Source organism: Myxine glutinosa, chromosome 5, assembly GCF_964187855.1.
Source record: "Myxine glutinosa chromosome 5, kmMyxGlut1.1, whole genome shotgun sequence".
In the NCBI taxonomy this organism is placed as follows: Eukaryota; Metazoa; Chordata; class Myxini; order Myxiniformes; family Myxinidae; genus Myxine; species Myxine glutinosa.
The window spans coordinates 86164648-86236736 of NC_136265.1; the positions used below are offsets into that span (position 1 = coordinate 86164648).

The 72089-nt window shown below is 46.1% G+C and overlaps 2 protein-coding genes across 9 annotated transcripts in view; both read left to right on the forward strand.

Annotated features, from left to right (window-relative positions):
* The first annotated feature begins 6026 nt into the window (after positions 1-6026).
* LOC137410973 (uncharacterized) lies at positions 6027-42345 on the forward strand. Of its 8 annotated transcripts, none has more exons than XM_078778250.1 (5): positions 6108-6229; positions 10604-10804; positions 17146-17256; positions 33364-33493; positions 39404-42345. In XM_078778250.1, the coding sequence occupies exon 5, from the start codon at positions 39445-39447 to the stop codon at positions 41647-41649; it is 2205 nt and encodes a 734-aa protein (XP_078634376.1). In that variant the 5' UTR covers positions 6108-6229; positions 10604-10804; positions 17146-17256; positions 33364-33493; positions 39404-39444; the 3' UTR covers positions 41650-42345. The 8 variants fall into 8 exon arrangements, with proteins under 8 accessions (XP_078634371.1, XP_078634376.1, XP_078634375.1 ...); XM_078778247.1 differs by lacking the exon at positions 33364-33493 and having other exon boundaries at positions 6114-6229; positions 39404-41317; positions 41488-41652; XM_078778245.1 differs by lacking the exon at positions 33364-33493 and having other exon boundaries at positions 6027-6229.
* A 21270-nt stretch (positions 42346-63615) lies between these two features.
* LOC137418896 (uncharacterized) overlaps positions 63616-72089 on the forward strand; it is a 224307-nt gene continuing 215833 nt past the window's right edge. Inside the window, exon 1 of the mRNA XM_078778298.1 lies at positions 63616-63691. The gene's annotated coding sequence lies outside the window, so the exon portion shown is untranslated. The remainder of the gene's footprint in view (positions 63692-72089) is intronic.

A 72089-nucleotide genomic window follows, 5' to 3' on the forward strand; every position in this document is an offset into this window, starting at 1 on the left:
AAAGCACACAAGCACAACAATAGAGAACAGGGACATTGGGAGATCTGTGGAAGGGAAAGGGCTGGGGTTGGAGGGAAGGGGTACATGGTATAAAATGAAGAGAGAGAGAGATAGAGATAGAGATGGAGATTGGGGGGGGGGAGAGATAGAGATAGAGAGAGAGAGAGGGAGAGAGAGAGAGAGAGAGAGAGAGAGAGAGAGAGAGAGAGAGAGAGAGAGAGAGAGAGAGAGACATTGAAATTGACATTACCAGGAATTTCAGGAATGAAGTCCGAGATTGAAAGAGGTGGATTTGGGGTGTATTAACGGGGGTAGAAAAGATCAAGGTTTTGGATGGGGGAAGATAAGAGATGGTGGTGAACAGCTGTTTTAAAGACCTGGAGGGAGGAGTAGGATTGAAGAGAGTGTGGGAGTTTGTTCCAGAGGCAGTAAAAAAGGAATAAAGGAGTGAAAGTGAGCAGAGAGTCTTGATTTTGGCATTTTCATCAGAAGAGGGTTGTGGCAGTTCTTGTGCATCCTGCAGGAGTATTTGGGGGACACAGCACAGACAGAGCTGGGGGAGCTCGGCCAGAGAGGAGTCGGTAGAAGACAGAAAGACCACCAACCTGCCTGCGGTGAGTGAGTGAAAGGCCCTCAGAATCAGCTTCATCACGGGAGATTCCAATGATTCTGAAAGCTTTGGTTTCAACAGCGTGAAGCCGAGCTAGGTCTGAGGCAGGAGCACCAGCCCAGAGGGGAGAGAAGTATTCCATTGAGCTGCGGATGAAAGCCTTGTATGTGGTTAGGAGCTCAGGTGTGCCAAGGAAGGACTTCACACGATGGAGAATGCCCAGTCCGCGACTGGCTTTGGAGGCCTGATTGGAAATGTGGTTTTCTCATGAAAGATCATGGCAGATAGTGAGGCCCAAAACCTTGAGTGACAGAACTTCTTCAAGAGGATTGTTCAGAAAGTGGATGGGAGGGTTGTCCAGAAGGTCTTTTTGGAGAGACATAGTGAGAGTGTGAGATTCAACACAATAGTTACAATAGGTAAGCACAATGGTTATACAATATGGGAAGGGAGGAGGAGGGGGAGGGATGTGCGCACGCCGAATCCACCTATTGGGTGATTCATCAATGTGTGTGTTACTGTTGTTGGAGCACAGATGTTACAGGTGTTAGTTTGTGTTGATAACACCGCCTAGTGCATGACTGTGGCATGACAATACTGTGCACATGCACTTCCGGAGTGACCTCCGGGCCGGGAGTGCTGGATGCGGAATATGGATTGCTCGAACTACTAACGGCTCCATGTCCTTTTATACGAGTGAGCGTCTGAAACATGGTGACAGAAGTGGCTTGATGCAAGTTACCCCCTGACCGACTCTTTCAAGCACCACCGCGTGTACAAAAGTGAGTGAAGAACTGTGATCTCCCGCCACAACGTGCTGGGCTGAAACGCCTTGGGCATAGGCCTTGATCAACATGGCTGCCAACATTCCACCCCCGGACACGATGAAAATGAGTGGTGACTGGAGCAGTCATTGAGACAATTTTAGAGCTGAATTTGAGGATTATCTACTAGCAACCGGTCTGAATGAGAAGCCAAGGGAAGTGCAAGCGGCAACTTTGAGAAGGGTGATGGGCAGCGAATGTCGTCATGTTTATAAGCACAACTTGAATCTCACAGCCGAGCAGGAGAAAGACGTATGACACACTTTGTTTTGTAAAGTCCCAGTGACTTCAACAACTCGCCAGAATACAACTTCAGTCTCGTGTTACTTGGTTAGAGTCGGGCTTTCGGTGCGAGATTCATCTTGTCTTTACGGCTCATTACGTTGCACGTTGCCCCAGAGTCAAGGCATTGCTGTAACCTGTTATACAGTTGTAGTGTGATGAACCATTTTTTTCCCTCTCGATCTCAAAGCACCGATGCACTCGTTTGTGTAAATGAAATTGCCATTGTTATCATCTTCCTCTTCAGATTCAGTATTTTCCACCTTGTGCAGCTGCCCTGCTGCGGCACTTCTCGTGCTCTTCAAGCATACTTTGGCAGAGTGATTAGCTGTAAAGACAAGAAGAATCTCGCACCGAAAACCTGACTCTTACCAAGTAACACGAGACTGAAGTTGTATTCTGGCGAGTTGTTGAAGTCACTGGGACTTTTCAAGACAAAGTGTGTAATACGTGGACGAACACACAAGCTTGAGTTTGAAATTGTGGAGGTCAGTCAGAAACCCTTGTTGTCAGGCTCCACATGTGAGCGCTTGGGACTGATGCACTTCACTGTCCCTGCTGAACTGCACAAAATGGAGCACCATCTGACTGGGCCTTTGACCAAACAACAGCTCATAAGCATGTACAACGATGTTTTCAATGGGCCAATAGAGTCAGTTCCAGGAGAAATACATTTTGAACTGGACGCCCAAATCCGTCCAGTCCAGTGCTCCCCGCGCAATGTACCCGTGGCTATGAAGTCCGCCGTGAAGGCACAGCTGGACAGACATGAGGCAGACGGGCACATTACCACTGTGACCGATCCGACAGACTGTATAAGTAACATGGTCATAGTAAAAAAGCCTGAGAAGCTGAGAATTTGCATAGATCCAAAGTTTTTGAACCAAGCACTGCGAAGATCTCACTACCTCATGCCAACACTTGAAAATGTCTTATACAAATTACCAAAGGCACGGGTATTCACACTCGTAGATGCACGTGATGCCTTTTTACAATGCAAGCTGGACGAGAAGAGCAGTTACATGACAACATTTTGGACTCCTTGGGGCAGAAAACGGTGGCTCAAACTGCCTTTTGGAGTCTCTGTAGCACCAGAGGTGTACCAACGCAAGCAGCATGAGCTATTGGCTGGGCTAGATGGAGTAGAGCCCATTGCAGATGACATCCTCATTGTTGGCTGCGGGGATACAGATGACGAGGCAGATAGTGACCACGATTCAAAGTTTCTGGCGCTGATGAACCCCTGCAGGCACGTGAAACTAAGACTTGGCCTGAAGAAGCTGCAGTTCAAGGTAACAAAGGTCCGTTTTCCATCAACATATACTGTCTTCAAATGGCCTGACGGCTGATCCCGAAAAGGTGAGAGCCATTCTGGAAATGTCACACCCAACAGATGTGAAGGCGGTCCAGCGTTTCATTGGCTTTGTGACCTACCTTGTCAAATCATGCCACACCTTTCTGAGGTTTGTGAGCCGTTGAGGAGACTGCTGGACAAGGATGCGATATGGCATTGGCTACCGAAACACGATGCTGCAGTGCAGGAAATAAAGCGCCTAGTCACCACAATGCCTGTATTAAGGTACTATGACATCTCAAAGCCAGTCACTATACAAAGTGACTCAAGCCAAAATGGACTGGGGTGCTGTCTCATGCAAGAGGGACAACCGGTTGCATTTGCATCAAGGGCGCTAACGCTGACAGAACAAAACGATGCACAAATCGAAAAAAAATGCCTGAGCATAGTGTTTGCCTGTCAATGCTTCCATCACTATCTGTATGGCCGGGAAGTGATCACAGCAGAGACCGATCACAAGCCGCTCATTGCCATTTTCAGCAAGCCTCTCCTAAGCGCACCTAAGCGGCTCCAGAGCATGCTGCTCACACTCCAGAACTACAGCTTCAGGGTTGTGTACAAGCCTGGGCCTAAAATGTATATCAGTGACATGCTCAGCAGGACAACAGCAGCGGTCAGTACTTCCAATGTGGAACATGAGCGACACACAGTTTGTAGCATGCAGCAGGAGCAGTATGATGTGGAGCAGATCAATCAGGCAGATTACCTGTACGTCACTGATCGACGCCTGCTTCAGATCAGACAGCACACAGACAGAGACGAATACCTGCAAGCATTAAAAGCTGTTGTCTTTGTCAGGTGGCCTGACCAGAGAGAGGAGACATCTCTTGCTGTCAGAGATTATTGGCTATGCAGAGATGAAATCAGTGTGCAGAATGGCGTGCTGTTCAAAGGTTAGAGAGTTATCATACCGAAGTCTTTGCGCCCAGAGATGCTGGCACGAATCCACTCCAGCCACATTGGAGGGGAAGCATGCGACAGGCAAGCATGCGATACTCTCTTCTGGCCAAACATGCAAGCAGAGATCAAATACTTTGTCAGTAAATGTTCAGTGTGCAATGAATATGCACATGAGCAGCAAAAGGAGACGATGATGTCGCACGAGTTTCCCACACGGCCCTGGCAGATCATCAGCATGGACTTATTCAAGTACATTGGGAAAGACTTCCTCCTGATGGTCGATCACTATTCTGACTTCTGGGAAATTGAGCTGGTCCCAGACCTGACTGCTGAGACAACAATCCGGCGATGCAAGGCACAATTCGCACGTCACGGTCAACCGGACCATGTAATCTCTGACAATGGGCCTCAATTTGCAGGCGAGCAATTCAGACGCTTTACCATCGAATGGGAATTCGAGCATCTCACATCCTCTCCATGATAAGCCAATGGCAAAGCTCAGTCTGCCATCAAAATCGTAAAGAACCTGTGCAAGAAAGCCACGTGTGATGGCAATGACCCCTGGAAGGCCATACTCCAGTGGAGGAACACCACCGATGGAGGGCATGGATAGTAGCCCAGCGCAGCGCTTGATGTCAAGAAGGCTGAAAACAACTTTACCTGTGACCAACAAGTTGCTCGAGCCTTGTGTTGTGCCAGGTGTTTTGGAGAAACTGCGTCAAAAAAAGCAGATATCCAAGCTCAGCAATGACAGGTCAGCCAGAGACTTACCTGAACTAAATGTTGGTGAGTACATCCATATGAAACTACTGCCTGGAGACCAAACTGGTCGCGGGAAAATAGGAACCTGCGTGCAACAGGTTGCCCCACGCTCCTATCTCGTAGATGTGGAGGGTGCCCTGTATCACCGCAATCGCGTGGACCTGAGAGTAGCTGAGTCAGCACCACCTCCCTGTTATGGACAGCCCTCGATGGGCTGGCGGAGGAAAGGCACAACCGGAGCATCACAAGACAGGATGTGCAAAGTGAAGACAAACCTGCCATTGAGCCTGAGGGCTGCAATGCTAAGAAGAATTTGGAGAGTGAGCACACCAGCAGGGAGGACCTGCAGCACACCCTGAACACCGGCCATGGTCAGAGCCTCTCTCACACAGGAGGCCTGTTTTCTCCCGCAGTGGAAGACTGTCAAAACCCCCAAACAGACTCGATCTGTGAACTCTTACAAGTAACAGCAACGTCAGCAAGGGCATTTAGTTATTGATTTGATGTCATTGATTGGTTGAAATGTTCAGCTCCTGGCATAATCCTATGTTATAATTTAGCCAGAATATTGTTATGTTGTGTTCCCAGTTTACATCTCTTTTCGAAATTTCGGAAGAATAAATTGCATCACATGATATTAGCAATGTTGAAAAAGGGAGACAGGTGGCTTGTGCTGATAACACCGCCTAGTGTATGACTGTGGCATGACCACAACACTGTGGCATGTGGAACTGTGCACATGCACTTCCGGAGTGACCTCCGGGCCGGAAGTGACGGACGTGGAAACGTGTCCGGAAACAAACGGCTCCGTGTCCTTTTATACGAGCGTCTGAAACAACAGACACAGAAAAACAGTCTCGCTCTCAACAACGACACAAACCAGCAGGGGGCACTGCATCATCGGCACATCCACATTCTCAGCAATGATACAAACCAGCAGGGGGCACTGCATCATCGGCACATCCACATTCTCAGCAATGATACAAACCAGCAGGGGGCACTGCATCATCGGCACATCAACATTCTCAGCAATGATACAAACCAGCAGTCACAGGTTGCACTCATGACCCAACAACAACCACATGTCCACAACCTTCGGTGGTTCTCAACCCTCAAGTGACGTTCCATCACCATTGGTGTTCAACCGAATTTCAAGCTTCGGAATCAATCTTCTCTCCAAGTCTTCAAGACACCTCGAGGAAGGTGTATCCTCTAGCTGGGCATGTCAAACCTCCTTTGTTCCTCCTCGTTTTTATTCAGGATTTAATATTTTTGTGAATAAAACTTTTAAACTAGAAGTAACGAGGTTAATAAGCGATAGGATGAGATAACGATCGAGAGGATTCGATAGACGTAGAAGTAACATGGAATAGAAAAGAGAAGAAGGAAAAAGTCAGAAATGGAGAAGAAGAAGAGTCGGCGCGAATCAAGCGTGGATCTGGTTCATGGGAAATGCTGCACGGCGACAGAAACTTTTTATTTATTTTTTAAAACAAAGTGAGTCGTGACCGTCAGTAGGGGAAGAGTTGTTGCGATTTGGGGTTTTAAACATCTTCGTGAGTAGAGCCAGAGGAAGAGTTGTGGAGATTTGAGGTTTTTAACATATTTGTGAGTAGAGGAAGAGTTGTGGAGATTTGGGGTTTTAAACATCTTCGTGAGTCGAGGAAGAGTTGTGGAGATTTGGGGATTTAAACATCTTCGTGTGTCGAGGAAGAGTTGTGGAGATTTGGGGATTTTAACATCTTTGTGAGTAGAGGAAGAGTTGTGGAGATTTGGGGTTTTAAACATCTTCGTGAGTCGAGGAAGAGTTGTGGAGATTTGGGGATTTAAACATCTTCGTGAGTCGAGGAAGAGTTGTGGAGATTTGGGGATTTAAACATCTTCGTGTGTCGAGGAAGAGTTGTGGAGATTTCGGGTTTTAGACATCTTTGTGAGTAGAGGAAGAGTTTTGGAGATTTGGGGTTTTAGACATCTTCGTGAGTAGAGGAAGAGTTGTGGAGATTTGGGGTTTTAAACATCTTCGTGAGTCGAGGAAGAGTTGTGGAGATTTGGGGTTTTAAACATCTTCGTGAGTAGAGGAAGAGTTGTGGAGATTTGGGGTTTTAAACATCTTTGTGAGTAGAGGAAGAGTTGTGGAGATTTGGGGTTTTAAACATCTTCGTGAGTCGAGGAAGAGTTGTGGAGATTTGGGGGTTTAAACATCTTCGTGAGTAGAGGAAGAGTTGTGGAGATTTCGGGTTTTAAACATCTTTGTGAGTGGAGCAAGAGTTGTGGAGATTTCGGGTTTTAAACATCTTCGTGAGTCAAGGAAGAGTTGTGGAGATTTGGGGTTTTAAACATCTTCGTGAGTAGAGGAAGAGTTGTGGAGATTTCGGGTTTTAAACATCTTTGTGAGTAGAGGAAGAGTTGTGGAGATTTCGGGTTTTAAACATCTTCGTGAGTTGAGGAAGAGTTTTGGAGATTTCGGGTTTTAAACATCTTCGTGAGTAGAGGAAGAGTTGTGCAGATTTCGGGTTTTAAACATCTTTGTGAGCAGAGGAAGAGTTGTGGAGATTTGGGGTTTTAAACATCTTCGTGAGTAGAGGAAGAGTTGTGGAGATTTCGGGTTTTAAACATCTTCGTGAGTAGAGGAAGAGTTGTGGAGATTTCGGGTTTTAAACATCTTCGTGAGTTGAGGAAGAGTTTTGGAGATTTCGGGTTTTAAACATCTTCGTGAGTAGAGGAAGAGTTGTGCAGATTTCGGGTTTTAAACATCTTTGTGAGCAGAGGAAGAGTTGTGGAGATTTGGGGTTTTAAACATCTTCGTGAGAAGAGGAAGAGTTGTGGAGATTTGGGGTTTTAAACATCTTCGTGAGTGGAGGAAGAGTTGTGGAGATTTCGGATTTTAAATATCTTTGTGAGTGGAGGAAGAGTTGTGGAGATTTCGGATTTTAAACATCTTTGTGAGTGGAGGAAGAGTTGTGGAGATTTCGGGTTTTAAACATCTTTGTGAGTGGAGCAAGAGTTGTGGAGATTTCGGGTTTTAAACATCTTTGTGAGTGGAGGAAGAGTTGTGGAGATTTCGGGTTTTAAACATCTTTGTGAGTGGAGCAAGAGTTGTGGAGATTTCGGGTTTAAACATCTTTGTGAGTGGAGCAAGAGTTGTGGAGATTTCGGGTTTAAACATCTTTGTGAGTGGAGCAAGAGTTGTGGAGATTTCGGATTTTAAACATCTTCGTGAGTAGAGGAAGAGTTGTGGAGATTTCGGGTTTTAAACATCTTCGTGAGTTGAGGAAGAGTTTTGGAGATTTCGGATTTTAAACATCTTCGTGAGTAGAGGAAGAGTTGTGGAGATTTCGGGTTTTAAACATCTTTGTGAGTGGAGCAAGAGTTGTGGAGATTTCGGGTTTTAAACATCTTTGTGAGTGGAGGAAGAGTTGTGGAGATTTGGGGGTTTAAACATCTTCGTGAGTGGAGCAAGAGTTTTGGAGATTTCGGATTTTAAACATCTTCGTGAGTAGAGGAAGAGTTGTGGAGATTTCGGGTTTTAAACATCTTTGTGAGTGGAGCAAGAGTTGTGGAGATTTCGGGTTTTAAACATCTTTGTGAGTGGAGCAAGAGTTGTGGAGATTTCGGGTTTTAAACATCTTTGTGAGTGGAGCAAGAGTTGTGGAGATTTCGGGTTTTAAACATCTTTGTGAGTGGAGCAAGAGTTGTGGAGATTTCGGGTTTTAAACATCTTTGTGAGTGGAGCAAGAGTTGTGGAGATTTCGGGTTTAAACATCTTTGTGAGTGGAGCAAGAGTTGTGGAGATTTCGGGTTTTAAACATCTTTGTGAGTGGAGCAAGAGTTGTGGAGATTTCGGGTTTTAAACATCTTCGTGAGTCGAGGAAGAGTTGTGGAGATTTCTGATTTTAAACATCTTTGTGAGTGGAGGAAGAGTTTTGGAGATTTCGGATTTTAAACATCTTCGTGAGTAGAGGAAGAGTTGTGGAGATTTCGGGTTTTAAACATCTTTGTGAGTGGAGCAAGAGTTGTGGAGATTTCGGGTTTTAAACATCTTTGTGAGTGGAGGAAGAGTTTTGGAGATTTCGGATTTTAAACATCTTCGTGAGTAGAGGAAGAGTTGTGGAGATTTCGGGTTTTAAACATCTTTGTGAGTGGAGCAAGAGTTGTGGAGATTTCGGGTTTTAAACATCTTTGTGAGTGGAGCAAGAGTTGTGGAGATTTCGGGTTTAAACATCTTTGTGAGTAGAGGAAGAGTTGTGGAGATTTCGGGTTTAAACATCTTTGTGAGTGGAGCAAGAGTTGTGGACATTTCGGGTTTTAAACATCTTTGTGAGTGGAGCAAGAGTTGTGGAGATTTCTGATTTTAAACATCTTTGTGAGTGGAGGAAGAGTTTTGGAGATTTCGGATTTTAAACATCTTCGTGAGTAGAGGAAGAGTTGTGGAGATTTCGGGTTTTAAACATCTTTGTGAGTGGAGCAAGAGTTGTGGAGATTTCGGGTTTTAAACATCTTTGTGAGTGGAGCAAGAGTTGTGGAGATTTCGGGTTTTAAACATCTTCATTACCCAAGACGTAGTCTTCCTGGCCTCAAAAGGAAAGAAGTCAATGCCAAAGGAAGTATCATTGGCCATGGCAGTCTGGCACCTCAGTGGTTCTGCTCAACTGATAGGTTGATTTTTTAAATATCTTTTTTTTAATTTTTTAATTTAAAATAATAAAATAGTTGATAGGATTTTCTCGAGGAATAAAGAAGGCCACAGCCCAGAGCCTAATATATCGTACTAAAATAGGCAATTTAGTGTATCTGTCTGTTTGTCTGTCTGATTGTCTGTCTGACCATTTTTGACCTTGATACATTTGGTTGTTCCTCATCCAATCTCAACCAAAATGTCACATGATGGAGTTTGCAGCTACTTAATTTGTCCCCCTCCCCCCTCCCCCCCCCCCCCAAGGGTTTTTTCTCTGCCAATGGGATTGGGTGTTGAGGTCCATATCGTGTTCGGATAGATTTATTGTGGTGTTTTTTCCAGGTCTAAACAAATCACAAACTGGTCAAACACTTGAAATATTTCCTTCAATCCTGACAAATCTTTCTCTCTCTGTGTGAAAGTACCGTCTGGCAACCTCTTCCCCCTCACGTTTTGAATTTTGGGAATTGCCGATTCTTCTTCCTCTTTCCTGTGTAAATACGCTCATTTAATTTCCAAAGTAACTTCACTTTCCTCGTGTTCAAACTATCTAATGATACAAATGCTCTTCTTCGAAACCTGTAATACAGGTGATTCAGTCCTACTTCCCAGTGTGATGAACATGAACTGAATTCCCACGGACATGTTCCAGAGGAATGTTGTTGTTCCATCCGATTTTATGTAAAGTGGTTTCTTATTTATTACCTGAAAGTTATTAATGTGGGGAAACTGTCTGCATATCAGCACACCTGTGGCATGGATTACATGTGAGCATAAATCCTCCTTCATACACATCCCCTGTGCTCGTGTTTGAGGCCTTCTCACCATTGAATGTCTTCATCATAAAATTGCAGAACAGGCCCAGATTTTACATAAATATCGAGGCTTTTTAATTTTTCAGATGCGGCCAAATCAACATTCACATGAATATGCAATTTACAGTGTTGTCTTCGGACATGCAATTTTGTTTTTCGGGGGGGGGGGCGGGGGGGGGGGGTTACTGGGTGTGCGTTGGTGTGTGGTGCGTTGGTGTGTGGTGCGTTGGTGTGTGGTGAAAGTTTAAAGTTCTGCAACTGATTTAAGCAAAAGATAAGGTCTCAAGTATGGAGGTATTTCACATATTGGCACTTTGTCAGATCAAGGTACGCAGAGTGGACTAAACATGAGGAAGAGTGGTATGTTTCCCTCCTCTGAAGGGTCACCCACCATGGACGCTCAAGTTGGCTGTGAGAAGGATTCCTGTCATGTGCAGCCGGAATCGGAACAGCGGACAGTGCTGGTGTGTGGAATGAAGGTTGAGGAGCTGGAAGGATTTCCTGAGATTCTGCAGATAAAAATAGAGGATGTGAACTCCTTTGGTCTGGAGGAGGAGGAGGAGCAATGTGACAAGCCGAATGGTGAGTTGTGTGATTGACATCACTTCTAATGAGGTCTGTGTTTGTTTCATGTGCTTTTTTTTTGTTATTGAAAAAGGCTCCTGAAACACCTCGAGCAGAAAGGAACGAATAAAATGGAAAGTTCCCCCAAATATTCCTGCAGGTCGCACAAGAACTGCCAGCAGCCCTCTTCTGGTGAAACTGCCAAAATCAAGACTCTCTGCTCACCTTCACTCTTTCATTCCTCTTTTCTCCTGCCTCTGGAATAACTCCATCACTCTCTTCAATCCCTCTCCTCCCTCCAGGTCTTAAAAACAGCTTTTCGCCACAATCTCTTCGTCTTCCCCCGTCCAAAACCTTGATCTTTTCTACCCCCGTTAAAACACCCCAAATTCGCAATGATGGGGTCGCTTGGGGTGGAAAAGATCATGGTTGGATAGAGAGCATGATCTGAGATTGTGATGAACAGCTGTCTTGAAGACTTGGAGGGAAGAATGAGATTGAAGAGAATGTGGAAGTTGTTTCCACAAGTGGTTGAACAAGGGGAATGAAACGGTGAAGGTGAACAGGTTTCCTGTATTTTGGGAATTTCACCATGGGGTGTTGCTGTGGGACGTGTTCCCTGCAGAACTGCAGAAACCTGGGGGTAGGAGGGGTGAGAGGGTGATGGCGAGGAGTGGTGGGGGGGGAGGGGGGGGCACAACGCATGGAAAGAGAAGACCAGAAAGGAGACAGGATAAGAAAGTCACACCACTCACCTGTCTGTGTCGTGAATGTGATAGGCCCATACAGGGGCGTTGATCGCTTTTGAAAAGTGGGGGAGACATTTTCTGGGAAAATTATTTTGAAGTGGCTGTGAAGAAGATGACGGTGTTTTTTTTTCATTTTCATGAATTTGATATAATCTAATACATAGTGGCCAATTTGAAATGTGATATAAAATTTGAAATTGAATTGACGATTTTTCACGAAGTCGGAAGACTTCCTATGTGGGAATGACACACAATTCCTCAAAAAAGAAAATCGACCAAGATACAACCCTTTTTTTTTTTTTTTTTTTTTTTTTTTTTTTTTTTTTTTTTGTATACTGAATCGAGGCTCGTGAAAGAGCTAACATTTACTTCACAAACAAATCAACCAGACAAACCAAATACCCAAAAAGAGGGAGCGGAAGACGAGATGGGGAGAGAAGGGGAAGCACACAAACACAACATCCGAGAGCAGGGAGATGTGTGGAAGGGAGAGGGCTTGGGGGGAGGAGGCATGGGAAGGGGGGGGGGGGGGGAGGGAGAAGTATAAAACACAAGGCCACCAAGGACTTCCTGGACAGAAGTTGGTATTTCAAAAAAGTGGAATTGGGGTGAAATTAGCGGGGGTAGAAAACATCAAGGTTTTGGATGGGGGAAGATAAGAGATGGTGGTGAACAGCTGTTTTAAAGACTTGGAGGGTGGAGTGGGATTGAAGAGAGTGAGGGAGTTTGTTCCAGAGGTGGGAGAAAAGAGGAATGAAGGAGTGAAGGTGAGCAGAGAGTCTTGATTTTGGCAGTTTAACCAAAAGAGGTTTGCAGGCAGATCTTGTGCGACCTGTAGGAATATTTGCGGGACAGAGCCCAGAGAGAGCTGGGGGGGCAAGGCCAGAGAGGAGTCGGTAGAAGACGGAAAGACCACCAACCTGCCTGCGGTGAGTGAGTGAGAGGCCCTTGGAGTTAGCTTCATCGTGGGAGATTCCAATGATTCTGAATGCTTTGGTTTCAACAGCGTGAAGACGAGGTAGGTGTGAGGCAGGAGCACCAGCCCAGAGGGGAGAGCAGTATTCCATTGACCTGCGGATGAAAGCCTTGTATGTGGTGAGGAGCTCAGGTGTGCCAAGGAAGGACTTCGCACGACGGAGGATGCCCAGTCGGTGACTGGCTTTGGAGGCCAGATTTGAAATGTTGTTTTCCCAGGAAAGATCATGGCAGATAGTGAGACCCAAAAGCTTGAGTGACAGAACTTCTTGGAGAGGATTATTCAGAAAGTGGATGGGAGGGTTGTCCAGTCGGTCTTTTCGGAGAGACATCGTAAGAGTGTGAGATTTGTCAGGATTGAAAGACATGTTCCACGTGTTTGCCCAGTCTGTGATTTTGTCCAGGTCTGCAGAGAGTGAGGAGGCTGCAGACTGCCGATCTGAGGGATGAAGAATGGAGCGACAGTGAGTAGAGTCGTCAGCAAAGAGATAGAGAGGATGTTCAAGAGAGTCAGAGAGATCATTGATGAAGACCAGAAAAAGCACAGGGCCCAGAACACTGCCTTGGGGAACTCCAGCCTGAACAGGAAGAGGAGATGAGAGAAACCCATTCAGGGCCACACGTTGACCGACTAGAGAGGAAGTCCGCCAGCCATGCGTGGAGATTTCCATGGATACCAAAAGAGGAGAGTTTGGTGAGCAGAGCGGGGTGCCAGACCGTATCGAAGGCACGTGATATGTCAAGGGAGACTGCTCTAATTTCCTGTTTGGCATTGAGGACCTCCATCCATTGTTGAGAAAGCAGAAGCAGCATGTCCAGAGTAGAGTGGCCAGGTCTGAAACCAAATTGATGATCAGAGATCAAGCCATTGGAGAAGAGGAAAGATTTCATATCTGAAGCAATGATGGATTCCATGACTTTGCTGATAATTGGGAGAAGGCTGATTGGTCTGTGAGCAGAGAGTGAAGGTGAGCGTGGGTCTGTAGTTGCTGGGATCTGTTTTTGCACCTTTTTTGTGCAAAGCGGTGATGTTGGCAGATTTCCAAGCAGATGGAAGATGACCTTGAGCAAAAGAGAGGGTGAAGAGAACAGAGAGAGGGAGTGAAAGAGCGGAAGAATATGATTTTAGGACCCGTGGGCTGATGCCGTCAGGTCCAGTTGCAGAATCAGAATCAGAGTCGAGGGTTGACAGAAACTTTTCCACCTTGTCAGGAGGAAAGGACACGGAGTCCAGGAGCAGCTGGGTACGACTGGGTACGGTGGGTACAGAGAGGGATGGGTTTGGGACACAAGATTTAGAGGCAAACACAGAGTTGAGGCATTCAGCTTTTTCACGTGCGGAGTCAGCCGTGTGGCCGTTTGAGGTGAGGGAGGGGATGGAGGGGGAACAAACACCAGAAACAGATTTGACCAGCCGCCAGTAGGATTTGGAAGAGGGAGACAGATAAGAGAGTTCGGTCCTGAGAACGGAGAGATATTGTTTCCTGGCTCTCCTGAGGGTGGACACACACTTGTTTCGGGCTTTGTGAAAGGAAATGAGATTTCCTTCCGTTGGATTTGCTTTCCAGGAGACGAAAGCAAGTTGTTTCTGGGCAATAGCCTCACCACAAGATTCCGTGTGCAATGGACGGGAGGAAGTGTATGACAACTGAAGACAAGATGGGATAAATCTGTGCATGAGAGAGAGCAATTTACTTTGGAAGAATTCCCAGGATGAGTTGATGTCAGAGGCAGTAGAGATGGGAGACCAGTCCAGATGATTGATGGCTGCTTGAAGACCGTGCCAGTTGGCCTGAGTGAAATGCCAGACTCGTCGACGCTGAGGAGGCTCTCTGAGAATGGTCAGAGAGATGTCCACTTTAACAAGCACATTATCAAAAGAGCCGATTGGAGCAGAAGAAGAGCAGCAGACATTTTCAGGGAAGTTAGTCATAACCAAGTCCAGAAGAGAAGATGCTCCGTTGACTGAGATCCGGGTTGGGAAATTGAGATTGTGTCAGTCCCAGTGAGTCACAGAAGTCCATGAAGGTACCTGCCAATCCATCACCTGTGGAGGATTTCACATCACTCAATCCTTTGTGTGCGGCATCTTGTTTGTTCGTTTTCAAAATTTTTATTTAAAAACTACTTTTTTTTTTGGCGTTTTCCAAAAAAAAAGAATTTTCATCTCGTGACAAATCTGCGAAAGCAGCACACAAGGGTTAAACATTTGGGCAGCATCGCTGAACTACAAAATTGACCGAAGAAAAATAGCCCGTTTGTAATTATTCTTTTCAGACAATAACTGAAAACTGAGTGAAGCTCCTTACTTTGTTCAAACATGAATGGTGCTGCATTTCACAGTGGGAAGGTCCATGACACCTCAAATTTTTCACATCCAGAAAGGGTTCCATGAAAAGTAGGCGTAACTGCATGTTACGTTTGTGGGGAGGGGGGTGCAGGTCATGAAATGCCTTCGTCCAGATATAATTGTGCAGATTAGCTTGCCTCGAATATCGCGAAGAAGAAGAAGAAAAGGAAGAAGAAGAGCGGTCAAGGAACTAAGTCGGGAATCCATCAGGCCGCAACTCCGGGAAGATCGTATGTGTATATGCTAATTATGTATATCGTATATGTATATGCTAATTATGTATATCGTATATGTATATGCTAATTATGTTTTTCGTATATGTATGCTAATTATGTATATCGTATATGTATATGCTAATTATGTATATCGTATATGTATATGCTAATTATGTATATCGTATATGTTTATGCTAATTATGTTTTTCGTATATGTATATGCTAATTATGTATATCGTATATGTATGTGATCGTATATGCTAATTCGGAAGAGCTTAAGAATAATCCCCAGTGTGTGATTGGCCTTGTTATTTTCCCTTCGTTCTTGTGAAGCACACTTGGCCAGCCTTGACCTCGGCATGTTACAACACCGACAAGCCCGACAGAAACGACAGAGTGTTTGACGTCAGCGAGAAGAGGGGACGGTGCGTCCCCCCCCCCTCTCCCTCTCTCTCTCCCCCTCTCTCTCTCTCTCCCCCCCCCCCTCTCCCTCTCTCTCTCCCCCTCTCTCTCTCTCTCCCCTCTCTCCCCCTCTCCCCCTCTCCCCCTCTCCCCCTCTCTCCCCCTCTCTCCCTCTCTCCCTCTCTCCCCTCTCCCCCTCTCCCCCTCTCCCCCTCTCCCCCTCTCTCCCCTCTCTCCCCCTCTCCCCCTCTCCCCCTCTCCCCCTCTCCCCCTCTCCCCTTCTCTCCCTCTCTCCCTCTCTCCCTCTCTCCCTCTCTCCCCCTCCCTCCCCTCTCTCCCCCTCTCTCCCTCTCTCCCTCTCTCCCCCTCTCCCCCCCTCTCTCTCCCCCTCTCCCTCCCTCTCTCCCCCTCTCTCTCCCCCTCTCCCTCCCTCCCCCTCTCCCTCCCTCTCTCCCCCCCTCGCTCCCTCTCTCCCTCCTCTCCCTCCTCTCCCTCCTCGGGAAACCTTTGCAACGTCGGAGGAGGGGGTGTTGGTTGACGGTGGTGGTCATCGGAGACTGAGGAGATAGCGAGCAAACAAAAGGAGGCTATCTTGTCTGTTTGCCTCATGCCGGCGGCTGGCTACGGGAGCGAATCTGCACCATCTTGTGTGCTTCCCGCGCGGGGTGGCTACACTGCGGATATGACCATCAAACTCCAAAAAGCCTTGGAGACCAGAGCTGCGTGCCGGCCGTAACAAATACAAAGAACATTATTTTATTTATTTATCATTCCCTTGTCTAATTGTGTCTGAGTGGAGGATCCCCATTTCGGAATTTTACTTTTACCTCACCTTTCATTTTTCATCGTCTTGCAGTTATTTTTTATTAAATCCTTTATTGGTTGCGTTTTAATTCCGTGTCGGTCTTGCTCGATTATCCTGGTTCGTGGACGCTCCAGTGGATACCTGTCCAGGTAAGCAACTCCCCCCGCTCCCGTGGCACGTGTAAAGAAGAGCCGCCATTGTTTGATTGAACGCCTCGGATTTTAAGCTGATCGGCCACCCATCACCTTGGAGGATCTTTAACCCCCGGTGAACGTGACAGTATCTTGAAAGTCCAATCCTTCAATACAATTAGCCATCAACACATGATTTTTCCAAATCACTCCTGAGCCTTTCTCCACTTCCTGACTCTTTTGATCCTTTCCACTCCCCTTATCATGTGGTCACATGTCATGGCTTTGGCCTGTTCATTTCACTCTCTGTATTTGTCAATCTGTTAACCTGCCACACTCTGCCATTTAGTTTTCCATCAGGGTTCTTTCAAGTCAAAAAAAATCGACCAGTCGCATGTTGGATCACGTGTCCATGTATTTTGACAATAAAAGTAGTTTGGGGAGGAAACCTTCTCCTCACCTTCTTTACATTTTTCTTACCTTCTCTATTTTGTTGGTTGTGAAATTCCCACTGAAGTTGTGGTCGGGAAAGAAGCATCTTGTAACATTTATACAGAAACAGAAGCAGTTTGTGCAGAACGTATTCCTGTGGGGAAATGTTTTATTTTCTCTCTTCAAGGAAGACCTCAAATCAATGATTTTAATGCTTTATTTATTTATCTATTTTAAGAGTATGAAAACAGCTCTGCATGTGACACAAGATGCCTGCATTTAATATGTTACTTTTTCCAGATTTCTTTGTGAAAGTGGAAGTGAAAGCTGAGCACGACATTGATGTTCACCTGGATCGACCTGAACCCAAAGATGCCGAAGCTTCTTTCCTCGAGAACCATCCTCATGAAGGTTTCTGTCAATGTCGATACATTTTGATTCAAACAGTTTGATGATGAACTGTGGTGTTAAGAAAAAATACATGACGTTATGATTTCATTGCTTTGAGAAATAACCACGATGGTAAATCAATTTCTCAAACATCAATTATCACCTTTATCATTAAATATAAAATATTTTAACCAACAATAATATACCTTGTTGTATCATATTATCCTTGATTTGTACGATCGTCAATTCCGATTTAATTTTAATTGGACACCTTTTATTAGCACCTATTATTATTTCACCTGTGGGGTCACACATGGGAATCCCCATGGGCATGGACGTGTGTGACATTTGGACATATTGAGTTAGATGCTGCATCTGCACATTCAGTTTTACAAAATGATTCTTGGCAATTTATCAGATCCACAAATGATGTACTCCACACAATGTATTTACTTCTGATAATATGTGAATGCATGTGTGGCACATCGGAAATACAGTTTGAAATATGTAATTACATCTCAAGTAAAATGTGACTTCAAGAGCTCAAATCCTCTACTTCCCCGCCCCCATCCCTCCCACATCATGCACACTGCACTGGGGAGTGGGTCACACACGGGGGAGAGTGGAGGTCGCTTTACTCATCTCCCCTCATTCTTTTCCAACTCCTCCTCACCCCTCTCCCACTCCCCAGTCTCCTTTCCCCCTCCCCCAGTCTCCTCTCCCCCTCCCCCAGTCTCCTCTCCCCCTCCCCCAGTCTCCTCGCCCCCTCTCCCAGTCTTCTTTCCTCCTCCCCAGTCTCCTCTCCCCCCTCACTGGCAGTTGTTCCAATCGAGCAGGCAGGGGAAATATTCGAGGTAATTGAACTTTTCTCTTTGAGCAACACAGTGTAAATCTGCCCCCTTGTCTTCTTCATTCATCAGTGAATTGTTTTGCAGAACAGTACACGCATGGTGACGTCATCGTAATTGGCACCGCAATGATTATCTTCAACATTATTATCCGATACTTCATCCGTTTTCGTTACAGTTGCTCTTGTTTATGTTTGCTGAGCACACATTACCTTCCAATGTCTTTGTTGCTCAGCATCCCGTGCAAGTCTGCATACCTCCGCCAGGCTGAACAATTTAAGTTTTGTATCCCACTTGAAGGTCAGATCTGGATCCGAACCTGACTCAAAATTGAATCGGCTTGTTCTTGTCACCCAACCAACACATCCACCTTGTTTATGTCGAAAATCGTCCACAACTTTAAATATCTTGCTGCATATATAGTTTTTGGCCCTGTCACTCATTTGTGAAAAATCACTGAAAAGTGATCTAATCTTGATCCAGATTCAAATCAAATTGAATTCATTTATCCTCGTCACACACCCAACCTGTCCACCGTTTCGTCCAAATCTGTACCTCACTTTTTTAGATAGCCTGCTATAAATCGGTTTTAGCCCCATCTTTCAATGGTGAAGAATCATTTAAAAATATTCTCCGATGTGGATCTGCACAAAATCTGATCATTTATTTCTTAGCATATTCCCAACTTCTCCTCCAAATTTTGTCTCGATCTGTCCACACCTTCTTGAGACATCCTGTTCAAAAGCAGACAGACAAAGCCAGACAACAGACAGTCATGGGTGAAAACATGTCCTCCATCCGCCTTCGGTGTCGGAGGTAAAAATGATCTCGTATATGTATATATATATATATATATGTATACTGTATATATGTATGTATATATATATATATGTATGTATATATATATATATATATATATATATATATATATATATATATATATCTATAAAATTGATCTCAAATATACACTTCGTTGTAAAATCACAAGATTTTTGTAATCACAAGTTGTAAAATCACAAGCTTCTGGCCTAAAACGTTTTTTTGTTCACTTGTTATTATATGTGTGTTCGTGTATATATATATATATATTGTTATGTCTGTTGGGTAGTGATACGTAGAGCTGAGTAGGTAACATGCTTCGAGGTGTCGCGGTAAGGAATCTGATACTGCAATAAGTTCATGTGTCGGCGTTTTGTCGGGTAAGGAGTATACTTGTGAATCTACCAGTAGGTTCATGTGTTAAGTAGAGTTCGGGATTAAAGAGTAGCGCCCCTGTGTGTCCTCACCTGGTTAGCCAAACCTTTGTCCCTTTTGGCACTGCACACCACATAGACATTCCGACAAGTCCTCAGCGCAACACCAAGTGACGCCTTTCCCTGACATGACTGTGAAAGAGAATCGGCAAAAGGAAACCAGGCCAGGACACCGCTGATAATGGCCGCCGCCACCTACACCTCCGGAGAGGACTGTCCACCTCGAATAGCACGCAGAATGACACCAGGAGCAGGGAGTGGGAGTGACGCAGTGGGCGTGCACCTGGGCGAGTCGGTGGAGGAGACTGATTGGTTGGCAGTGTGCCAAGGCTGACGTGACTGCCGCGGAATGATATGAGGCGCGGCAGGACTTTGGTTGGTTGGAGTGAGTGAGTTGCGTGGAGTTGGTTGAGAGCAGTTAGTTCGCGGTTGTTGGTTCGAGAGGAGAGATCAGCGAGCGCCGAATGCGAGTCTGAAAGTGAGTTGGTTCAGAGCAGTTGACCAGTTCGGTTCGCAGTTCACGGCTTGAGTTGGCAGTCTCGGTGCGATCCTGAGTTTGGAGAGTCCTGTCCCTGGTCGAGTGGAGAGTAACAGCGCGAGCAGCTTTCGTCCCGGCCGGCAGCCCGAGTGGGGTTCGCTTGCTTCGTGCAGCCCTGTGTTGGACCTTTGGAGCGAGGGACCTCGTGGTGTACCATTGAACCGACGAGGCCTGGTGGTGCTCGGAGGCGGGCGGAGCGGGCCGCGGGGCCGTGTTACACTGAAGACGACAAAGACCAGATAAGCCCGAGCTCCGCGGTTATACTTTACACGACGAGACATTTTCTTTCGTATTCACATTCCTTTGTTCTCGTTTCTGAAGTCAGTGTGTGGGATCCCAATTTCGGTTTGTTATTAGATTTATTATCGCGTTTTCCTGTCCTTGCTTTTATTTTGAATAAACACTTGTATTATTTTGCTGTACATACTTGAACGCAGTTTTCCGTGTGGTTGATTCATAGGTACGGCTGCAGGGCTCTCGCCGCTCCCCTCCATCCCGCGTGCTTTTCTGTAGCTTTTTGGTTTTGGAGTCGCCCATTGAGTTCTCGCCTCAGGGGCGAAGGCCTTCACGATCGGCATCCGTGACCGCCTGATATTAATCAAAGACGGTCACGCGACAATCTCTATATAATAACAAGTAAACGAAAAAACATGTTTTAGGGCTACAAACTTTTATTTTTAAAAAGTTTTAAACCTATTTTTTGAAATTAAATTTTGATCGATGAAAATGTACTGGAAAAGAGAACCGTGGGCCAAATTTCAGGTCTCTCGGACATGTGGAACCGAGAAAACGAACAGCTCAAATATTTGAAACGGGACAAACAAACAAAATTCAGATGAAGTTAAATAAAGCATGTATTAATTAAAAGGCAGTGTCTGTCCATCCGTCTGTCTCCTCCATAACTCCAAAACCATGAAACCAAGTGGCCCCAAACTTTTCATGTAGACACCTGGACCTCTAACAGATTGCAATGCTGAAAACTGGGTGTTTATTGAATCGGCTTTTTGGGTATGTTATAACCTGATTTGGTGGCTCACCAAAAGAGGCCCACAATCTTGGCATCCCACTGCACCTCGCTGGGTTCTTAAGCCTCCATTTTGTTTCAGCCTACTCAAACGTGCCTTGCCTTGGAAACATGATCGATAATTATCATTGCATAATTGAAGCATTTCATCAAAATCTGGATTCGGATATGAGGATTGTGTTGTTTAAATAATCTCCAAATCTGGAGTGAAATCAAACAAAATTTACCATATCTTGTGATTTTACAACACCTCCACATGCAGCAACTACACCTGGATGCATACATACCCCCACACCCAGCCAGTGCGAACGCAGACTACAACAACAAAATCGCCTCCACTTCCAGGATCCACAGCACCAAACAAGTAAACATGGTGGAACACGCAAACACCCACCTTTATACCCTTCACCACTCACCAACCAAACACACCAGATCATTGACACACACAAACACACACACACACACACACACACACGCACACCCACGCCATTCACACATCTCCATTTCTATTGCGTAACCTCAACCTACAACGTTCGACGTGCTTCCATAAACTTCCTCCATATCCAAAGTGAGCCTTTCAAGGCAACCTGGGCCATTTTGTTACACATCCTCCTTCTTTCTGTCCCACACACTCCAAGCCGAGTAAGAAATGCAGAAAAGGAATTGCCAATACACCCTCCACACCCCACCTCAAATGGCTGACAAGAAACTCGCCAACCCTTCTCCCGACGCTCTGCCTCCAGCTCACTGTACTTTCCTCTCTTCCTCTCGTGCACCTCCTCCATGTTCTTTTCCCAAGGTACAGACAATTCCCCTAAGGTGACCTGTCTTGTTGCACCTGACCAAATGACAATGTCAGGCCACAACCTTGTCACACAGATCTCCCCTGGGAATACCAATTGTGGCTTTCGGTCTGCCACCACCTGCCAATCACAAGCATCTGACAGCCCTCTTGCTTTCCACCTCCTCCTCTGTCCACCTTTTACCACTTGGCCCTCTTTGACAAACAACACCTCTCCCCCATCAGTCTCCTTTTCCACTCTTCTCTGTCTCGACCTCAGCACCACTTGTTGCACCATCTGCATCACCACCGCCAGCACCTGATCATGTCGCCACCTGTATTGTCCTGCTGCCAATGCTACTGAGCAATGCGCATGCACTCAGTGCATGCTACACTGTTCCCAAACCTCCACACAAATAACATCTCTCCTCCTGCAACAACCCCCACTCCCTCAAGTTTCTCAACTTCTCAAGAAGTTTGGAACAATCAGGACTCTTCCTGGAGCTGGTCGCCCGGCCAAACTGAGCAATATACAGGCAGTCCCTGGGTTACGAACGACCGACTTACGAACGCCCGTACTTACGTACCGACTTCCGTGAAGCCTATTATTTAAAAAAAAACTAGTGGGGTCACCTACGGGCATGGGCGTGTGTGACATTTGGACATCTTGATTGAGATGCTGCACTTTCAATTTCACAAAATGGTTACTGGCAATTCATCAGATCCAGAAATGGTGTAATGAACACAATTTATTTATTTCACATGTGTGACCCCTCACTCCTCTCCACCTGACACTCTCCTCTCTCCCCCCTCACGCCTATCCAATCCCACTCCTCCTCACACTCCCCTCCAATACCTCCTCACACTCCATTCCAATACTTCTTCACACTCCTCTCCAATCCCTCACACTCCTCTCCAATCCCTCACACTCCTCTCCAATCCCTCACACTCCTCTCCAATCCCTCACACTCCTCTCCAATCTGTCACTCTCCTCTCCAATTCCTTACACTCCCCTCCAATCGCTCCTCTCACACCCCTCCAATCGCTCCTCTCCAATCGCGCCTCACCCTCCTCTCCAATCGCTCCTCACTCTCCGCTCCAATCGGTCCTCACTCTCCAACTCCTTGCTCCTCACTCTCCAACCCCTAGCCCCTCGCTCTCCAACCGCGAGCTCCTCGCTCTCCAACCCCTAGCCCCTCGCTCTCCAACCCCTGGCTCCTCGCTCTCCAACCCCTGGCTCCTCGCTCTCCAACCCCTGGCTCCTCGCTCTCCAACCCCTGGCTCCTCGCTCTCCAACCCCTGGCTCCTCGCTCTCCAACCCCTGGCGCCTCGCTCTCCAACCCCTGGCGCCTCACTCTCCAACCCCGAGCTCCTCACTCTCCAACCCCGAGCTCCTCACTCTCCAACCCCTAGCTCCTCACTCTCCAACCCCTAGCTCCTCACTCTCCAACCCCTAGCTCCTCACTCTCCAACCCCTAGCTCCTCACTCTCCAACCCCGAGCTCCTCACTCTCCAACTCCTCACCCCTCACTCTTCAACCCCTCCCTCCTCGCTCTCCAACCCCTCACTCCTCGCTCTCCAACTCCTTGCTCCTCTCCGATTTTTCACTCCTCTCCAACCCCTAGCTCCTCATTCTCCAACCCCGAGCTCCTCACTCTCCAACCCCTAGTTCCTCACTCTCCAACCCCTAGCTCCTCACTCTCCAACCCCTAGCTCCTCACTCTCCAACCCCTAGCTCCTCACTCTCCAACCCCTAGCTCCTCACTCTCCAACCCCTAGCTCCTCACTCTCCAACTCCTCACCCCTCACTCTTCAACCCCTCCCTCCTCGCTCTCCAACCCCTCACTCCTCGCTCTCCAACTCCTTGCTCCTCTCCGATTTCTCACTCCTCTCCAACCCCTAGCTCCTCATTCTCCAACCCCGAGCTCCTCACTCTCCAACCCCTAGCGCCTCGCTCTCCAACCCCTAGCTCCTCGCTCTCCAACCCCTTGCTCCTCACTGTCCAACCCATCGTGCCTCGCTCTCCAACCACTTGTTCCTCACTCTCCAACCCCTTGTTCCTCACTCTCCAACCCCTTGTTCCTCACTCTCCAACCCCTTGTGCCTCACTCTCCAACCCCTTGTGCCTCACTCTCCAACCCCTCGCTCCTCACTCTCCAACCCATCGCTCCTCACTCTCCAACCCATCGCTCCTCACTCTCCAACCCATCGCTCCTCACTCTCCAACCCCTCGCTCCTCACTCTTCAACCCCTCCCTCCTCGCTCTCCAACCCCACTCCTCGCTCTCCAACTCCTTGCTCCTCTCCGATTTCTCACTCCTCTCCAACCCCTAGCTCCTCATTCTCCAACCCCGAGCTCCTCACTCTCCAACCCCTAGTTCCTCATTCTCCAACCCCTAGTTCCTCATTCTCCAACCCCTAGCTCCTCACTCTCCAACCCCTAGCTCCTCACTCTCCAACCCCTAGCTCCTCACTCTCCAACCCCTAGCTCCTCACTCTCCAACCCCTAGCTCCTCACTCTCCAACCCCTAGCTCCTCACTCTCCAACCCCTAGCTCCTCACTCTCCAACCCCTAGCTCCTCACTCTCCAACCCCTAGCTCCTCACTCTCCAACCCCTAGCTCCTCACTCTCCAACCCCTAGCTCCTCACTCTCCAACCCCTAGCTCCTCACTCTCCAACCCCTAGCTCCTCACTCTCCAACCCCTAGCTCCTCACTCTCCAACCCCTAGCTCCTCACTCTCCAACCCCTTGCTCCTCACTCTCCAACCCCTTGCTCCTCACTCTCCAACCCCTTGCTCCTCACTCTCCAACCCCTTGCTCCACTCTCCAACCCCTTGCTCCCCACTCTCCAACCCCTTGCTCCCCACTCTCCAACCCCTTGCTCCTCACTCTCCAACCCCTTGCTCCTCACTCTCCAACCCCTTGCTCCTCACTCTCCAACCCCTTGCTCCTCACTCTCCAACCCCTTGCTCCTCACTCTCCAACCCCTTGCTCCTCGCTCTCCAACCCCTTGCTCCTCGCTCTCCAACCCCTTGCTCCTCGCTCTCCAACCCCTTGCTCCTCGCTCTCCAACCCATTGCTCCTCGCTCTCCAACCCATTGCTCCTCGCTCTCCAACCCATTGCTCCTCGCTCTCCAACCCATTGCTCCTCGCTCTCCAACCCCGAGCTCCTCGCTCTCCAACCCCGAGCCCCTCGCTCTCCAACCCCGAGCTCCTCCCTCTCCAACCCCGAGCTCCTCCCTCTCCAACCCCGAGCTCCTCACTCTCCAACCCCGAGCTCCTCTCCAATTTCTCGCTCCGCTCCAACCCCGAGCTCCTCACTCTCCAACCCCGAGCTCCTCGCTCTCCAACCCCGAGCTCCTCGCTCTCCAACCCCGAGCTCCTCGCTCTCCAACCCCGAGCTCCTCGCTCTCCAACCCCGAGCTCCTCGCTCTCCAACCCCGAGCTCCTCGCTCTCCAACCCCGAGCCCCTCGCTCTCCAACCCCGAGCTCCTCCCTCTCCAACCCCGAGCTCCTCCCTCTCCAACCCCGAGCTCCTCACTCTCCAACCCCGAGCTCCTCTCCAATTTCTCGCTCCGCTCCAACCCCGAGCTCCTCACTCTCCAACCCCGAGCTCCTCACTCTCCAACCCCGAGCTCCTCACTCTCCAACCCCGAGCTCCTCACTCTCCAACCCCGAGCTCCTCACTCTCCAACCCCGAGCTCCTCACTCTCCAACCCCGAGCTCCTCACTCTCCAACCCCGAGCTCCTCACTCTCCAACCCCGAGCTCCTCACTCTCCAACCCCGAGCTCCTCACTCTCCAACCCCGAGCTCCTCACTCTCCAACCCCGAGCTCCTCACTCTCCAACCCCGAGCTCCTCACTCTCCAACCCCGAGCTCCTCACTCTCCAACCCCGAGCTCCTCACTCTCCAACCCCGAGCTCCTCACTCTCCAACCCCGAGCTCCTCACTCTCCAACCCCGAGCTCCTCACTCTCCAACCCCGAGCTCCTCACTCTCCAACCCCGAGCTCCTCACTCTCCAACCCCGAGCTCCTCACTCTCCAACCCCGAGCCCCTCACTCTCCAACCCCGAGCCCCTCACTCTCCAACCCCGAGCCCCTCACTCTCCAACCCCGAGCTCCTCACTCTCCAACCCCGAGCTCCTCACTCTCCAACCCCTAGCTCTTTACTCTCCAACCCCTAGCTCTTTACTCTCCAACCCCTAGCTCCTCTCCAACCCCTAACTCCTCTCCAACCCCTAACTCCTCTCCAACCCCTAACTCCTCTCCAACCCCTAACTCCTCTCCAACCCCTAACTCCTCTCCAACCCCTAACTCCTCTCCAACCCCTAACTTCTCTCCAACCTCTCGCTCCTCTTCAACCCTCTTCATCATCGTTGTTGCAGCAGCATCCTGTGCGGTTCTCCCGTCTAGTCTCGTTGCGTGCGGACGTGCGTGCGTGCGTCAGCGAAGGACCGAATTCTAATTTGGTGTGTGGGTGTATCTACGCATAAGGAAGAACGCTATTGAAAATTGGGTCGCCACGTCAAAATCCAAGATGGCCGCCGCCATGTATGTCTGAACCTTGAGCGGAATATCTTGAAAAATAAGCGAAGTACCAACTTCTAATCTGGTGTGTGGGTGTATCTCGGCATAAGGAAGAACGCTATTGAAAATTGGGTCGCCACATCAAAATCCAAGATGGCCACCACCATATATGTCTGAACCTTGTGAGTGGAATATCTTGAAAAATAAATTAACTACTAACTTCTAATCGGGTATGTCTCCAACCCACTCGCAAATATTATCGACTCTTCCATGTTTTCTGCGTCTTCCACTTTGTCAACTCACATCACTTCACCGACGGGGGACCTCGGCGTAACGCTTGTTCTTGCTGCATCCTGTTCAAGTCTTCATTGTGTTACGGATTCGTCACTTCCGTCTTTGTGGTTGTCATCCACTTGAAGCATTTTTCGTTTCATGTACTATTATTGTTACAGTTTGAACATGAAATGGAGATAACTGTTTTCAAAGATAAAAATAATGTCTCGGAAGGAAAACGAGATGGGCGAGGGTGAAAACGGAAGAAGAAGAAGTGGCGGGCGAGCGGATCGAGTGAGATCGGGAAAGGAAGGCCGATCTGCTTCGAGGTGTTGAGTGGACGCTGGTGGACATTGGTCACGAGCGAATATTGGTTTCCTCGGGAAAGGGATTCCTGTGACAGTGTCGTTATTGCTGTGGCAAATAAACATGCGTGGCGGGTTTTGCTTTTGGTTCCGAAAGTGAATCGTCACTGGAGAGCAGGTCCGCCTCCATTACGGGCCCGTCCGCCATTTCACCTCGCACCAGCCCTTCGCCTGGTTCTCGTGTGTGTCGTGGATTTCGCTTGGGAATTCGCGGTTCTTCGCGGTTCTCCGCTTGGGAACCGCTGATCGTTCATATCAGCGTCATTGTCTGATGAACCGAAGGTGTGAATTCCCAGTCGCCTTTTGGGTGAACTTTTACTGGACCGACGTCGGCCCGACACCTCACCAAGCGGCTCGTCTGCAGCGTCGACTGTTAGCCGTTCTGGGTTCAGGTCTCAGTTCGACCTTTTCTTGTGATCGCGAGAGCCCAGGGGATCAACTTTGGCCCTGGTATCATGACACCGTGACTTTGGGGAATGTTACCGATTGCTCACGTTGGAATACCGTGAGTTATTGATTCAGGAAATTGGTGGTACCACCATAGAAATTATATGGTGTTTGCTGTGCAAGTGAGGTTTTCTTGTACGTGCGTTGTTATTATTGTGTGGTTTTAATACAACACTTGGTTTTTGTAACAATTGATTGGTGTGGTTTCACCATTGGTCATTGGCACACATAATAGCACATCTTCCTGCCGGGACGCCTTTTGGGGCTCGGAGGTAGACCATGGCCGGGGTTTGGGGAGGAGCACGTAACAATTGACGTTCGTCGACGGACTCATTCACCCGTCTCATTCGTTTTCTTGCTGCATCCAGTTAAAGTCTGTGTTCTTCATCGACCGTCGTTCATTTTGGAAATGGAAGTTTCCACGCAACGCATGAATTGTTGCGATCCTCAAGAGGAAGTGTCTCATAATCATCAAATGACAAATGGCAAGTAAATTACATTGTGAAAATGAAAGATTTCAAATACAGTGAACCCTCGTTTATCGCGGGGGTTACGTTCCAGAACCCCCCCGCGATAAACGAAAATCCGCGAAGTAGCGACCATATATATATATTTTTTTATATATATTTTAAAGCATTATGAACTCCCCACACTCTTATTAACCTTTCCCATACTCTTATAAACACTTCCTATACTCTTAAACACTTTTTACACTCTTAAACATACGTAATTTTAACAACATATAAAATTCTAATGGGTACTCACCATTGAAGATACTGTAGCTACCCATGGGTTCCCCAAGCAAGACCAGCATCAGAATCTCCTTGCTCCAGCCGGTGACGTCACCGGCGGGGATTCCCGGCGCGAGAGTGGCTGTTCACGTGACCGCTAAAGCGTGCCGCGCTTTGCGGGTATAATCAGCTACACCTCTTGATCACGTGACCACCGATTCACCGAAGCACGCCACGCTTGAGAGGCGTGGCTTTCGGTTTCTGGTTGTGCTTTATAATGCAGCCCGATAAATGGGCTTTTCAGTGTTCCCGAGTTGGTTTTGAGAATAAATATCTTCTCGGACGAGTTTGTGTCTTGCCCGTCATTTCGTCCGTATCAAGCAAGAGCCCCGGCTCTTCAATACTACAACTTGCGTGATGAAGATGATGATGAATTAGCTGTGCAGTACTGATGACGATGAAGGTGATGACGATGATGAATGTACTGGCGTTTTCCATACGCACGACTCTTTGTCTACCCTTCTACTGTACACTATGTACAGTATTTTATTTCTTGTAATATGTTTTAAATACTGTATTTTTCTTATTTCTTTACGCTTTTTAATTTTTTAGGCTAGAAAATGCTTATTTTACCACAAAAATATTTAAAATAATAGTATATAAAAATACATTTATACCGCAAAATCCCGCGATATAGCGAAAAATCCGCGATATAATTTTACATATACTAGCGAGAAAAAACCGCGATGTACCGAATCCGCGAAAAGTGAACCGCGATATAGCGAGGGATGACTGTAAACCTATTTCAAGTGTATGCGCCCATAACTAATAAAAAAAAGCGAAGAAATATCTCTCGGTAATTTCCTGAAGCATATTTTACTTCCGGATAATAATGTTGAATGAAATGAGAACGAAGAAATATATGTCGTTTTTGTGATGACTGTCATCAAAAGTAAAAGTAATATATCTTAACGGAAAAGAAAAAGCGAATTTTTAATATATGTCGACATTTTCCCCAACTGTTATTTTAGGCGGTGTATTTTCGTATATCATTGCAGCGCGATTTTTAAAAATGTATCTCTACATTTTCCCGTGTGTGCATGAATGTTCTCAATTATTTCTGACACTGAGTCTAAAACCATCGATAAAAATTCAATCAGATGGTGAATTTGAGATAAAATTGTGAGGGTGGCTCAATGAATGGGCTTTATTTTACAGGCCTTTGAGAATTCATTTCGTTCTGTAAACGGAAGCTTTCATGGGATTCTCTTCCCGTTTTTTTCAACCGAGTCTAAAACTACGTTAGCGACTGTTAAAAAATGAAATGATATATCGAATTTGAGTTGAAATAAACCTGTGTGAGAGAGAAAGACAGCACGGGCCGAACTAAACAGGCCTCAAACCGTGGGATTCCCACGGGTGACCCCACTATACTGCAGCAAGAAAAATAACTAGATGGGAGAACGAGACCCTCGATGAACGTGATCACAGACTCGCAAAGGATGCTGCTGCAACAACGATGAGGGTTGGAGAGGAGTTAGGGGTTGGAGAGTGAGGAGCGAGGGTTTGGAGAGCGAGGTGATGGAGAGCGAGGAGCGAGGGGTTGGAGAGCGAGGAGCTTGGGGTTGGAGAGCGAGGAGCGAGGGGTTGGAGAGCGAGGAGCGAGGGGTTGGAGAGCGAGGAGCGAGGGGTTGGAGAGCGAGGAGCTTGGGGTTGGAGAGCGAGGAGCTTGGGGTTGGAGAGCGAGGAGCTTGGGGTTGGAGAGCGAGGAGCTTGGGGTTGGAGAGCGAGGAGCTTGGGGTTGGAGAGCGAGGAGCTTGGGGTTGGAGAGCGAGGAGCTTGGGGTTGGAGAGCGAGGAGCTTGGGGTTGGAGAGCGAGGAGCTTGGGGTTGGAGAGCGAGGAGCTTGGGGTTGGAGAGCGAGGAGCTTGGGGTTGGAGAGCGAGGAGCTTGGGGTTGGAGAGCGAGGAGCTTGGGGTTGGAGAGCGAAGAGCTCGGGGGTGGAGGGCGAGGAGCTAGGGGTTGAAGAGTGAAGAGTGAGGAGCGATTGGAGAGGAGATTGAGGAGCGATTGGAGAGGAGATTGAGGAGCGATTGGAGAGGAGAGTGAGGAGCGATTGGAGAGGAGAGTGAGGAGCGATTGGAGAGGAGAGTGAGGAGTGATTGGAGAGGAGAGTGAGGAGCGATTGGAGAGGAGAGTGAGGAGCGATTGGAGAGGAGAGTGAGGAGCGATTGGAGAGGAGAGTGAGGAGCGATTGGAGAGGAGAGTGAGGAGCGATTGGAGAGGAGAGTGAGGAGCGATTGGAGAGGAGAGTGAGGAGCGATTGGAGAGGAGAGTGAGGAGCGATTGGAGAGGAGAGTGAGGAGCGATCGGAGAGGAGAGTGAGGAGCGATTGGAGAGGAGAGTGAGGAGCGGTTGGAGGGGAGTGTGAGGAGGTATTGGGGGTGTGAGGAGGTATTGGGGGTGTGTGAGGAGGTATTGGGGCGGGGGTGGGAGGAGGTATTGGGCGGGGGTGTGAGGAGGTATTGGGGGGGGGTGAGGAGGTATTGGGGGGGGGGAGTGTGAGGAGGTATTGGGGGGGGGGAGTGTGAGGAGGTATTGGGGGGGAGTGTGAGGTATTGGAGGGGAGTGTGAGGAGGAGTGGGATTGGAGAGGCGTGAGGGTGGAGAGAGGAAACGGTCAGGTAGAGAGGAGTGAGGGGTCACATATGTGAAATAAATAAATTAATTGTGTTCATTACACCATTTCTGGATCTGATGAATTGCCAGTGACCATTTTGTAAAATTTAATGTGCAGCATCTAAATCAAGATGTCCAAATGTCACACACGTCCATTCCCATGGGATTCCCATGGGTGACCCCACGAGTAGCCTATTATAATAGAGATAGTTTTTAAAAACTTTTTGTTGTTGTTGTTGTTGTATACAGAATTGAGGCTCGTGAAAGAGCGAACATTAATCACACAGAAAAAAAATCAAACAGACACAAAGTATATAATAAGGGGAGCGGAAGACAAGAGAAATATGAGAAAAGCTCTGTTCAAGCCACCCTTGATGTTTCATGTTTTTTATACCGATAGATGTTTTTGGTAAAATATATACTATATACTAAGACAAACATTTGACTAATTGACGCGAGATGTGAACCGTATGCAACTGTTCTGACTTGCATACAAATTCGACTTACAGACAGACTTAAAAACGGAACTCGTTCGTAACCCGGGCACTGCCTGTTTTTATACAGTGCATTCAGAAAGTATTCAGACCCCTTCACTTTTTTTACATTTTGTTATGTTGCAGGCTGATGGTGAAATCGTTTAAATTCATTTTTTTTCCTCATCAATCTACACTCAATACCCCATAATGACAAAGAGAAAACAGGATTTTAGAAAGTTTTGCAGATTTATTAAAAAGAAAAAACTGAACTATCACATTGACATAAGTATTCATACCCTTTGCTATGACACTTGAAATTTTGCTCAGGTGCCTCCCATTTCTCTTGATCATCGTTGAGATGTTTCTTCACCTTGATTGGAGTCCACCTGTGGTAAATTCAATTGATTGGACATGATTTGGAAAGGCACACACCTCTCTATATAAGGTCTCACAGCTGACAATGCATATCAGAGCAAAAACCAAGCCATAAGGATGAAGGAACTGCCTGCAGAGCTCAGAGACAGGATTGTGTCGAGGCACAGATCTGGGGAAGCCTCCAAAAAAAAAAAATTCTGCTGCATTGAAGGTTCCCAAGAACACAGTGGCCTCCATAATTCTTAAATGGAAGAAGTTTGGAACAACCAGGACTCTTCCTAGAGCTGGCCGCTCGGCCAAACTGAGCAATCCGGGGAGAATGGCCTTGGTAAAAGAGGTGACCAAGACCGCGATGGTCACTCTGGCTGAGCTCCAGTGATTCTGTGTGGAGATGGGAGAAACTTACAGAAGGACAACCATCACTGCAACACTCCACCGATCTGGGCTTTATGGCAGAGTGGGCCAGACGGAAGCCAAACAGTTCAATCTTGGTTTCATCAGACCACAGAATCCTGTTTTATCACAGTCTGAGAGTCCGTTAGGTGCTTTTTTGCAAACTCCAAGCGGGCTATTGAAGAATTCCTAATCCTTATAACAAAGAAAACTCCAATTTGTTTCTCACACAATGTTTATTAAAAACTGTAGAGAGTTGTTACATAAACGTGCTAATTCAAGATATTGACTAACTAATGAACTAACTAACTTAACGAAGCATCATTCTGCCGGTCGTGGCAAAAGCTCCAAAGTCTTCTTCTGTTGCGCAGATCTCCCCAGTTCCTTGGCCAGCGCAGCGTTTTCCTTGAAGCCCCTTTCTTATATAATAAAGGCTCGTTTCCTTATATGAGCATGGAATTCAGGATTCTGCACAGGGCCTTTCGGCCCAGACAGTGAGACATTTGTAAACCTCTGGTTTCTATCTTGAAGAGTTCCAAAAGCCTTTTTTACAGCTGTTATCATTTAAAATGGTGAAGCACTTCTTATCTGTTCTCGAAAGGTCATTCCCTCTTGACCTGCCCGAACAGGATTGCACTTAGCTCCAGGTTTCATTTTTTACAGAGTTACACAGAAAAATATGTTCTGGAAAAGAAGAATATGAGAACATATAAATGAGAACACATATATGAGAACATATATATTGGTATGCTTCCACAAGCCCTCATTTTTTTTATTTTTGTTTATATTAATCATTAATCGAAACATCAACCTATTTAATATTCGAACCATAAATTTGGTAATCCAATTTTCCCATACATAAGGCATACACCGTCATTCTGGAAGAATATGATCACAAAACATTTCTCTTTCCATATTGATAATGCAATTCACTTCATTTGCATAAAGCATACAACACTTCACCTTCACCAAAACACAATAATTTCAGTTCACCATTAAAATAAAAAAGCATCTGCAACATTTGGCAATACGTTTTGCTTCGACACAAATGTTGACTTTTTGTTGAAAAGAAGGGGCTGATCACTCGTGTTTGAAATTCAAGTATGAAACATTTTCTTCTGATGTCTTCATGGCACCTACACTATTTTGCGTAGGATTTTCTACTGTTGTGATAGCTGGGCGGAGTCACAAACTGACCCTGCTCTGCATGTAACATTCTTGCCACTCTTGCTGTGAGCCATAGTAGATTTGAACAAGGCCTTCATCCAGTTGTCGTCGACTTGCCTCCTCACTCATCATGAGTATGGAGCAAGTGTTAATGTGATGTTGATTGGCCAGCAAGATGTGGAACAGGGATGCCGGATGCATCCACGATGATGTTGGGACCATGGTACTCAAGTTGTCCATGGTCCATACCAGGAGCAACCAGCAGAATCATGCACAGCTGTTGTGGAGGAAAAAGCACAGCCATTTGCTTGCAACTCCATGCTGGCTCCCCGGAAGTTGGTGAAGTAATAACACACGTCACCGCATCCCGTGGAAGTTGCAGGTAAAATGTCGTCCTGCAATTGCTGACGTGATGAATGTTCGAGGCATTCAAACAAAAGTAAGTGATCGCCCTTCTTTCATATGTTAGTGTGATCCAGGCCAATGGTCACATAAATTGCCCTTGGTGAAGGTAAACATCCATTTCCAATCTTACAAAGGAGCATGTCTTCATCTTTCTTTGAGAAGGAGGGTGTATGCCAAGATTAACTTCATTTTAGCCACAAATTTCTTTCTCGAACTTCTTTCCAGATGTCGTTATCACTCCATTTGAGATGTGATCTGGTCTTTCCTTTACTCTGCCACATTTATATCTGCTCGCCACAGATTGAATCAGATAGGGTACATCTTTTCATAAAATCACCATATTTTAACTAATCATATGTATCTTATAACAGCTTCACACGAATAATATTCAAATCAGGAATGTGTTTTATACTACTAAACTAAGAGTAACATCCACAATTGCTTTCAGGTAATATAATTCAAAAATTAAACTCATGCAGGTATTTTAACACAACTCAAAGAAAATAAATGCATTATTAATGAGTATATATATGATTAAAATAACAAACAGGAATATCCAATTCCCAACATATTGTTACAGACGCGGTTTTGGATGTTAGTTTACCGAGCGGTTTGGTATGACCGCGTCTGCACAGTTTACCCGATTCCACTCGAACGTTGGCCAAATCGCGCTATGCTAAATCAATTAAGGAAAGGACACAACGGCTGGGTTAAATGACACGACACCAGGGGTACAGTTCTCAAGACCTCCGGAGGAGGTTATAATATTTGTTTGCAGAACGTTTAGATTACACGGACAAGAGGTACAGCATAGGAAGGTGGGCACTTAAACACACTTATCTTATTCCCGACAGACCACAGATAAACGGGACAAGACTGACTCACACAGGGATTGATGGCAAGGAAGGGCAGAATCGATGGCTCAAGGTGCACCTTGGCTCAGGGACAGGATCCACACGGTCCGGTCCAGATATGCGGGGAGGTATCGTCGCGCTGGAGGTGGCGTCTGTTTCTCCTCAAGCTGGGGGCGCATCTCACGTCACCTCTGGTAAGTGGCTGCGTATATCCAGCGGGGAGTGACACGCCCTCGGCTCGCTAGCTCCGCCCCAGATGGAATCGGCCCACCGCTTCTTATTGGGTGCGGGGGGGTTACCGGGCTCCGCCCTTGATGAGGAGCTGACAGTCAGCCCCTTCGTGGTAACCCCGTCGGAGCACATGGGCAATGGCGGCTAACCAAGCCGGAGTGAGGACGCCCACTCCCCGCGCCGCGGCCGCGCCGCCCCCGCTGTGGTTGTAGTTGTTGTTGTTCCATGAGATGATGGGAGGGTGCGGAGATGAGGTTGTGGGGAGGTATTGGGAGGTCCTAAACTCACTACTGGCGCCATACAATCACATTCTGGTGCAATGAAGAGTCAGAATTAATGGAAACGAGTCCTTAACTAACATAGACTAACAATAACTAGCAAGATGTCCTATAGTTGTCTACGTGAGATGCGGTGAACCTGGGCACGACATTTAATGGGGGAAAAAGGGGAAGGTCGGTTCTACAGAGTGTTGTTTACAGACAATGGGACTAGGGAATGGGGGATTGGGGATAGTTGGGGAGTATTGGGGAAATAGGGGAATATTTACAAGCGGATATGGATGGAGGCCAAACCCCATATCTGCAACAATATTTTGCAAACAAAGAAATGAAACATAATGTATTATTACCATAATTTGTCCCCCCCCCCCCCCCCTATATATATATTTATATATATATTTTAAACCGTGTGTAACTCGTGGTGATAGGAGTTCACCAACTTGTAAAATGGACACAATTCACAATGGTTCGGTATGCCCTCATCTTAGCTCTACTGTATTCATTTGCAACATCACTTGATTCAATCTTTTAATCTCAACATTCATGTCGCCATAAAAGTCTTCCTCTTGTGGTTCCACGTTTATTTCCTCATTTGTTGCTTCTTTTATTTCTTCATGTGGTGCTTCATGCACTATCATAGTGTTGTTTGTTATCTTATTCAAACCCACCGTCACTAAGGCTTTTAAGCAAGCCACCACTAAAACTATTGCCAATATAACGACTAATGTGTCAAAAAAACGTAGAGCCTCTGCTCCTCGTAGCCCCACTAGTGCCCCCAAAGTAGTTGTACTGGATACGAGTAGTGCAGTAGGTGAGGAACCTCAAGGTAGTGAGAAAAAAGATGGACCACCATCTATTGAAGAATTCCTAATCCTAAAAACAAGGAAAACTCAAATTTGTTTCTCACACAATGTTTATTAAAAACTGTAGAGAGTTGTTACATAGACGTGTTCATTCAAGATATTGACTAACTAATGAACTAACTAACTTAACGAAGCATCGTTCTGCCGGTCATGGCAAAAGCTCCAAAGTCTTCTTCTGGTGCACAGATCTCCCCAGTTCCTTGGCCAGCGCAGCATTTTCCTCGAAGCCCCTTTCTTATATAATAAAGGCTCGTTTCCTTATATGAGCATGGAATTCAGGATTCTGCACAGGGCCTTTCGGCCCAGACAGTGAGACATTTGTAAACCTCTGGTTTCTATCTTGAAGAGTTCCAAAAGCCTTTTTTACAGCTGTTATCATTTAAAATGGTGAAGCACTTCTTATCGGTTCTCTTTTGGTCATTCCCTCTTGACCTGCCCGAACAGGAATGCACTTAGCTCCAGGTTTCATTTTTTACAGAGTTACACAGAAAAACACATTCTGGAAAAGAAGAACATGAGAACATATATATGAGAACACATATATGAGAACATGTATATTGGTATGCTTCCACAGGGCTTTCATGTGTCTTTCACTGAGGAGAGGCTTCTTCTCTGCTGCCTTGCAGGGTGTGTCTCTTTAGACAAAGGCTAAGTCCACAGCTGATTCTGTGGTGGTGTCAGGAAGGGCATCCGGCCACAAAAAAAACATTCCTCAAATATGCTTTTTGGCGAAGCAGCCATTCGGTGAATCACGGCTTACACGTGCAAGCATGGAAACGGCCGTAACACGACGATGATGATGATGCCGATGATGATGATGCCGATGCCGATGATGATGATGCCGATGATGTACATTTTAAACCCCATTCGACGTTTTCAGAATTTTGACCTTTGCACCTTGACACCAGACCTTTTCCCTTTAAACCATTTATACCTTTATTTTGCAATCAACGTGCTTCCAGTTCGTAAATCCTTCCATTTATTTGCCACACATAATACACCACACAAGATAAGTCCTGGCAAGGGTCTGCAATGTGATTGCTCTCTCAAGTTATTACCCTGTGCATGTGAAGTGAAAAACAGGGTTAAGCAATTGAATTGTGTCCGCCTGTTCATCTTAGCAGTTTATGATCATCGGTTTATGACCGAACAACAACAACACAACAACATGCATTTTAAGGCCATTTTCCCTGCTAGAGCGGGGGTTAGCCTTGCGGTCCCCATGACAATCTTCTCCATTTTGCCCTATTTTCTGCATCTCTCCTTGTTAACCCCCTTGCCCGCATTTCTTCTTCCACCATCTTTAGCCAAGTCTTTCTCGGTCTTCCCCGTCCTCTACTTCCTTCTACATTCATTTCCATCGCTCTTCTCAACCAGTCACTTTCATCCTTCCTCAACACATGACCAAACCATCTCACCCTGTCCCTCTTCACAGCATCAATCACAGGCTCGATTCCCATCATCTTTCGCAATTCATCATTTGTCTTCCTCTCTCTCAACGACACTCCACACATCCACCGAACCATTCGCATTTCCACCCTTTCCAGCCTTCGTTGCTGCACGACATTCATGACCCATGTCTCACTCCCATAAATCATAACACTTCTCCCACATGCAGCATACACCTTTCCCTTCAGCTTCAACGACACTCCCCTCCTCATCAGCACACCACTCAGTTCCCGAAACTCATTCCATGCACATCTCACTCCAGCAACCGTTGCCGAGTCTGATCCACCTTCTCCATTCACCATGTCTCCGAGGGAGCAAAATGTTTTCACACCTTCCAGCTTCATGCCGTCTCAAAGATCCAACTCAACATTTCCTCCATTTGCAGCTCCCTCTGTGCACACCTTACATTTGAATGTAGCTGCCACACTGGTTAATGACCCTCTCAGACCACTACATTTTTGATGAACCCACTCAGGGCACATTGTACATTGAATGGAGTTCACTCCGACACCCTTCCTGCACACAGCACATGGCCCCTTCCCAGTTCTTTCCACCTCACCACATGCTTTACCACTTGCCATCACCTTCGTCTTTCCTTTTTCACCTTCAGACCTTTTGTCTCCATACATTCCTTCCACTTGTTCATCTTTTCCTTCAGTCCATCCATACTTTCCGCAATCAACACCAGATCATCTGCATACAACGACTCCCATGATAAACCCTCCTTTACGGTCTGAGCCAGCACCTCCATCACAGCTACAAATAGTAGTGGACTTAGTACCGTCCCCTGATGCACTCCCACCTTCACCTCAAACTCACCACTGTTCCCGTCCTTCGTCCTTACAGCTGTGCGCGCTCTTTTGTACATTGCCATCACAACTCTGATCAACCATTCGTCCACTTCGAACTTCCTCAATGCCCATGTCAATACTTTGTTTGGAACCCTATCGAATGCTTTCTCCAGATCAACAAACCCAAGAAACAACTTCTTCCTCTCTCCATGTACGTCTCCTGCAACTGCCTCGCAATAAAGAGCACGTCTGTCGTTCCTCTTCCTGGCATAAATCCAAACTGCATTTCGTCGATCTTCACCTTCTTCATTATCCTCCTCTCCAACACCCTTTCCAATACCTTCATTCCATGCTCCAATAACTTTATCGCTCGGTACGAGCCACACTCCAGAGGGTCACCTTAGAGAGGGACGAGGGTACTCAGTTCCCAATCCACTGGAATGTGACCTTCCTTCACCACCAGATTACAGATCTCTGCCATTCTCTTCACACCCCAACTTCCTGCTGCCTTCAACATATCTCCCACAACTGTCGGCCCTCCCACTTTTTAAAACTTATTTAAATCTAACGTTTTATTTTGAACATAAATAGGAAGACGAGTCTTTCGTTTTAGCATACTTGGGATTTGAAATCGTCCGATTGCACATGTGCAATGTGCAGAGAGGAGTTAAATCATATTTTTACTCTGCCTGTCTGTCAGTCAAACAAAATGGAAAATCATTCCAAACAGGAAGCATGCTGTTTTGAAGGACCTTCTAAAGGATACAAACAACAGGAATTAATAAGTAATGTAATGTGGAAAATCGGGTAATGTACCTGGTACGGTAATACGGTGGTAAAACCCAGAATTAATTAACTTTATTCGACCTTCACAATCTTTTTTTAATTTAAATTGAATTATATACTTGAACACTGTGGAACAAAATCACCTTTTAATACTCCCAAGAATATCCAGTTTTGTAGTACTTTGACATGTCAAATAGGTTGATGTATAAGGGTGGTGCATATGACTGCTTCAACAGCGTGAAACTTTGGGATTTTTTTGATGATATTTGAAATCATTATTTTATGAAAATTGAAGTGTATCGTTGAACACTGCATGGGGGTATCGTGTTCTATGAACTCTCTAGTTTACTTCATCAGTTTGCCTTTACAAATGCATGTGAAACAATCAATTTATATAAATAAAAACAGGTGACCTATCCCTGACAATTGCATGAATTTACCCTAAAGTATAAATATCATGGGGAAAACCCAAACTTTTGCACAGTACTGTATATTTATATTAAGAATGGTTTTTTAAAAACTTTTTTTCAGTGTAACAAATACACATGTACTTGTTTACGTACGTCAGAATTATATTGCGAATATTGAACAAAATCAGATTTTTTTGGACAGGTCATGTGATGTTGTATTTACAGGTGGATCCATTGAATCCACAAGGGAGACTGCACCTACTTTTATGAACAGCGAAGACACTGGCCCGCAGGACTCGCCAACTGAAACAAACAAGAGGACTTTTTACAAACACAATAAAACGAATAATGAAATGTTTGCACAAAATAATTTACACCAGGCTCACAAAGGAGAGAAAGATCAACGCCCATACAAATGCAAAACTTGTGGAAAATCTTTTAATCGATCATCCACCCTGAAAATACACATGAGAATTCACAATGATGAACGTCCATACAAATGTACAAGTTGTGGAAAATCTTTTAATCAGTCATCCACCCTTAAAATACACATGAGAATTCACAATGATGAACGTCCATACAAATGTACAAGTTGTGGAAAATCTTTTAATCGGTCATCCACCCTTAAAATACACATGAGAATTCACAATGATGAACGCCCATACAAATGTACAAGTTGTGGAAAATCTTTTAAACATTCATCCACCCTTAAAATACACATGAGAATTCACAATGATGAACGCCCATACAAATGTACAAGTTGTGGAAAATCTTTTAATCGATCATCCACCCTGAAAATACACATGAGAATTCACAATGATGAACGCCCATACAAATGTACAAGTTGTGGAAAGTCTTTTGATCGATCATCCACCCTTAAAATACACATGAGAATTCACAATGATGAACGCCCATACAAATGTACAAGTTGTGGAAAATATTTTAATCAATCATCCACCCTTAAATCACACATGAGAATTCACAATGATGAACGCCCATACGAATGCACAATTTGTGGAAAAATTTTCAGTGACTCATCCACCCTTAAAAGGCACATGAGAATTCACAATGATGAACGCCCATACGAATGCACAACTTGTGGAAAATCTTTTAATCGATCATCCAACCTCAAGTCACACATGAGAATTCACAATGGTGAACGCCCATATGAATGCACAATTTGTGGAAAATCTTTTAATCGATCATGCAACCTTAAATCACACATGAGAATTCACAATGGTGAACGCCCATACGAATGCACAATTTGTGGAAAATCTTTTAATGACTCATCTAGCCTTAAATTACACTTCACAATTCATGATGAACGCCGATACAAATGTACAAGTTGTGGAAAATCTTTTAACCAGTCATCCACCCTTAAAATACACATGAGAATTCATAATGATGAACGCCCATACAAATGCACAAGTTGTGGAAAATCTTTTAATCGATCATCCACCCTTAAAAGGCACATGAGAATTCATAATGATGAACACCCATACAAATGCACAAGTTGTGGAAAATCTTTTAATCGATCATCCACCCTGAAAAGACACATGAGAATTCATCATGATGAACGCCCATACAAATGCACAACTTGCAGAAAATCTTTTAATCAGTCATCCATTCTTAAAAGGCACATGATAATTCATAATGATGAACGCCCACACAAATGCACAAGTTGTGGAAAATCTTTTAATCATTCATCCACCCTAAAAAGGCACATGAGCATTCACAATGATGAACGCCCATACAAATGTGCAAGTTGTGGAAAATCTTTTAATCAGTCATCCAACCTTAAAACACACATGAGAATTCACAATGGTGAACGCCCAGACAAATGCACAACTTGTGGAAAATCTTTTCGTGACTCATCCCACCTTAAAAGGCACATGAGAATTCACAATGCTGAACACCCATACAAATGCACAACTTGTGGAAAATCTTTTAATCAGTCATCTAACCTTGAATCATACGTCACAATTCATAATGATGAACACCCATACAAATGCACAATTTGTGGAAAATCGTTTAATCAATCATCCCACCTTAAATCACACATGAGAATTCATCATGATGAACGCCCATACAAATGCACAAGTTGTCGAAAATCTTTTAATCGATCATCCCACCTTAAATCACACATGAGAATTCATAATAATGAACGCCCATACAAATGCACAAGTTGTGGAAAATCGTTTAATCAATCATCCCACCTTAAATCACACATGAGAATTCATAATGATGAACGTCCACACAAATGCACAAGTTGTGGAAAATCTTTTAATCGATCATCCACCCTGAAAAGGCACATGAGAATTCATCATGATGAACGCCCATACAAATGCACAACTTGCAGAAAATCTTTTTATGAGTCATCCAACCTTAAACCACACATGATAATCACAACAGAGAAAGACCGTACAAATGCACAGTTTGTGGAGAATCTTTCAATCGGTCATGCCACCTGAAAAACGCATGGAATTCACTATGGAGAACAAGGAGATTACCAACAAAGAGAGTGTGCATGCAAATGCCAAATTTATGTAAAAACCTTCATTAAATAATTTGAGCTCATGAAACACATTTTATTTTACCTTTTTTATGTAGCCGAGGCTCGTGTAAGAGATAGACGCAGGCTAGAACAAACGATGGGTGTGGGGAGGAATGAGAGGCAGGAGAGCATCCATAGGTTGGACAAGATGGATACAGAAGAGAGATCATTCAAGAATGCGGAATAGGACTGGACTGGGCCCAGAACACAATTTGTAGAAAATCTTTTAATCGGTCATTCCAAATGAAAAGCACATGAAAATTTACTTGACAAGTCACACGAGACAATGTCCACACTGATGCACGATTTGCAAAACGTCTTTCACTCACTCTATCTGCCTTAAAACACATGAGCACATTGTGAATGTTTGAATGTGAATATGACTTGTTTGACTTCACATCACCAAAATAGCACCCATTTCCTGCCGCTGAAAAACATCCACATAGCATGATGCTGCCACCTCCATGCTTCACGGTAAGGTTGGTGTTGGATGGGTTATGAGCTATGCTTTGCTTCCGCCGGACAAAGTGCTTTGCATTCAGGCCAAATAATTGGATTTTTGTCTCATCAGATCATTTTGAATATTAATTTTAATAAAGAATATTTTGCCTCATGCTCTGTCTTTCACGTGCCTTTTTACAAACTCCAGGCATACTGTGATGTACGTTTTTCTCAGGAGTGGCTTCCATTTAGTCACTCTTCCATAAACCCTCGATTTGTGAAATGCTGCATTGACTTGTCCTTCTGGCAGGTTCTGGTATTTCAGCAAAGGAACTCTGTAGTTCTGCCAGAGTGGTGATTGTGTTCTTGGTCACCTCCCTGACCATGGTCCTTCTTTTCTGTTTTTTTTTTTTTGTTTTTTTTGTATACTGAATCGAGGCTCGTGGAAGAGCTAACATTTACTTCACAAACAAATCAACCAGACAAACCAAATACCCAAAAAGAGGGAGCGGAAGACGAGATGGGGAGAGAAGGGGAAGCCCACAAACACAACATTTGAGAGCAGGGAGATGTGTGGGAGGGAGAGTGCTTGGGGGGAGGAGGCATGGGAAGGGGGGGGGGGGGGGGGAGAAGTACAAAACACAAGGACACCAAGGACTTCCAGGACAGAAGTTGGTATTTCAAAAAAGTGGATTTGGGGTGAAATTAGTGGGGATAGAAAATATCAAGGTTTTGGATAAGAGATGGTGGTGAACAGCTGTTTTGAAGACCTGGAGGGTGGAGTGGGATTGAAGAGAGTGAGGGAGTTTGTTCCAGAGGCGGGAGTAAAGAGGAATGAAGGAGTGAAGGTGAGCAGAGAGTCTTGATTTTGGCAGTTTAACCAAAAGAGGGTTGCAGGCAGATCTTGTGCGACCTGTCGGAATATTTGGGGGACAGCCCAGAGAGAGCTGGGAGGGGCAAGGCCAGAGAGGAGTCGGTAGAAGATGGAAAGACCACCAACCTGCTTGCGGTGAGTGAGTGAAAGGCCCTTGGAGTTAGCTTCATCGCGGGAGATTCCAATGATTCTGAACGCTTTGGTTTCAACAGCGTGAAGACGAGCTAGGTGTGAGGCAGGAGCACCAGCCCAGAGGGGAGAGCAGTATTCCATTGAGCTGCGGATGAAAGCCTTGTATGTGGTGAGGAGCTCAGGTGTGCCAAGGAAGGACTTCGCACGATGGAGGATGCCCAGTCGGCGACTGGCTTTGGAGGCCAGATTTGAAATGTGGTTTTCGAAGGAAAGATCATGGCAGATAGTGAGACCCAAAAGCTTGAGTGACAGAACTTCTTGGAGAGGATTATTCAGAAAGTGGATGTGAGGGTTGTCCAGTCGGTCTTTTTGGAGAGATATCGTAAAAGTGTGAGATTTGACAGGATTGAAAGGCATGTTCCACTTGTTTGCCCAGTCTGATTTTGTCCAGGTCTGCAGAGAGTGAGGAGGCTGCAGATTGCCGATCTGAGGGATGAGGAATGGACCGACAGAGAGTAGAGTCATCAGCAAATAGATAGAGATGATTTTCAAGAGAGTCAGAGAGATCATTGATGAAGACCAGAAAAAGCACAGGGCCAAGAACACTGCCTTGGGGAACTCCAGCCTGAACAGGAAGAGGAGATGAGAAGAACCAATTCAGGGCCACACGTTGACTACGACGAGAGAGGAAGTCCACCAGCCATGCGTGGAGATTTCCATGGATACCACAAGAGGAGAGTTTGGTGAGCAGAGTGGGGTGCCAGACCGTATCGAAGGCACGTGATATGTCAAGGGAGAGATCTCCAATTTCCTGTTTGGCATTGAGGACCTCCATCCATTGTTGAGAAAGCAGAAGCAGCATGTCCAGAGTAGAGTGACCAGCTCTGAAACCAAATTGATGATCAGAGATCAAGCCATTTGAGAAGAGGAAAGATTTCATATCTGAATCAATGATGGATTCCATGACTTTGCTGATAATTGGGAGAAGGCTGATTGGTCTGTCGTTGCTAGGATCTGTTTTTGCACCTTTTTTGTGCAAAGCGGTGATGTTGGCTGATTTCCAAGCAGATGGCAGATGACCTTGAGCAAAAGAGAGGGTGAAGAGAACAGAGAGAGGGAGTGAAAGAGCGAAAGAACAGGATTTTAGGACCCGTGGGCTGATGCCGTCGGGTCCAGTTGCAGAATCAGAGTTGAGGGTTGACAGAAACTTTTCCACCTTGTCAGGAGGAAAGGACACAGAATCCAGGAGTAGCTGGGTATGGTGGGTACAGAGAGGGATGGGTTTGGGACACAGTATTTAGAGGAAAACACAGAGTTGAGGCATTCAGCTTTTTCACGTGCAGAGTCAGCCGTGTAGCCATTTGAGGTGAGGGAGGGGATGGAGGGGGAACAAACACCAGAAACAGATTTGACCAGATGCCACCAGGATTTGGAAGAGGGAGACAGATAAGAGAGTTCGGTCCTGAGAATGGAAAGTCAGTTTGGTCGGATCACCAGCTCCAGGAAGATTCTGTGTCAGTCCATATTGTTTTATACCCTTCCCCAGATCTATGCCTCCTCACAATTCTATCTCAGAGATCTATGGACAGTTCCTTGGACTCCATGGTGGAGTTTCTGCTCTGACATGCACTGTCAACTGTGGGACCTTATCCAGTGGTGGCGATGGTCTTCATATCAAAGAACAAACAAACCCTGTATCAATAAATATGGATTGTTTATGACATATGTACGTACGGAGAGTTCAATATACCGATTGTGAAAATCTCTAAAATTCTCAAAGCAACACGAGTTTAGATTGGATTAATGTTTGTCGCTTTATTTTTGGTCTGGAGATATGCGAAACTGAGGTAATCCTTTCTGTTGTTAGTTTCCTGGTCCATCCTGAGAGTGTGTGACCCAAATAGACAACTTCTGTCTCAGAACGGTAACTTATCCTGATTTACTTAATTCCTCTGATGAGCTAATGCTGTCAAGAGCACGATTGTATCTTGTTCGCAGCTTTCCTTGTTTTTTTTGAGCAGATTAGCAGATCGTCAACATACTGAATTAAGGTGGATCTCCCGGGGTAGTTGAACACCAAACAAATCTTTGTGGAAGGCCCTTGAAAATAGGGTGGGCTATCTGTGAAACTCCGTGGTAAGGCCAAAAAAAATATATTGCCTGTCTCTGGTCAGACCAAAGTTCCAGAATTGATGCGGTGATGCGGTTTTTTTTTTCTTGTTTTTTTTTGAAAAGCATGGATTGCACATATAAAGGTGTTTTTTGTGTCCTCATGCCTTGCGGTCCTCCTCATCTGCTGTGGTGCCATCCAGAGAGAAATTAAAGACAGCCAATGGGACTTGTAGGGCTTTTTTGTTGTAAATAATGAACACAAGCTTGTTATTTTAAAATATATTTATTCTGAAAATTATTAAGTTCTTCAAGCATATTATAGACTGCCAGTTCGTTCTCAAGATCGCCTCGCAGTACCGTTAAACATTCCAATGCGTCGATCGCGTCAACACTGCGCAGTGCGCATGCGCAAGTGGTCAAACAGGCCGATGGTCTCGCACGATCTCTTCTCCCAGTCCACCAGATTATCACAGACACTTACAACTTCATGACAAACAAGATAGGATCCAGGCCTAACTAACGAGACCACCCGCACTTCTCTCTGCCTTCTGGTTGCTTCACACGAACCCGACAAAGAACGTCTTCGTTTCAATAAATTGCAATATCCAGCCGATAGAGGCCTTGCATCGTGTGAGTGTCGTCCATGGCAACCGGTTCGGGCCGCCATCTTGGGTGGCATAAACAACATGGCGGGAAAGCTGTCGTTTGATCAGACGGACCTGTCAGTTTACGCCCGTAGCTTGCCCGTTGAGGCGTTTTTGCGATATTGCGAGAAACGGAGGCTATGTCATCTGCCTGTGGGCCCGTGTGGACCCACAAGTACGCCACATGCACTCCATTCACACTCCACAAGTACGCCACACACACTCCACACATACTCCACAAGTACGCCACACGTATGCCACACACACTCCACACGTATGCCACACACACTCCACAAGTACGCCACACGTATGCCACACACACTCCACATGTACGTCACACATGCTCCACAAGTATGCCACACGTATGCCACACACACTCCACATGTACGCCATGTATGCCACACACGCTCCACACGTATGCCACACACACTCCACACGTACTCCACAAGTACGCCACACACACTCCACACGTACTCCACAAGTACGCCACACCTATGCCACACACACTCCACACGTATGCCACAAGTACTCCACAAGTATGCCACACACACTCCACACGTACTCCACAAGTACGCCACACGTATGCCACACAAACTCCACACATATGCCACACGTACGCCACACGTATGCCTCACACACACCACACGTACACCACAAGTACGCCACATGTATGCCACACACACTCCACATGTACGTAACCAAATGCCTAATCCTGCTTTTCGCTTCGCCAGCGAAGGTAACAACCTCATGAGCCATATTCTCACCTGAGAGCTGCAGTCAAAGCAGTCATGAATCCGTTTTAGCGTTGTGTCATCCGGAAAACGGTAGAATGACAAGCCCGATCCCTTATGAAATCGGGCTGTACATCCGACAGCACAACAACTCCTTACCATCGTGTAGGGGGAAATTTATATGTGACGAGTTTCAAATTGCCGCCATTACGTATGGTGGCAGAAGCAATGTTTTACCACCCAAGCGGTCACGTGACTAAGACGATGACGTGACATGCAACTTCCCAATTGGATTCATGACGTCACGGCACACATAACTACTCATATCCTTTTAATGGCTGGTTGGATTTGGACAAACTAAGCGCAGTTTTGTAGGGGAGAACCGTGCGCGAACGTCGATACCAAATATGAAAAAAAACAATTTGTTGATGCGCAGGGTCAAAATCGATGCGCGCGCTGACCAGAACCCGGAAATATATTTTTCTCGGCCTAATACTGTCCACGTAAACTGGCGTCCTCCATATGTGAACGCAAAGAGATACTGCAATTTTTCCTCGAGAGGGACGGAGAAAATCCTGAACACAAGTCTATGACTGAGTCACACTTTGTATCTGGTTGCACGGCAGATAGTATGGTCTCCGGGTTGGAGATGACCGGATGTATGCCCTTTATACAGTTAAGTGCCCGTAGGTCCTGAGTAGTTGTGTGAAAGCAAAATTAATTGCGTACGTAATTTGTGTAAATCAAGTGGATTTCCCGGAGCCTCGACCTGATGTTGCAAACACTTTAGTTTTAATTGCGTACTTAAGCTTCATAAATACATATATTGGTCAGCGTTGAGTGTATTTCATTTTATTTGTCTGAGAGCTTTGGACAAGTTTGAAATTTGTCCAAATGACAATTCTTGCAAACACAAGTCTATGCCTGTGTGCAAACGGACGCAAGGGGCAACCAAGCGGCACGTCTTCAATCCCTCTCAAAATCAAATCAACACGTTTGAATTAAAAGGAATAAGCTTCTTCCAATTAAATACTGTATAAGAAATAAATGTACTTTTTATATATATAAAAAAATACATATACATACATATATAATCTTTGTATTCAACAAATAAGCTGTGTATTCAGATTTCAACATATGTATAAGTTTGGGAAAAGTTTCCCGCAGTTGTAACTGTTGTAAAACTTTTTTAATTATTCGTGTTGAGCTCCCTGAGAAGTCACCCACGACATATCCCACTAAAAAGATTAGATTGTGACTTAGCAACTGGGCTGGAGAAATACCGTTCTCGAAGGGAATCCATGGATTGCACACTTTCTTTCAAGTCTACACAACTGTGGGTTATGAGAATGTTCTGTGATATAACTTCTGTTCTCCACAATTATTGAAAATTGTACTGTCTGTCGTCCAATCACCCCACACCTCCCCCCCCCCCCCCCTCCCCAAGCTGAGTGGAGATTGGAGCCAACATGTGTTCTCCTTAAAAGTCATATAACTTGTTAGTTTTGAAGTGTAAAACATGTGAGATGCTTTGTAACAACATGTACCATCGATCACGAAGGAACTTGCTGTACCATGGATGGATCCAACAGATGGCGCGGAGAGACCACAAATGCAAACTCTTCTCTTGTCGATCTCCTTTCTTCCCTTCCCTCCCCCCCCGCCCCCCCACCCCCCAGATCTAGTCTGCTCCCCTCCTAGCCCTCCCCTTGCCCTGACCCTCTCCTGTACTTTCTTTGATCTGCCCACTATATGATAACCACGGAAAACCAGCTGGAGGATCTTTTTCCTCTTCCTTTCTTTCTTTGTACTTTGTCTGTTCATTGGATGTTGTCTTGAGATTTCATATCAAGATTGTGGTGTGCTTTATATTATCTTCTTGTAAACCTGGAAGTGAGGTCTATATGTTTCATTAAAAATCAGTCAATTATCTGAAACAGTTTGTGGACATCAATCATTGAGTCTTCTGTCTATCAATCAAGGCTAAATTAATTAGTGCCACGGCAGATGGCGACCGTGAGACGGGATACTGACGCTGGAGCGATCTGGAGTGACAGCGGAACAGGAAAGTGCGTGGAGGTGAATGCAAAGAGATCGAAGGTGAAGGACAAATTCTGCACCCTGTTAAAGCTGTCTTCACCTCGCACGTACTACAATCTCTCTCTTCTCACTCCACATCGTCTGGTAACGTATTCAAGAACCAATTGCTCATTTTTGATGACCGTGCATTGTGTATGATGTGTGTTTATGTGTTTGCTTGTTCTTGCAGTCGTTTTTATTATGTACAGGTGTAAAACCCTCTCGCAGGTTGATGTGTAAGTTCAGTGATTTGTGTTTAAGATTCGGTTTGGGGGGCACCGGGCTCGGAACGAGTGGAATAACCCCAGTGTGTGACCTAGTGTGTGTTATCTGGTGTGTGTTATCTGGTTTGTGTTATCTGGTTCTGGCCATTTAAAGATTTGTTGTGGGCACCGGACGTTGATCGCGTGAAATACCCTGGTGTGTTTGAGTCAGGACAGATCTGATTTGAGCTAGTTTTGGCTGGTTAAACACAGGTTGTCCACATCTTGTAGCGGTGGTTAAACTGTGTCACGGACCTACTCTTACTGCAGAAGAAGGCGTTGTGAACAGCGATTTGTGGTGTGAAGTGATTTGGATATTTATTTGTCACAGTTGGTGACAGTTGTGTGTTTAAGTTTGGTTGCTGATAACCAGTTGGATCTGGTGTCAATGAATTGCTTACAGTATTCAATTGTGTTGTGTGAGCCTGGTGTTGGCTTATCGGTTAGGGTGCCGGCTTGGGATCCCAGGATCCTGGGTTCGAATCCCTGTCATTTGCTGAATTAACGCCAGGGGGTTGTCTCAGCCTGTCATCCTTCCGCGGTCGGCAAATTGAGTACCAGTTCACTGGTAATTCCCTGTGTGTTGCAACAGGCAAACTAACAGGGTTCGCGGCAGGAAGGGCATCCGGCCATGAAACATTGCTTCAAAATGGGGACCACGGTACCCCAAAAAGGCCAACCCCTGCTTTCGCGGGGAAAATGGCCTCTAAAGGTGGTTGTTTTTGTTGTTGTATTAAATTGTGTTGTGTGTGGTGGGAAGGTTGTGTGCGTGGTGAATTGCATTTTTTTTAGATAGACAAAGATACAATGAGCTGCTCGGCGAGCCATTCAGGTGGATTGGATGTGTTGTTGTCTTGGCAGTTTTGGTTGTTGCATTGCCAAAAGTTTGTGTTGTGTGGTGTCTGTTGATAGTGGATCACCTGTCATCTTGTGTGACGTGAGCAGGGATGTCTGTCACTGGATGTAACTGCCTGGGGTCAGGAAAACAACTTCAGTTGCAATTTAGTTGAAGTTAAAGGTTAACATTAGCTGCAAATTGTCCAAAGTGCTTTAAGAAGCTCCGTCCAATTTCATTTTAGCATTGAAGAAAATTCACTGCATTTACAATGCATTTCCTTTAATCTGATAAACAGGCTTGGTTGGGCCAGAAAAACATCCCACTCCCACACCAGCCCAACGCGTGCTCCGACCTTGGATTTTACACACGTTGAACTGTCTGTTTAATTGGCACAGGGAATGAAATAAGGAGAGTGCAAGAGGGAGGAAGTGCACATTTGTGGATTGGGAACCAGCTAACTTGAATGGGACCCTGGGGTTTTCTGTGTTTCTTTGTGTTTGTCTGTCTGTTACACTGAACTCTTGGATTGGGTTTTAATGAGACAAATTCCAGACAAACCCCTCTTTTGTTCTTCTGTATTTCGGAATTGATTTGTACCCCACCCCACCTCACTGTGAAATTTGGTGGACAGGTCGTGTGTTTCTCAGAGATTTATGGACGAGTTTTGATGTATCTGTGTGTGGGGAGAGCGATGGACATTGGAGGTCGGGGTTGTGGCATGGTGTAGACAGATGGGAGGTTGCGATGTTGGTGTTGTGGATGCAGTGTCCCAATTCTGATAAATTGGTATTTACACATCGCTGGAATTGGTGGTGGTACAAAGATTGGTGCATTTTGTAGAACACTCCGATGTGATGTGTCACGGGTCATTTTGGGTAAGTTAAACGTTGAACATTTTGATATTGGAGAAATAAATTCTTGAAATTTGAGTTACTAGTTTTAATTGGTGACCAAATTATGTTACCGCATTGTAAATAGTATGAAGATTGAAACAAGATTGTCTCTGAAGCCTTCTACTTTGTCTCTCAAGCCCCCTAATTTGTCTCTCAAGCCTCCTACTTTGTCTCTCAAGCCTCCTACTTTGTCTCTCAAGCCTCCGACTTTGTCTCTCAAGCCTCCTACTTTGTCTCTCAAGCCTCCTACTTTGTCTCTCAAGCCTCCTACTTTGTCTCTCAAGCCTCCTACTTTGTCTCTCAAGCCTCCTACTTTGTCTCTCAAGCCTCCTACTTTGTCTGTCAAGCCTCCTACTTTGTCTCTGAAGCCTCCTACTTTGTCTCTGAAGCCTCCTACTTTGTCTCTCAAGCCTCCTACTTTGTCTCTCAAGCCTCCTACATTGTCGCTCAAGCCTCCGACTTTGTCTCTCATGCCTCCTACTTTGTCTCTCAAGCCTCTTACTTTGTCTCTCAAGCCTCCTAATTTGTCTCTCAAGCCTCCTAATTTGCCTCTCAAGTGTCCTACTTTGTCTCTCCAAGGATTTCAAAAGGTCCTTTTGCCTCAGTCTGTTGTGGCGGCCACGTTTGTCTCGCTTCCAGCTGCCAAACACTCTCGTTCTCCGCTCCAGGAGGTATTACGATCCCGCTTCTCCGACACCAAAACTGTGGAAGCGAATCGTACATGGAGGCGCCAATGTGTCGTGTTTGCAACTCCTTTCGCTGAATCGGCATTATTCCAGCTTATAGAAAGTGCAAAACACCTCCTTACAAGATGAGAACCCAGATGCGGAGAGACGGAGACGGTTAACCAAGGTGGTGCCATGTCACCTGCCTGCCTCCTATCTTCAATTCTTTCTTTACATGCTTCAATTCTCTTTCTGCAAAAATACATTTCAAGACATATTTTCATGTAAATCCTCTATTAAACCATTAATTTGAACATTTTACCCGAGATGCTTTGCAAACAACATGACTCAACACACGGGATGGTAAATTTTCCATCCACAGCAGCACAATAATTAGTTACCCTGCGATCGGGAAGCGAAAAGCGCGGTGAAGCATTCAGGTGCGTATGTGTGCCGTGTCTGCATTTTAAAAAATCATTTTCTCAGCAACTGTTGATCCAATTGACATTTAAATATTCACCATAGGAGGGCCTCCTCCTGTAGAATATTTTAATGATAACTATGACGTCATAGGTCATGTGGTACAGGCGCTATCTTGGAAAAAATTCGCACCTCTCTATCTCTGAAACTGTTCCATGGGAAAAATTTAGACCTGGCTCATTGTCAATTACTCACCATGGGGAATAAGATATGTTAATGATGATTTCAACGGTGCCTACGTTATGACGTCATAATTCCACAAACACAACACATCCATCCAATCATTATCAAAGTTTTTTCAGCAACTGTTGGGCTGATGGACACGAAATTTTCACCACAGGAGTGACGCCTCCTTTCGAATATTTTAATGATAATCATGACGTCATAAGTCATGTGGTAAAGGCGTCATTTGGAAAAACCGAAAAATGTTGCACCTCTATAATGATATCCAAAACCACTGCATGGAAAAAATTTTAACATGGCTTACTCTGATAAGTTTGAAATCTATTGAGAGTGATCAATGCAACAATTATTTTGGAGAATATAAATTTATGATGTCATCACTCACGTGGTCTGGCAGCCATATTGGATCAAAGAAAAATAATGTTCAAAAACAGAAGTCGGCTCACAAGAAGTTGACTGCGCAGGGTAAGTATTCTATGAATACCATTTAGCTATAAAATGTAATCACAACAGTTAGTTATAAAATGTAAGCACAATAGTTAGTTATAATATGTAAGCACTGTCGTGAAAATCAACCACGGACACGACTTCTACCTTGGGTAGGTTCAATATCATTTAGATCTGTGGTAACATCCTGTAAAATACATTCATGCAATAGACATCAGAATCGGAGTATTACATACGAAATGACCGATATCAATAGGCAAAGCAAGCAAGTCCGGCATATAGGTGCGTACATACCATTCAAACTACAGGACTATATGTCACAGTAAGTGTCGCTGGAGTCCTTGCGCCGCGGTTGTCCCGGGTCTTATAGACGCCCCTTTAGTGGGATGAGCGAGCACTCCCGGGTTCACCTTCAGTATAATTTCATTACATTCTCCCCGCCGTTAAAACTATACTGCCACTAGGCAGGTCACAAGCAAGCGTCAGCAATAATCGAATGGGGGTACGTCAATCCACGTCAGTCGGTCCATCCGTAGCGGTCGGGGCAGCGAACTACCCTGCCAGTTCGTGTCCGGAGACTACCGGGTACGGCGTCCCCAAGCCCGGATTCCCCCGCGTCGGAATAGCTGCCGGAGGTGGGTGTCGGAGGGGGCACCCCAGAGCCATCAGGCAAGGGAGTAGGCGACGACGGAAGTGACGGCAGTAGTTCCATAGAGGAAGCTTCGGTAGAGTCCATAGACTCGAAGATTGGTTCGTCGATATCCCTGTCGTCGACCCCACAAGGGGCGAGATGGCGTACTGAGACAGTAGACTCGCGTCCGTCTGCCGTTATCACACGAGCATGCTAGGGATTAGCCTGGAGCACCCGCACCTTATCAACAAGGGGGTCGTACTTGCTAGCATGAACCGCTCGTTTGAGATAGGCCGGCCCCGGCTCAGCGAGCCAGCTGGGTAAAGATTGGATACTACCCGAGCTTCGAGGGTGGTGGAACAGTCTTTCGTGAGGAGTCTGGTTGGTGGCTGTACATAGGAGAGCCCGGATCGAGTTTAGAGCCGCAGGTAGCGACCACGCCCATTTATCGAGGCCCCGGCCGAGGGTCCTGAGGCTTAGCATGACGGCCCTCCATATAATCCCATTAAAGCGTTCGATCTGCCCATTCGCCTGGGGCCGGTACGGGGTGGTGTAGCTTGAAGCGACATTATTTTGGAGCAAGTAGCCCCTCACCTCCTGAGACAGGAACACCACACCCCGATCGGTATGCACGTAGGCCGGATACCCAAACATAGAAAACAAATTCTGCAGGCACCGTATCACCTTGGCAGCCGACATATCCCTGCACGTATAAGCAAAGGGGAATCGCGAATACTCATCAACGATAGTGAGCAGATAACGAGAGTTACTCGACACCGGCAGCGGCCCTTTGAAGTCCATCGCCAATCGCTCCCACGGTCTGGTCGCCCTAACCAGCGTCCCCATAGGAGGGTTGTAAAATCGCGGTTTGAGCTCCGCACAGATAGTGCAATCACGGCAGATCCGGCGGATGTCCTCAATCGAGTACGGCAGATTACCACTGCGCACAAAATGCGCGAAACGCGCTACCCCGGGATGACACATAGTGCCGTGCAAAGCGCGCAGTCCCTCCAAAGTTACAACCCCCGCGCAAGTGGCCGGCCTCGATAAGGCGTCGGCGACCAGGTTGTCCTTCCCCGGGCAGTATTTGATGGTGTAGCAGAAGTCGGCCAGTTCGATACGCCAGCGAGTAATTTTCTCATTCTTAATGCGTTGAGCATGTAAGGTGTCGTACATGAATGCAACGCTTTGTTGGTCCGTGACGATTTGGAAACACCGCCCGAGCAGGTACGGCCGCCATCGCCGAATCAATTCGACGATCGCGTAGGCTTCCTTTTCGACAGATGAATGCCTCCGCTCAGCGGAGGTGAGAGTCCGTGAAAAGAAAGCCACAGGGCGTCCCCCTTGGGAGAGAGTCGCCGCTATCGCATGATCCGAGGCATCACTTTCCAAGACGAAAGATGCACTCTCGTCAATTGTCGCTACAACGGCGCCAGCGATGTCGGCTTTAAGGCCCTCGAAGGCCGCCATGGTGGCCGGGCCCATGGGGAACGTGTCGCAGGCCACGAGGGGGCGGAGCTTCGCGGATAAATTTTGCACCCACTTTGAATAGTGGGCGAACAGCCCAAGAGCGCATTTCAGCGAAGCCCGATCGCTAGGCGTAGCCATATTGAGCAAAGGTCGCAGACGCTCCTTATCCGGAGAGACAGAGCCATGGGTCACGGTGTACCCCAGAAGATCTACCGTGCGTAGAGAGTAACGACACTTAGCCTCATTCATGGTTAGGCGATATTTCTGCGCGACCTCGAGGAAGCGCTTCAGATTAGCGTCGTGATGCCCCTGGTCATACCCACAAACCGTAAGATTGTCCAGATAGACAAAGACATCGGTCAAGTTCTCCTTCATAACGAGGTCATCCATAGCCCTCTGAAAACAAGTGACCCTGTTAGTTACCCCAAAAGGGAGTCGAGTGAACTGGTACAACCGTTGACCCGATTCAAAGGCTGTATAGACGCGATCAGCCCTAGAGATGGGGACCTGATGATACACACTATGCAGATCGAGAGTGCTGTAAACGGAGTACAAGGCCACCTGGCGTACCAGTGCATCCATCCCCGGTAAGGGGTAGGCATCCAGCTGTGTAAAACGATTAATCGTCTGTGAGTAGTCGATTACCATGTACCGGCGATGGGCCTCACTCCGCACCACTAAGACTTGGGCCCGCCACGGCGACCGACTGGGTTCTATGATACCGTCCTTTAAGAGCTGGGCCATTTCTTCCGCAATGAATTGCACGTCTGCGCGAGAGTAGCGCCGCGATTTTGCAGCTACAGGGGTACAATCAGTGGTCAGGTTGGGGAACAGCAAGAGAGGCTCCACGTCCATCTGAGCGAGGGCGCACACAGCAAGCGTGTCCGGCCCACCGAAGTCCATTTCCAAACGTCCATGTCGCTTAAGGAAATCGTGTCCTAACAGTACGTCGGCACATAACGCAGGTAATACCATGAGATACACGTCTGGGAACGTGCGTCCCTTTATCACAAGTTTCAATCGACATGCCCCTTTTGTGCTCAGCTGAAGTCCTTGGGAGGCCATGAAGATCCGTCGTGTAGTCCCGAGAACCGGCCTCCCATGTTGATGCACTAGTCGTTGATCGATAAAACTATCCGTAGACCCCGTGTCGATTAAGGCTTGTGAAAAAACGCCCTCGACCTTGAGCGGAATGATGGCCTGCGCAAGGCCGGAAGACCCAGCAGGTATTGTGCCGTCCGGGCGAGAAGATCGCGCCTCGCGAGTGGATCCCACTCCAGCTGCAGTTTCTGGTCGTTTGGGCAGCCCGTGGAGGATTCTCGTGACAAGCGCCTAGTTGGCCACGCTGGAGCAGGAGCATGTAAACCGTAAAAGCCACTGTCAGAGGACGTTCCCATGCCGGCTGCAGTTTGCCGGTCATTCGGGCAGCCCGTGGAGGATTCTCGTGACAAGCGCATAGTTGGCTGTGCTGGAGCAAGTGCGTGTAATTTGTAAGAGCCGCCGTCAGATGGCGCTCGAGTCACGTGTAGAGGATCACTGCCATTCACCGTTTCATGAGCTTGTGCGATAGCGTGTAATTCATAAAAGCCGCCGTCAGATGGCGCTCGAGTCACGCGTAGAGGATCACTGCCATCCACCGTTCCATGAGCTGGTGCGGTAGCGTGTAATTCGTAAAAGCCGCAGTCAGATGGCGCTCGAGTCCTGTGCAGCGTTCCCTGCGAATCCAGAGGAGTTGGCAAAGCAGAACTTCGTTGCTTGTTTGAGGTGGGCGTCCGGACGCCAGCCAAGGCCGATCGCGCCGCGGCCGGTCATGGTCGCGCCGGTTGTTTAGGTGGCCCGATGTCCCCCATCAAGGTCGAGCGTGCAGCCAGGGGCCCGCGAGGAGGGGAGACGCTCATCAAGGCCGGGCGGGGCGCTCCGCTCGGTGCGCAGTCCGTTGGCTCAGCGATAAGCCCATTCAAGGCCGCGCGGGCTTGCGTACCTCGCACGGACCTTTTGCAGACCTTCGCGAAATGACCCTTGGTGGAGCACAGGTGGCATATTGCCTCCTGAGCCGGGCATTCTATTCGGGGGTGCTGCCGATTCCCACAAAAATAACACTTCGCGTACCGTTCAGGCCGTGGCCGGGCAGCGGTAGCAGCAGTCAGGCCGGAAGCCGAGACCGCTTCAGGAGCACCCAGAGACTCGGCCATGGTCGAGTCCTCCCCCATATCCTCGGCGGTAACCCTCTCCGGTCACACGAGTAGAGAAGTCCCCGCCACGACTCGTGAGTGGTCATAAGCGGTAGATTGTTCACGGGCATCTGTAAAGACGTGAGCCAGCCGTAGTGCCTCCGTAAATGTCAGCTCCGCGGTCTCCAAGAGTCGGAGCCTCAAGGCTCCAGCGCTAATTCCAGAGACGAAAGAATCTCGGAGAAGGTCATCCTGAACTTGCTCGTGGGTCCGTACCTCCTGAACGCAGTCCGCAAGAAGGTGTCGCAGCTCCTGCATGTAGCGATCGATCGATTCCGATGGTTGTTGTCGCCGCTAAGAGAGCTGATGCCGGCCGTGCACGGCGCTCCGTTTCTTTATGTATAGTCGCTTTAGCTCGGCCAGAGCCGTGGTGTACTTCTCAAATCGAGCAATGCACCGGTAAACGCGGTGATGGACCTTTGACTGTAACACGGACAGCTTAGCCACCGCGGTGGGCTCTGTTTCATGCGCGGCGAAGTAATTCTCCAGCGTTTTGAGCCAGTGGGTGAACTCCGACCCTGACTCCTCGGCTTGTGCGTCGGCATCGAGAATCGGTACCATGATCATCTTGGGTTCAGCCATTTCGTAGATTTAAATGATATTGGCATTTGGCAATAGATAGTCACAGCCTGAAAGCATAAATTATGTAAGCACATAATTCCACAAATACAACACATCCATCCAATCATTATCAAAGTTTTTTCAGCAACTGTTGGGCTGATGGACACGAAATTTTCACCACAGGAGCGCCGCCTCCTTTCGAATATTTTAATGATAATCATGACGTCATAAGTCATGTGGTACAGGCGTCATTTGGAAAAACCGAAAAATGTTGCACCTCTATAATGATATCCAAAACCACTGCATGGAAAAAATTTAAACATGGCTTGGTCTGATCAGTTTGAAATCTATTGAGAGTGATCAATGCAACAATTATATTGGAGAATATAAATTTATGATGTCATCACTCACGTGGTCTGGCAGCCATATTGGATCAAAGAAAAATAATGTTCAAAAACAGAAGTCGGCTCACAAGAAGTTGACTGCGCAGGGTAAGTATTCTATGAATACCATTTAGCTATAAAATGTAATCACAACAGTTAGTTATAAAATGTAATCACAACAGTAAGTTATAATATGTAAGCACCATAGTTAGTTATAATATGTAAGCACAATAGCTAGTTAAAACATGTAAGCACAATAGTTAGTTATAATATGTAAGCAAAATAGTTAGTTATAACATGTAAGCACAATAGATAGTTATATGTGAGCACAATAGTAAGTTTTAACATTAAAGCACAATAGTTAGTTATCACATGTAAGCACAATAGTTAGTTATAACGTGTAAGCACAATAGATAGTTATAATATGTAAGCACAATAGTAAGTGATAACCTGAAAGCATAACAGTTAGTTGTCACATGTAAGCACAATAGTTAGTTATAAAATGTAATCACAATGGTTCGACATCGTATGTAAGCACAACAGTAAATTCTAAAATCTAATCACAATGGTTCGGCATAATATGTAAGCACAATCGTTAGTTATAACGTGTAAGCACAATAGTTATAAAGTGTAAGCACTATAGTTTGTTGTAACATGTAAGCACACTAGATAGTTATAAGATGCAAGCACAATAGTAAGTTTTAACATTAAAGCACAATAATTAGTAATAATATGTAAGCACCATAGTTAGTTATAATATGTAAGCACAATAGATCGTTAAAACATGTAAGCACAATAATTAGTTAAAAAATGTAAGCACACTAGTTAGTTATAATATGTAAGCACAATAGTTAGTTATAACATGTAAGCACAATAGATAGTTATATGTGAGCACAATAGTAAGTTTTAACATTAAAGCACAATAGTTAGTTATCACATGAAAGCAATATAGTTAATTATAACGTGTAAGCACAATAGATAGTTATAATATGTAAGCACAATAGTAAGTTATAACCTGAAAGCATAATAGTTAGTTGTCACATGTAAGCACAATAGTTAGTTATAAAATGTAATCACAATGGTTCGACATCGTATGTAAGCACAACAGTAAATTCTAAAATATAATCACAATGGTTCGGCATAATATGTAAGCACAATAGTTAGTTATAACGTGTAAGCACAGTAGTTATAAAAAGTAAGCACAATAGTTAGTTGTAACATGTAAGCACACGATAATTATAAGATGCAAGCACAATAGTATGTTTTAACATTAAAGCACAATAGTTAGTTATCACATGCAAGCACAATAGTTAGTTATCACATGCAAGCACAATAGCTATGAAATGTAATCACAATGGTTCAACATAATATGTAAGCACAATAGTAAGTTATAACATTAAAGCACAATAGTTAGTTATAACGTGTAAGCACAATAGATAGTTTTAATATGTAAGCACAATAGTAAATTATAACCTTAAAGCACAACAGTTCGTTATCATATGTAAGCACAATCGTTGGTTATAAAATGTAATCTCAATGGTTCGACATAATATGTAAGCACAATGGTAAGTTATAACATTAAAGCACAATAGTTAGTTATAAAATGTAAGCACAATAGTTAGTTATAACATGTCAGCACAATAGTTAGTCATAAAATGTAAGCACAATAGTTAGTTATAACGTGTAAGCACAGCAGTTATAAAAAGTAAGCACAATAGTTAGTTGTAACATGTAAGCACAATAGATAGTTATAATATGTAAGCACAATCATAAGTTTTAACATTGAAGCGCAATAGTTAGTTGTCACATGCAAACACAATATTTTGTGATAAAATGTAATCACAATGGTTCGACATAATATGTAAGCACAATAGTTAGTTATAACGTGTAAGCACAAGTTAGTCATAAAATATAAGCACAATAGTTAGTTATAACGTGTAAGCACAATAGTTGCGTATAAAATGTAAGCACAATAGTTAGTTATAACATGTAAGCACAACATATAGGTGTAATATGTAAGCACAATAGTAAGTTATAACCTTAAAGCACAACAGTTCGTTATCACATGTAAGCACAATCGTTAGTTATAGAATGTAATCACAATGGTTCGACATCATATGTAAGCACAACAGTTAGTTATAAAATGTAATCTCAATGGTTCGACATAATATGTAAGCACAAGAGTAAGTTATAACATTAAAGCACAATAGTTAGTCATAATGTGTAAGCACAATAGTTCGTTATCACATGTCAGCAGAACAGTTAGTTATAAAATGTAATCACAATGGTTCGACATAATATGTAAGCACAAGTTAGTTACAAAATGTAATCTTGTAGCGGACACAATATCAGTGGGCAATAATTCCGCGCACCAGTGGGTGGCGCGAGCGTCCGCACGTGGAAGCGCGGCTCGGGCCACGCCCGGAGCAAAGGCGTCACGAGGCGCAGGGTGGAACTGAGATACATGCCCCGCCTTTCGGCCGACCGGCCACGCCCGGGGGCAAGGCGTGGCCTCGGGACATATATGCGGGCTCGAAAGTCGAGCCCGCCCAGTGCTTACGTGCGAGCTGATAATAAATTTTTTCGGTTTGTACAACGCGTTGTGGCCTACCTTCTTGGCAAACGAGTTGTGTGTGCATGGCACCACACTGGTGACCCTGACTGGTTCAGCCAAAGCTGACCCCTGAACGCGCCATGGCGACCAACGCTGTCGCCGTTAAACTCCCAGAGATCTGGGAAGCACAAGCCAACGTTTGGTTTGTGCAAGCCGAAGCTCAATTCCAGCTCTGGGGCATCACGGCGGACGACACCATGTACTTTCACGTGGTCGCCGCCCCCGGGCCCGGCACTGCCGCCCACGTCGTGTCCATCCTTCGGCGCCCGCCGGGCGCCCACCAGTACGCGGCACTCAAACGTCTTCTCCTCACCACGTTCGGGCTCACGGAGGCCGAACGCGCCGACCGCCTCCTGGACCTTCCCGCCCTCGGCGACACACGACCGTCCGTTCGGATTGATTTTATGTTGTCCCTTCTTGGTGACCAGCGCCCGGATTTCCTTTTCTGTGCGCTTTTCCTCCGCCAGCTACCGGCGCAGGTGCGGCTCGCGCTGGCCGGTTCGAACATAACGGAACCCCGCGCCCTGGCCGGAGAGGCGGACAAATTTTTTGCGGCCTGTGACACGCGGCCGACGTACGGTGCTGCCGTAGTGGATCCCGGTGCGGAGGCTACAGCGCCCCCTGATTCCCTCGTGGCCGCTGCTACGCCCCGCCCACCACCGCCGGCACGGCCGACGCGGCAGCCACCACCGCAAACCTGGTGCAACTATCATGGTAGGTTCGGCCGCAAGGCTAGAGCGTGCCGCCCGCCGTGTTCTTTTAATGGGTCGGGCAACGACCGGGCCGGCGCTCACTTGCGGCCATGAGCGTCAGCCATTCCGGCAGCCTCCTGTTCATCACAGACACCTCGTCTGGTCGCCGTTTTCTGTGCGACACTGGAGCGCAGGTAAGCGTCCTCCCTGCCGTCGCGTCCGACAAGCAAGCCGCGGGCCTCCCATCCGCACATTCGGGAAGCGTTGCCTCTTGCTGCGTTTCGGAGGGCAGCGCTTCAAATGGTCTTTCGTCACCGCCAGCGTGCCAATGGCCCTGCTCGGTGCAGACTTCCTTTGTGCGCATGGGCTGTTGGTGGACGTTAAGCGTCGACGCCTCGTCCAGGCCGAAACCTTCAGCTCGCTCGCTTGTTCGCTGAGCGGCTTGTTGAGCAGCTCGCTGAGCGGCTCACCGAGCGGCTTACCAAGCGGCTTGCTGAGCGGTTCCGTCCCGGCGAAGTTTATCTGTACGCTTCCGGCAGCGGATGAGTTTACCCACCTCCTCACCAGTTTCCCGGCACTCACGCGGCCCACCTTTTCAGCGGTGGCCGTCAAACAGGGGGTGGAACACCATATTCCCACCGTCGGACCACCGGTCTATGCCCGGGTGCGCCGCCTCGACCCCACGAAGCTCGCCATGGCGAAAGCGGGGTTCGCCACGCTGGAGCAGCTGGGCATCGTACGGCGCTCCAACAGCGCATGGGCCTCTCCTCTGCACATTGTGCCCAAGCCCGGCGGCGGATGGCGGCCGTGCGGTGACTACCGCCGGCTCAACGATGCCACCACCCCCGACCGCTACCCGGTCCCGCATATTCAGGACTTTTCCGCCCAGTTGGCGAAAACGACCATTTTCTCCAAGGTGGACCTCACCCGGGGCGACCACCAGGTCCCCGTACAACCGGACGATGTACCGAAGGTGGCCATCATCACACCTTTCGGCCTTTTCGAGTTCTTGTGGATGCCTTTTGGGTTGAAAAATGCGGCCCAGGCATTCCAGCAGCTCATGGACAGCGTCTTGCGCGACTTGTCCTTCATCTACGTCGACCTGGACGACATCCTAGTCGCGAGCGCGTCCCGGGAGGAGCACCTGCTCCATCTCCGCACGCTCTTCGAACGCCTGGGCCAGCATGGCCTGATAATCAACCCCGCGAAGTGCCATTTCGGCATCACCGCCATCGACTTCTTGGGGCACCGCATCACCAGGCACTGGGCCATCCATTTACCGGCCAAGGTGGAGGCAGTCAGGAGTTTCCCGCACCCCCGCACGATCAAGGGGCTCCAGGAATTCCTGGGCATGGTGAATTTTTATCACCGCTTTGTGCCCCGCGTCGCCCAGCTCCTGCGCCCCCTGCATGAGGCCCTCCGGGGGAAGCCGGGCAAAGGTGACATCGCCTGGACGGAGCAGATGGCCACGGCGTTTGCGGGCGCAAAGCTGGCCTTGGCCAACGCCACCATGCTGGCGCACCCGGCGCCCGATGCACCAATCACCCTCACCACCGACGCGTCGGACAACGCGGTGGGCGCGGTGCACGAGCAGTGGGTGAGTGGTGCTTGTCAGCCGCTGGCGTTTTTTAGCCAGGTTCGGCCGCAAGGCTAGGGCGTGCCACATGAATGCCGGTACAGCACCTTCGACCGCGAGCTGCTCGGGCTCCACCTGGCGGTCCGACACTTCCGCCATCTTCTCGAGGGCCGCCCATTCACAGCCTTCATCGATCACAAGCCCCTTGTTTTTGCGATGGCCAAGGTTGCCGAGCCATGGTCGGCCCGGCAGCAACGTCACCTCTCTGCCGTGTCCGAGTGCACGACAGACATCCGTCACGTCACGGGTAAGGACAACCCGGTGGCGGATTGCCTTTCCCGGTCCGTCGCACACGCGGTCCACCTCGGGATCGACTATGCCCGGATGGCGGCGGACCAGACCACCGACCCCGACGTCCATGCCTTGCGGACCGCCATCATGGGCCTCCGTGTCACCGCGGTGCCGTTCGACGTCGCAGGCACTGCCCTCTTGTGTGACGTCTCCCTCGGCCGGCCTCGGAACAGCCTCGATCTCAGCAATGATACAAACCAGCAGTCACAGGCTGCACCGATGACCCAACAACAACTAAACACAAGTCAACACTCAACAACAACCGAATGTCCACAATCTTCAGAAGGTTCTCAACCCTCAAGTGACGTTCCATCACCATTGGTGTTTAACTGAATTTCAAGATTCGAAATCAATCTTCTCGCCAAGTCTTCAAGTCACCTCGAGGAAGGTGCATCCTCTAGCTTGGCATGTCAAACCTCCTTTTTTCCTCCTCGTTTTCATTCGGGATTCAATATTTTTGTGAATAAAACTTTTAAACGAGAAGTAACGAGGATAATATACGATGGGATGAGATAACAACCGAGAGGGATTCGATGAAAGTAGAAGTAACATGGAATAGAAAAGGGAAGAAGAAAAAGTCGTGAAAGGACAGGAAGAAGGGTCGGCGCGAGCGAATCAAGCGTGGATCTGGTTCACTGGACATGCGATTTGGGGTTTTAAACATCTTCGTGAGTACTGGAAGAGTTGTGGAGATTTCGGGTTTGAAACATCCTCGTGAGTCGAGGAAGAGTTGTGGAGATTTCGGGTTTTAAACATCTTCGTGAGTGGAGGAACAGTTGTGGAGATTTGGGGTTTTAAACATCTTCGTGAGTGGAGGAACAGTTGTGGAGATTTGGGGTTTTAACCATCTTCGTGAGTGGAGGAAGAGTTGTGGAGATTTCGGGTTTGAAACATCTCCGTGAGTGGAGGAAGAGTTGTGGAGATTTCGGGTTTTAAACATCTTCGTGAGTGGAGGAAGAGTTGTGGAGATTTCGGGTTTTAAACATCTTCGTGACTGCAGGAAGAGTTGTGGAGATTTCGGTTTTTTAACATCTTCATGAGTCGAGGAAGAGTTGTGGAGATTTCGGTTTTTGAACATCTTCATGAGTGGAGGAAGAGTTGTGGCGATTTCGGGTTTGAAACATCTTCGTGACTGGAGGAAGAGTTGTGGAGATTTCGGTTTTTGAACATCTTCGTGAGTGGAGGAAGAGTTGTGGAGATTTCGGTTTTTAAACATCTTCGTGAGTGGAGGAAGAGTTGTGGAGATTTCGGGTTTGAAACATCTTCGTGAGTGGAGGAAGTGTTGCGGAGATTTCGGGTTTTAAACATCTTCATGAGTAGAGGAAGAGTTGTGGAGATTTCGGGTTTTAAACATCTTCATGAGTCGAGGAAGAGTTGTGGAGATTTCGGGTTTTAAACATCTTCGTGAGTGGAGGAACAGTTGTGGAGATTTGGGGTTTTAAACATCTTCGTGAGTGGAGGAACAGTTGTGGAGATTTGGGGTTTTAAACATCTTCGTGAGTGGAGGAAGAGTTGTGGAGATTTCCGGTTTTAAACATCTTCATGAGTAGAGGAAGAGTTGTGGAGATTTCGGGTTTTAAACATCTTTGTGAGTAGAGGAAGAGTTGTGGAGATTTCGGGTTTTAAACATCTTCATGAGTGGAGGAAGAGTTGTGGAGATTTCGGGTTTGAAACATCTTCGTGAGTCGAGGAAGAGTTGTGGAGATTTCGGGTTTGAAACATCTTCGTGAGTGGAGGAAGAGTTGTGGCGATTTCGGGTTTGAAACATCTTCGTGACTGGAGGAAGAGTTGTGGAGATTTCGGTTTTTGAACATCTTCGTGAGTGGAGGAAGAGTTGTGGAGATTTCGGTTTTTAAACATCTTCGTGAGTGGAGGAAGAGTTGTGGAGATTTCGGGTTTGAAACATCTTCGTGAGTGGAGGAAGTGTTGCGGAGATTTCGGGTTTTAAACATCTTCATGAGTAGAGGAAGAGTTGTGGAGATTTCGGGTTTTAAACATCTTCATGAGTCGAGGAAGAGTTGTGGAGATTTCGGGTTTGAAACATCTTCGTGAGTGGAGGAAGAGTTGTGGCGATTTCGGGTTTGAAACATCTTCGTGACTGGAGGAAGAGTTGTGGAGATTTCGGTTTTTGAACATCTTCGTGAGTGGAGGAAGAGTTGTGGAGATTTCGGTTTTTAAACATCTTCGTGAGTGGAGGAAGAGTTGTGGAGATTTCGGGTTTGAAACATGTTCGTGAGTGGAGGAAGAGTTGTGGAGATTTCGGGTTTTAAACATCTTCATGAGTAGAGGAAGAGTTGTGGAGATTTCGGGTTTTAAACATCTTCATGAGTCGAGGAAGAGTTGTGGAGATTTCGGGTTTTAAACATCTTCGTGAGTGGAGGAACAGTTGTGGAGATTTGGGGTTTTAAACATCTTCGTGAGTGGAGGAACAGTTGTGGAGATTTGGGGTTTTAAACATCTTCGTGAGTGGAGGAAGAGTTGTGGAGATTTCCGGTTTTAAACATCTTCATGAGTAGAGGAAGAGTTGTGGAGATTTCGGGTTTTAAACATCTTCGTGAGTAGAGGAAGAGTTGTGGAGATTTGGGGTTTTAAACATCTTCGTGAGTGGAGGAAGAGTTGTGGAGATTTCCGGTTTTAAACATCTTCGTGAGTGGAGGAACAGTTGTGGAGATTTGGGGTTTTAAACATCTTCGTGAGTGGAAGAACAGTTGTGGAGATTTGGGGTTTTAAACATCTTCGTGAGTGGAGGAAGAGTTGTGGAGATTTCCGGTTTTAAAAATCTTCATGAGTAGAGGAAGAGTTGTGGAGATTTCGGGTTTTAAACATCTTCGTGAGTAGAGGAAGAGTTGTGGAGATTTGGGGTTTTAAACATCTTCGTGAGTAGAGGAAGAATTGTGAAGATTTGGGGTTTTAAACATCTTCATGAGTACAGGAAGAGTTGTGGAGATTTGGGGTTTTAAACATCTTCGTGAGTACAGGAAGACTTGTGAAGATTTGGGGTTTTAAACATCTTCGTGAGTACAGGAAGAGTTGTGAAGATTTGGGGTTTTCAACATCTTCGTGAGTACAGGAAGAGTTGTGGAGATTTGGGGTTTTAAACATCTTCGTGAGTAGAGGAAGAGTTGTGGAGATTTTCAGCTTTTAAACATCTTCGTGAGTAGAGGAAGAGTTGTGGAGATTTGGGGTTTTAAACATCTTCGTGAGTGGAGGAAGAGTTGTGGAGATTTTGGGTTTTAAACATCTTTGTGAGTAGAGGAGGAGTTGTGGAGATTTGGGGTTTTAAACACCTCCAGGAGTAGAGGAAGAGTTATGGAGATTTCGGGTTTTAAACATCTTCATTAGTTGAGGAAGAGTTATGGAGATTTCGGGTTTTAAACATCTTCGTGAGTCGAGGAAGAGTTGTGGAGATTTCGGGTTTTAAACACCTCCAGGAGTAGAGGAAGAGTTATGGAGATTTCGGGTTTTAAACATCTTCATTAGTTGAGGAAGAGTTGTGGAGATTTCGGGTTTTAAACATCTTCGTGAGTAGAGGAAGAGTTGTGGAGATTTCGGGTTTTAAACATCTTCATGAGTAGAGGAAGAGTTATGGAGATTTCGGGTTTTAAACATCTTCATGAGTCGAGGAAGAGTTGTGGAGATTTCGGGTTTTAAACACCTCCAGGAGTAGAGGAAGAGTTATGGAGATTTCGGGTTTTAAACATCTTCATTAGTTGAGGAAGAGTTGTGGAGATTTCGGGTTTTAAACATCTTCGTGAGTAGAGGAAGAGTTGTGGAGATTTCGGGTTTTAAACATCTTCATGAGTTGAGGAAGAGTTCTGGAGATTTCGGGTTTTAAACATCTTCATAAGTAGAGGAAGAGTTGTGGAGATTTCGGGTTTTAAACATCTTCATGAGTAGAGGAAGAGTTGTGGAGATTTCGGGTTTTAAACATCTTCATGAGTTGAGGAAGAGTTATGGAGATTTCGGGTTTTAAACATCTTCGTGAGTAGAGGAAGAGTTGTGGAGATTTGGGGTTTTAAACATCTTCGTGAGTGGAGGAAGAGTTGTGGAGATTTCCGGTTTTAAACATCTTCATGAGTGGAGGAAGAGTTGTGGAGATTTCGGGTTTGAAACATCTTCGTGAGTCGAGGAAGAGTTGTGGAGATTTCGGGTTTGAAACATCTTCGTGAGTGGAGGAAGAGTTGTGGCGATTTCGGGTTTGAAACATCTTCGTGACTGGAGGAAGAGTTGTGGAGATTTCGGTTTTTGAACATCTTCGTGAGTGGAGGAAGAGTTGTGGAGATTTCGGTTTTTAAACATCTTCGTGAGTGGAGGAAGAGTTGTGGAGATTTCGGGTTTGAAACATGTTCGTGAGTGGAGGAAGTGTTGCGGAGATTTCGGGTTTTAAACATCTTCATGAGTAGAGGAAGAGTTGTGGAGATTTCGGGTTTTAAACATCTTCATGAGTCGAGGAAGAGTTGTGGAGATTTCGGGTTTTAAACATCTTCGTGAGTGGAGGAACAGTTGTGGAGATTTGGGGTTTTAAACATCTTCGTGAGTGGAGGAACAGTTGTGGAGATTTGGGGTTTTAAACATCTTCGTGAGTGGAGGAAGAGTTGTGGAGATTTCCGGTTTTAAACATCTTCATGAGTAGAGGAAGAGTTGTGGAGATTTCGGGTTTTAAACATCTTCGTGAGTAGAGGAAGAGTTGTGGAGATTTTCGGATTTTAAACATCTTCGTGAGTGGAGGAACAGTTGTGGAGATTTGGGGTTTTAAACATCTTCGTGAGTGGAAGAACAGTTGTGGAGATTTGGGGTTTTAAACATCTTCGTGAGTGGAGGAAGAGTTGTGGAGATTTCCGGTTTTAAAAATCTTCATGAGTAGAGGAAGAGTTGTGGAGATTTCGGGTTTTAAACATCTTCGTGAGTAGAGGAAGAGTTGTGGAGATTTTCGGATTTTAAACATCTTCGTGAGTGGAGGAACAGTTGTGGAGATTTGGGGTTTTAAACATCTTCGTGAGTAGAGGAAGAATTGTGAAGATTTGGGGTTTTAAACATCTTCATGAGTACAGGAAGAGTTGTGGAGATTTGGGGTTTTAAACATCTTCGTGACTGGAGGAAGAGTTGTGGAGATTTCGGTTTTTGAACATCTTCGTGAGTGGAGGAAGAGTTGTGGAGATTTCGGTTTTTAAACATCTTCGTGAGTGGAGGAAGAGTTGTGGAGATTTCGGGTTTGAAACATCTTCGTGAGTAGAGGAAGAGTTGTGGAGATTTTGGGTTTTAAACATCTTCATAAGTAGAGGAAGAGTTGTGGAGATTTCGGGTTTTAAACATCTTCGTGAGTGGAGGAACAGTTGTGGAGATTTGGGGTTTTAAACATCTTCGTGAGTGGAGGAACAGTTGTGGAGATTTGGGGTTTTAAACATCTTCGTGAGTGGAGGAAGAGTTGTGGAGATTTCCGGTTTTAAACATCTTCATGAGTAGAGGAAGAGTTGTGGAGATTTCGGGTTTTAAACATCTTCGTGAGTAGAGGAAGAGTTGTGGAGATTTTCGGATTTTAAACATCTTCGTGAGTGGAGGAACAGTTGTGGAGATTTGGGGTTTTAAACATCTTCGTGAGTGGAAGAACAGTTGTGGAGATTTGGGGTTTTAAACATCTTCGTGAGTGGAGGAAGAGTTGTGGAGATTTCCGGTTTTAAAAATCTTCATGAGTAGAGGAAGAGTTGTGGAGATTTCGGGTTTTAAACATCTTCGTGAGTAGAGGAAGAGTTGTGGAGATTTTGGGTTTATAACATCTTCATGAGTAGAGGAAGAATTGTGAAGATTTGGGGTTTTAAACATCTTCGTGAGTACAGGAAGAGTTGTGGAGATTTGGGGTTTTAAACATCTTCGTGAGTACAGGAAGACTTGTGAAGATTTGGGGTTTTAAACATCTTCGTGAGTACAGGAAGAGTTGTGACGATTTGGGGTTTTCAACATCTTCGTGAGTACAGGAAGAGTTGTGGAGATTTGGGGTTTTAAACATCTTCGTGAGTACACGAAGAGTTGTGGAGATTTGGGGTTTTAAACATCTTCGTGAGTGGAGGAAGAGTTGTGGAGATTTTGGGTTTTAAACATCTTTGTGAGTAGAGGAGGAGTTGTGGAGATTTGGGGTTTTAAACAACTTCGTGAGTAGAGGAAGAGTTGTTGAGATTTGGGGTTTTCAACATCTTCGTGAGTACAGGAAGAGTTGTGGAGATTTGGGGTTTTAAACATCTTCGTGAGTACACGAAGAGTTGTGGAGATTTGGGGTTTTAAACATCTTCGTGAGTGGAGGAAGAGTTGTGGAGATTTTGGGTTTTAAACATCTTTGTGAGTAGAGGAGGAGTTGTGGAGATTTGGGGTTTTAAACAACTTCGTGAGTAGAGGAAGAGTTGTGGAGATTTCCGGTTTAAAACATCTTCGTGAGTAGAGGAAGAGTTATGGAGATTTCGGGTTTTAAACATCTTCATTAGTTGAGGAAGAGTTATGGAGATTTCGGGTTTTAAACATCTTCATAAGTAGAGGAAGAGTTATGGAGATTTCGGGTTTTAAACATCTTCGTGAGTAGAGGAAGAGTTGTGGAGATTTCGGGTTTTAAACATCTTCATGAGTTGAGGAAGAGTTATGGAGATTTCGGGTTTTAAACATCTTCGTGAGTAGAGGAAGAGTTGTGGAGATTTCGGGTTTTAAACATTTTCGTGAGTAGAGGAAGAGTTGTGGAGATTTGGGGTTTTAAACAACTTCGTGAGTAGAGGAAGAGTTGTGGAGATTTCCGGTTTTAAACATCTTTGTGAGTAGAGGAAGAGTTATGGAGATTTCGGGTTTTAAACACCTCCAGGAGTAGAGGAAGAGTTATGGAGATTTCGGGTTTTAAACATCTTCATTAGTTGAGGAAGAGTTATGGAGATTTCGGGTTTTAAACATCTTCATAAGTAGAGGAAGAGTTATGGAGATTTCGGGTTTTAAACATCTTCGTGAGTAGAGGAAGAGTTGTGGAGATTTCGGGTTTTAAACATCTTCATGAGTTGAGGAAGAGTTATGGAGATTTCGGGTTTTAAACATCTTCGTGAGTAGAGGAAGAGTTGTGGAGATTTCGGGTTTTAAACATCTTCGTGAGTAGAGGAAGAGTTGTGGAGATTTCGGGTTTTAAACATCTTCATGAGTAGAGGAAGAGTTATGGAGATTTCGGGTTTTAAACATCTTCAGGAGTCGAGGAAGAGTTGTGGAGATTTCGGGTTTTAAACACCTCCAGGAGTAGAGGAAGAGTTATGGAGATTTCGGGTTTTAAACATCTTCATTAGTTGAGGAAGAGTTGTGGAGATTTCGGGTTTTAAACATCTTCGTGAGTAGAGGAAGAGTTGTGGAGATTTCGGGTTTTAAACATCTTCATGAGTTGAGGAAGAGTTATGGAGATTTCGGGTTTTAAACATCTTCATAAGTAGAGGAAGAGTTGTGGAGATTTCGGGTTTTAAACATCTTCATGAGTAGAGGAAGAGTTGTGGAGATTTCGGGTTTTAAACATCTTCATGAGTTGAGGAAGAGTTATGGAGATTTCGGGTTTTAAACATCTTCGTGAGTAGAGGAAGAGTTGTGGAGATTTGGGGTTTTAAACATCTTCGTGAGTGGAGGAAGAGTTGTGGAGATTTCCGGTTTTAAACATCTTCATGAGTGGAGGAAGAGTTGTGGAGATTTCGGGTTTGAAACATCTTCGTGAGTCGAGGAAGAGTTGTGGAGATTTCGGGTTTGAAACATCTTCGTGAGTGGAGGAAGAGTTGTGGCGATTTCGGGTTTGAAACATCTTCGTGACTGGAGGAAGAGTTGTGGAGATTTCGGTTTTTGAACATCTTCGTGAGTGGAGGAAGAGTTGTGGAGATTTCGGTTTTTAAACATCTTCGTGAGTGGAGGAAGAGTTGTGGAGATTTCGGGTTTGAAACATGTTCGTGAGTGGAGGAAGTGTTGCGGAGATTTCGGGTTTTAAACATCTTCATGAGTAGAGGAAGAGTTGTGGAGATTTCGGGTTTTAAACATCTTCATGAGTCGAGGAAGAGTTGTGGAGATTTCGGGTTTTAAACATCTTCGTGAGTGGAGGAACAGTTGTGGAGATTTGGGGTTTTAAACATCTTCGTGAGTGGAGGAACAGTTGTGGAGATTTGGGGTTTTAAACATCTTCGTGAGTGGAGGAAGAGTTGTGGAGATTTCCGGTTTTAAACATCTTCATGAGTAGAGGAAGAGTTGTGGAGATTTCGGGTTTTAAACATCTTCGTGAGTAGAGGAAGAGTTGTGGAGATTTTCGGATTTTAAACATCTTCGTGAGTGGAGGAACAGTTGTGGAGATTTGGGGTTTTAAACATCTTCGTGAGTGGAAGAACAGTTGTGGAGATTTGGGGTTTTAAACATCTTCGTGAGTGGAGGAAGAGTTGTGGAGATTTCCGGTTTTAAAAATCTTCATGAGTAGAGGAAGAGTTGTGGAGATTTCGGATTTTAAACATCTTCGTGAGTAGAGGAAGAGTTGTGGAGATTTGGGGTTTTAAACATCTTCGTGAGTAGAGGAAGAATTGTGAAGATTTGGGGTTTTAAACATCTTCATGAGTACAGGAAGAGTTGTGGAGGTTTGGGGTTTTAAACATCTTCGTGAGTACAGGAAGACTTGTGAAGATTTGGGGTTTTAAACATCTTCGTGAGTACAGGAAGAGTTGTGAAGATTTGGGGTTTTCAACATCTTCGTGAGTACAGGAAGAGTTGTGGAGATTTGGGGTTTTAAACATCTTCGTGAGTAGAGGAAGAGTTGTGGAGATTTTCAGCTTTTAAACATCTTCGTGAGTAGAGGAAGAGTTGTGGAGATTTGGGGTTTTAAACATCTTTGTGAGTGGAGGAAGAGTTGTGGAGATTTTGGGTTTTAAACATCTTTGTGAGTAGAGGAGGAGTTGTGGAGATTTGGGGTTTTAAACACCTCCAGGAGTAGAGGAAGAGTTATGGAGATTTCGGGTTTTAAACATCTTCATTAGTTGAGGAAGAGTTATGGAGATTTCGGGTTTTAAACATCTTCATAAGTAGAGGAAGAGTTAT

Bases quoted from the DNA above. Each gene is read 5' to 3' on its own strand.
- LOC137410973 (XM_078778245.1), top strand. From the start codon at position 6,178: ATGGGAAATGCTGCACGGCGACAGAAACTTTTTATTTATTTTTTAAAA. The intron at 6,230-10,603 runs GTGAGTCGTGAC...CCTCCTCTGAAG, and splicing joins TATTTATTTTTTAAAACAAA to GGTCACCCACCATGGACGCT. The intron at 10,805-17,145 runs GTGAGTTGTGTG...TACTTTTTCCAG, and splicing joins GCAATGTGACAAGCCGAATG to ATTTCTTTGTGAAAGTGGAA.